The sequence below is a fragment of the Entelurus aequoreus genome, linkage group LG04 (assembly GCF_033978785.1).
Source record: "Entelurus aequoreus isolate RoL-2023_Sb linkage group LG04, RoL_Eaeq_v1.1, whole genome shotgun sequence".
Lineage (NCBI taxonomy): Eukaryota > Metazoa > Chordata > Actinopteri > Syngnathiformes > Syngnathidae > Entelurus > Entelurus aequoreus.
This window is the reverse complement of record NC_084734.1, coordinates 37,908,672-37,980,760: the sequence shown is the minus strand read 5'-3', so window position 1 is coordinate 37,980,760 and position 72,089 is coordinate 37,908,672. Positions and strand designations below refer to the sequence as shown.

At 41.5% G+C, this 72,089-nt stretch overlaps 2 protein-coding genes across 4 annotated transcripts in view; both read right to left on the bottom strand.

The window, feature by feature from the left end:
* Positions 1–28,835: 28,835 nt before the first annotated feature.
* LOC133648561 (protein SOGA3-like) lies at positions 28,836–57,590 on the bottom strand. 2 transcript variants are annotated; one of them, XM_062044778.1, is made up of 9 exons: positions 57,150–57,590; positions 56,329–56,553; positions 56,101–56,259; positions 55,958–56,020; positions 48,882–49,151; positions 48,429–48,812; positions 40,275–40,928; positions 39,862–39,944; positions 28,836–28,987 (listed from the first exon to the last, which is right to left on the bottom strand). In XM_062044778.1, exons 1-9 carry the CDS (start codon positions 57,288–57,290, stop codon positions 28,978–28,980), a joined length of 1,989 nt encoding a protein of 662 aa, XP_061900762.1. In that variant the 5' UTR covers positions 57,291–57,590; the 3' UTR covers positions 28,836–28,977. The 2 variants fall into 2 exon arrangements, with proteins under 2 accessions (XP_061900762.1, XP_061900760.1); XM_062044776.1 differs by having other exon boundaries at positions 28,913–28,987; positions 39,862–40,178.
* Positions 57,591–68,718: 11,128 nt separating this feature from the next.
* The window catches only part of LOC133648560 (elongation of very long chain fatty acids protein 4-like), a 9,759-nt gene continuing 6,388 nt past the window's right edge, over positions 68,719–72,089 (bottom strand). For both annotated transcript variants that reach the window (XM_062044774.1, XM_062044775.1), the window contains exon 7: positions 68,719–69,629. In XM_062044774.1, the coding sequence (XP_061900758.1) occupies positions 69,345–69,629 (285 nt within the window). In that variant the 3' untranslated portion in view covers positions 68,719–69,344. The remainder of the gene's footprint in view (positions 69,630–72,089) is intronic.

Sequence of the window (72,089 nt, the reverse complement as noted above, 5' to 3'; positions counted from 1 at the left end):
GAACAGCCCAAGACAGAAATGCCTGGAGATCACTTGTTGACGGCCTATGCCCCAGAAGGGATAGTAGGCGTAAGTAAGTAAGTAAAAGTAAGCAAGACACACAATTAGATGTATTACATTTGTTTTACATGATAATTTGTTAGTATTATCTGTATATTTATATTTGCTTTGTTGACAACAAAAAAAATATGTTTTTTTTTTTTTTTTAAACAAATATTTTAAATAACTTAGGTATTTTATAAATATTTTTCTAATTAATTGTGTTTTTGTAGGTGCTATTACTTCTATTTACTGGTCAAGAGAACAATGACATGATGGAGATGGAGACGTGATGATGAACGAGTGTTTGCTGCTATTCCAAGGTGTCAACCTAGTTTCCCTGCTGTGAGGCTTGACACATATAGTCTTGGTAAAAGAGATGGAACATGCATGCATGAGGAATATATCAAGGCATGGGACAGGGGATCATGTTGGGACAACAGATGTGAAGCCCTTTGGCATGTTTAGGAGGAGACAACGACACCGTGAGATAGGCCAGCCAGCTGAGGAAGGATAAGGTCACTGAGTGCTCCTTGCGGGGGTCTGAACTATACGTGCTGGGTTATATATACTACAATCATACACAGACATAGCTTCTTGGCCAAAGACACAGACAGACAGGAGACATTTATTATGATACCATGTGCTCCATACACAATGAATCCCTGCGAGTTCTACATAAACTGATTAATGATTTTTTTTTTGTATTAACATAAAACAATAAACATGCATGGCAAAGCAACAGACTAGTGTAAAAAAAAAAAGTTAAGCACAGTATGAGTAACAGATGCCTGCTAGTGTGGCTGTGTCGTGTAAACCTCACTTCCCAACCTATATTGTGGACAATGAGTTCAGTCAGTGGGGTCTGTGGAACATGCGTCTTCTTACTGTCATCTTTGCTGTAGTTTTTATGCTTTCATATCGAGTCTATACTGACAGATAAGTTAGATATAAGTTATATGCTCCTTTTTTTTTTTAGAAATGGCAACAGCGGAGGATGCATGTGCACGTACAAGCCAGTCTGCCCCACAACAAGAGGATAGAGAAAAAGAAGGAGCTTATTGACTACAGCGTCGGACTACAATGCGGATTCGCACAAAGCACATTGGGTAAATCTGTACTATATACTTTGTGGATAATCCGCTGATGTCCCAATTGGGAAAAATGTCATAAATTGTGCATATTCCAAACAAAGTAAGAAGGAAGGCAAGATTGTTTTATAAATATCTCCGCTATGCCTCCATAGTTTGATTTCAAATTTTTGGGACTTATGCAGATCACAAATATACAAAAACAGCGACCAATAGGTAAGAAAAGTTGATTTTGAACAACAGCTCCCCTTTAATAGTCGCGCTGGACAACGAGCTGACACCTCAAACTTTTAGCGAATTAGCTTACGCTCTTAACTTTCAATTTGCAGACCTTGAAGTTTATCAGGAAACACTTCTTTCGCTCACAATTTCTAGCTCATACTAATGAAATAGGAGGAGGGGCGATCGTTTCTCGTCACCATAATCTATCTGAACGGAACTAAGAAAAAAGAAAAAATCTGAAGTTTTGCATTATTTTGATATTATAGCACCAAATAAGGTACATTTTCATCTTTTCTTGTTTCCTATTTGGCTCATTGACCAGAGTTCTGCATTTCATATACTTTTCTTTTTGTTAAAAAACAAAAACAATTATATTGCGAACTACTGATTTCATTTGTAGGTCAAATGTAGTGACAGATGACTGTTGTCAAACACCAACATCATCAGTGCGGGGTCAATACAGCTAGCGAGTTTGCCATACACTCACAGAGGCAAAAAAAGCAACAAAAAAAAAGCTACACGCGCCAGTGCCATGATTGTGTTCTGCTTGGCTATGCGACGCTTGTTGGCTACGTTAGACACAAGACTCTAGCTAGCTAATAACAGTCGTAAAAAAGGCAAAGAAAAAGCATTGTCATTCAAATTTGAACTTTACAGTACAGATAAGAACACAATTACGTTGCATTAGCTCGTTGTAGTGCAGGATAAAAGAGCAATAAGGTGCAGATATAAATAAATAAATTACTGTACAGATTAATATATTGCACTTTTGCATATGCATCCACGTTTAGTATGTATGTTGTATTGTCTTTATATTCCAGCGAGTTAATACGTTTTTGGGGGGAATTGAGGGGATTATTATGATGCGTTCAAGAGTCTTATGGCCTGAGGGAAGAAGCTGTTACAGAACCTGAAGGTTCTGCTCCGGAGGCTGCCGAATCTCTTTCTAGAGTCCAGCAGTGAAAACAGTCCTTTTTGGGGGTGGGAGGAGTCTCTGCAGATTTCCTGAGCCCTGGTCAGGCAGCGGCTTTTTGCGATTTCCTGGATAGGAGGAAGAGGAGTCCTGATGATTTTTTCCGCCGTCCTCACCACTCTCTGCTTCCATTCTTTACGTTGACGCGCTGTTGTGCTGTGCTACGCTTGTTAGGCTTGTGAGCAACATTGCTTAAGCTAGCTAATGACACTTAATCACAAAAAAATAAAACGTGTTTTTGGAGTTATTACTTTAGATCAGGGGTCACCAACCTTTTTGAAACCAAGAGCTACTTCTTGGGTACTGATAAATGCGAAGGGCTACCAGTTTGATACACACTTAAACAAATTGCCAGAAATAGCCAATTTGCTCAATTTACCTTTAACTCTATGTTATTATTAATAATTAATTATATTTATCTTTGTGGAAACACTGATCATCTTAATGATTTCTCACAATAAATATATATAGAAACAGATAAATATCAATATGCAACACTTTATTTTTATATTTTCTCTAAGTGCACATTTTCCAAATTGAACATTTTCAAATGATCACTATTAAGACAGTCTTGTGAAATAACAATATCCCATTTTAACTAGCTAGCCACTAACATTTTTTAACAAATCATGAATTACTTTGCACCATGTTTTTACAAATAATAACTCATGTAAAATACAAAAGTCAACTCTCAAATTTTTAAATAAATCATGTCACTCTTTAAACTAGACACCAAATCTGTTATCTGTTTCTTTGTCAGTTAGTGAAGACCAAGTCTTTAAAATATTTTCTTGGATTTTCAAATTCTATTTGAATTTTGTCTCTCTTAGAATTAAAAATGTTGAGGAAAGCGAGACCAGCTTGCTAGTAAATAAATACAATTTTAAAAATAGAGGCAGCTCACTGGTAAGTGCTGCTATTTGAGCTATTTTTAGAACAGGCCAGCGGGCTACTCATCTGGTCCTTACGGGCTACCTGGTGCCCGCGGGCACCACTTTGGTGACCCCTGCTTTAGATGCTCATTGAGCTGGAGTATCACATCCTTTTTGAGCAATATTGAAGGCTTTATTTTCTCGTACTTATTAGTCGTTTCGTGGCATTGTGGTGCAACGCCTCCTTGCAGACCCTTTCCTCACATTGCAGCAAGCACACAGTATTAGATGTCCACACCCTCCACGAATAGTCCTGTCACACATATTTCGCCACTCGGAGGCCGGCATCTATAGCTCTATTGTGCAGGATTATTTATGACTAATCAATCTTCCATTATGCACTCTTATGGCCTGAACATTCATGCCGCACTGCTATAAATCTGTCATCACAACCGTATTTGAGTGCAGATTTGGAGGTTGTGCGTGTACGTTAAATGTATGTCAAGGGTGCTGGCAGCCATCACAGGAATGACTTCACCGCGGCTACCGTGACTACGGTTTCATCGAGATAGCGCCACCATGGCCTATCAAGTGACCCCGCCTCGCTAAGCCTGAGTCGCTACTGCTGAACCATTTATAACGGCGATGCATCACTGTGATGATGACATCTGAAACCTGTAAAGGTGGTATTCTGGGCATAACGCGTGTACAATGATGATGACATCGTCTATTCCCGGGTCTGTCACCTCAGACGGGATGTTGAAGTGAGACACGGGCCACTTTATTAGAAACAGCCAGCAGCATATGTACAGTCTATTTTAATGACATGTATGGGTAGCCTCTGATCTGCGAGCATGTAGAGCAGTGATTCTCAGCTAGTGGGTCACGAGAACCCGTTTTAGTTGGTCAAAAAAAAGCAAAAATAACCTTGCGCTTTTATACTGAAATGGATTTGTTTACGCAGCTAGGTGCAGAGGTGAATATAGTAGCCTCAAGTAATACTGTTACTTTAGAGGAGTACTTCTCAATTATGTTTTGTCATGCCCCCCCTTGGTGACATACTTTTTTTTACGCCTGCTGCGGTTTTGCATGCACCAATACACCATCAGTGTTGGCGCTAGGAATTTTCAAAATGGGGTCCCAAGGACCCCATCAAGTCATAAAAATGGAGTCCCACAGTACATTTTTGGGGTCCCACTTTTTTGTAGCTGTTTTGAAAACAAATGATAAATGTATGCATTATCCTGATATATCTCACATTCTATATTGTGTTTTGGAAAAAGGTTGTCATAAACGTTACTTTATTCATTAAAAAAATTATAAAATAGAAAAACACATTTTTATACATATGTACATTTATTCATTCACTTTCTTCTTTCCTTCATGGATCTAAACTTTATCGCTGCCGGTATTTTTTTCTATATTTTTATTGTAATATTTTCAGAACTGTTGTTCTGTTTTTGGCCAAGTAAGACAAAGAAAATGCTCATCATCTTCATGGCAATTAGAATTTATATGCAAATAAAAAAAAATTCAATGTAACACTTGATATACCTTTGATAACTCAAGTACAGGAAAAATGTCTACGTACTACATGTCCTCTGCGTAGATCAGTGCTTCCCAATTATTTTCTCTCACGCCCCCTCTGTTCACCCTCCATGTTTAAATCCAATGAGAACTTGACAATAATTATTTATTCATATCCTCATTGCTGTTAAACTAAAGGGTTACATATACTGTATATTAGGGGTGTAACGGTACGTGTATTTGTATTGAACCGTTTCGGTACGGGGGTTTCGGTTCGGTTCGAAGGTGTACCGAACGAGTACACATGCTAGCAGCGACCGGGCAAGGACAACATGTAAAAGCCAGAGCTGGAAGACCCTCCTGCCTCGTTAAGATCTCCCGTTTGGGAACACTTTGGCTGCGCGGTGCAACAATGGAGGACGGAGGTTTGCCGACATTGTACAGCAGCTGCTTCTGACAACACGTCAAACATGTGTTGCACCTTTCCTGCTTCCGGCTCCCAGACCGTAGTCGAGGAGCGCAGGGGAGACACTCCTCCAGGGCCGATGTATTCTCGGGGGCAACACCCTTCACTCTACCCGGCAGTGGGTCTCCGCAGCTCCGGACTCCAGGGTAAATGACGAGTCCGGCGATCAGTTGCAAATCGTGGCTTTATTGAGGTCTTGCACACAGCCAATCCAACAAAACACTAGCCACTCCCTGCAATCACGCAACCGCTGCCTCATCTGGCTCACCCACACACTCACCTCACATGCTGTCACATATTAAAGGGCCACACACACACATACGCTACTCTCATAACACATGCTAACCCATTTGAAGCGTCACCACCGCATTCAAGCAGCCTCTCCTCGGCGAGTCAGGCAGGGCTAAAGCTATAACAAATGTTTTTATAGCAGCAGATATAAGTCCATATTGCATTAAAAACTAGATTTTGACCCACTTCTATGGTGGAAGAACAATGAGCCCATATATCCTCTTACTGCCAAGTTAGCCAGGCTGGGGGGGAAAAAGAAAAGTTAATCTGAGGCTGAGTTGACTTGAAACTGTTTAATGTTGCACTTTTTATATGTAGAAGAAAAGTTTTGTCATTTTATTTAATCTGAGCAACAATTTGAGGCAGTTCAATGTTGATTAAGGTGGACCCCGACTTAAACAAGTTGAAAAACTTATTGGGGTGTTACCATTTAGTGGTCAATTGTACAGAATATGTACTGTACTGTACAATCTACTAATAAAAGTCTCAATCAATCAATCAAAAAAAGCACTTTATATGTAGAAAGGTTTTGTTAAGAAACCATTCTGAGCCTTATCTTATTTAGTTTTTATTTTATATATGTTGATCACATTAACCCTGGCAATGGACCTTGTGTGTATATGTACAGTATGTTATGCCATTGTTTACAAATTTGGTAAACAAATAACCAAAAAATTCATATTTTTTTGTTTTCTTACTGTACCGAAAATGAACAGAACCATGACCTCTAAACCGAGGTATGTGCCGAACCAACATTTTTGTGTACCGTTACACCACTACTGTATATACCGTATTTTCCGCACTATAAGGCGCACCGGATTATAAGGCGCACCTTCAATGAAAGGCATATTTCAAAACTTTGTTCATATATAAGGCGCACCGGATTATAAGGCGCACCTATGCATCCATTAGATGGAGCTGCGCTAAAGGGAATGTCAACAAAACAGTCAGATAGGTCAGTCAAACTTTATTAATAGATTACAAACCAACGTTCTGACAACTCTGTTCACTCCCAAAATGAATAAACAGCTGATTTACTTGTGTTACGGTAAATCAAACGTTAGTGCGATCACAATATAGCAGAGGTGTGGACTCGAGTCACATGACTTGGACTCGAGTCAGACTCGAGTCATGAATTTGATGACTTTGGACTCGACTTGACAAAATGTAAAGAGACTTGCAACTCGACTTAGACTTTAACATCAATGACTTGTGACTTCACTTGGACTTGAGCCTTTTGACTTGACATGACTTGCTACTTTCCCCAAAACCCAAAGATTAAAAAGTTATTTGGGAGCGCGCCGCTCTGTATTTTTCCTTTTCTTCGTCTGTGTCTATCAGCGTGTTGTTCCTGTCAGCTGGTATGCTCTCAGTACAACAGCCAATCAAATTAGATCTACGCTGTTTTCATCACACAGCATTCATCCAATCAAATTGCAGGACAACCAATGAAGAAGAATTGTAGAACAATGCGGCAGTGAGAAACAATTATGCCAAAGTTAATTTCGTTCGGGTATTAAAACTACGACTTGGTCAACAAAAAACGAATTGCCCTATGCAAATCATGCAGTTCGAATATTATAGACGGAGACGTAACAACTTCCAACTTCGTTCAACATTTGAAGATGCACAAAGAAGGGTAAGTTTTGAATGTAAGATAACGTTTATTGGCTAAGTAACGTGACTTTTATTTGCTGTGTAGTTAAATCAGTGAGGCTGTATACTCACTGCTAACGTTATAACCATAGACATCTTATAAGGGTACGCAGCATCGCGCGCTACTGCCTACAGGCGCAGACGAGACGCGGGGCCGCCATCTTGGAGTGGTGATCCGCTCCACTAGTGCAATTCATTTGGCAGGAGCAATGAACTGTCAGCGCATTTAATTCATTTTACCTCACTGAATACCACTGATTTTCACGCGCTTTTTTGTTATATGTGTAGCTATGATAAAGGACACATGTTTTGGAGTGTTTTATTATTCATAGTTTGCTTAACAGTAATATAATATTCTTATACGCTATAAGTGACCAGACGTCCGAGATCAAAACTGGGAATATAATCCCAGAGAAAGGGGAAAAAAGCAGTCAGCTATTTTTAAATTGAAGAAACAATATGATTAGGTTATATATACATGCGTATATCCTACATAAACAATGTATGAATACATTAGATTTCTATATATCTTATAGACTGACACTTTGTGTTGATATTTTGTATTACATTCTTCCCTTAAATGATCATGTTTACACTGATTGTTTTATATGTATTTTTTATGTATGTCGCTTTGGATACAAGTGTCTGCCAAATACTTCAACATAAACATATATAAACACCTGGAAGTCATTATATCAGTTAAAACCACCAATCTGTTTCACTGGATTCAGAATAAAACCAAATTCTGTCTTACTCAACAATGTTAGTTTTTGAATATTGTTACTTGAAGACTTATTCCTGGTTACAATTATACTGTTAAGAAAGTATTGTCTTATATTTTGCCTAAAATGAGAATGCATCATAATCAGTGGCGGCTGGTGAATTTTGTTTTAGGTGGGGCTGAAAGTTTGTAAACCAAACCCCTGTAGGGGGGTCATACTCCCCCAGAAGATTTCTTTGTGATTTTCACATACAAATATTAAAGATCTTTGCTTCTTCTCAACTCTGTGGTAATATTATTTTCATAAAATACAACCAATAGTACATTAATGTTAAATCTTACTTGTGATAAGTAATCACCCGATTCCTATTTTCAACAGTCCGCTCATATGAGTAGGAAAACGCTGAACACCATCTTTGTTTTCTACCTGTCAACTGTCAGTTTAGGCTGTTCGCCGGCTCCTCATCACCACTTCAAGATGGCGGCCAAATTGCTCGTGTTACAGCAGCCAATGCTGCGTCTACTTATAAGATGTCTATGGTTATAACGTCATTGCAAACACGGCAATCTGTTGCGTCCACTGCAGTTCGCTACCTTATTCATACTTTTTGTCAAGTGATTATTTTTAAGCAGGGTTGCATGAGGTACCTATACATAACGTTACGTTACTCAATGTATCACACACAGTAACGTAACGTTAGACGGCGGCCAGCAGCACCGCGTATTTTAGCCACCTACAAAAAGACAAACATAGTCAAATAAAGGTCAGTTAAAATGTATACTATATTAAGAATATGTGAACATATTGCATAGGGCCCTGACATCTAAAAAGTACAACTCTGTTCATGTTTTTGTTATGTTTTTCATATGTACGCACACATCAACACACATACAGTATGAGGTGAGATCAATGAGATAAGGTAAGAACAGAATAGAAACTGCTGTGGAACTAGTTACAATGCAATATGCCATGGAAATACATTGTTAACACTTTTGTGCAAATAAGTACAGTTGCACTTGTTTTTTCAAATGTGTTCATTCTGTAAAGGAATGAGTTTAAATGTTTAAAATGACTGGATAATAGTGCTATTATGAAGTGCAATGTCAGCACTATTTTTTTCCCTGCAATTTCAAATGCACTTGTTTTAATAAATAAATACAGCGTTTTAAAAGCATACACAATCTGTGTAAATATATTAGTCTGTGGTTAAAAGGACTTGAAAGGACTCGAAATTCAAAATGCAGGACTTGGGACTTGACTTGAGACTTTCCAGTCTTGACTTTGGACTTGACTCGAGACTTGAGGGCAAAGACTTGAGACTTACTTGTGACTTGCAAAGCAATGACTTGGTCCCACCTCTGCAATATAGTAACACTTGAAATAGTGTATGGAATAACAATATCAATAACTCAACGTTGCTCAAACGTTAATGTCACACAACACAACACACAAAATAAACATGTAAAGCTCACTTTATGAAGTTATTCCTCATCCATGAATCGCTCAAATTCTTCTTCTTCAGTGTCCGAATTAAACAGTTGGGCGAATACGGCATTCAAAATGCCCGGCTTCGTCTCGTCGAAGTCGTCATTAATGGAGTCAGTGTCGCTGCTGTTGTGTAGCAGTTCAGTGACAATTCCTGCCTTCCTGAAAGCTCGGACCACAGTTGAGACTGATATATCAGCCCAGACATTTACGATCCACTGGCAGATAGTGGCGTATGTTGTCCGGCGCTGTTTCCCTGTCTTGGTGAACGTGTGTTCGCCTTCTGTCATCCGTGTTCTACTGCGTGACTAATCGCTTTGAGTTTAAACTCTGCGTCGTAAGCGTGTCTCTTAATAGGAGCCATTTTGGGGTCTTTACATAAACACACAAATGGGAATGAAACGTCATATATCCCAGCATGCACCGCGCACTTCTTCTTCTACGGGTGCGGCTGCTTACCATAGAAAAATAACTTCTTCTACGGGGGAAAATGAAGTCAGCGGCTGCTTACCGTAGAAGAAGCGCTTCTTCTATGGGGAAAAAGAAGTTGGCAGCTGTTTACCGTAGTTGCGAGACCTAAACTTTATGAAAATTAAGTTTAGGTTTGTTGAGGCTCAATATTGGTCCATATATAAGGCGCACCGGATTATAAGGCGCACTGTCAGCTTTTGACAAAATTGGAGGGTTTTAGGTGCGCCTTATAGTGCGGAAAATACGGTACTTGGTCATATTTCCCGGGTGAGCCTGTTGATTCATTCGAGCAGTGCTGCCACCTAGCTGGAGGCTTGTGTATGGTTCAAGAATGAAAAAAAACAACAATGCTAATATTGGAAGTCCCTTGCCCCTCAGGCCCCCCTGCACTTCACTGCGCCCTCCCCACGGTTCCCTGCCCCTGTTGTGCTCGTAGCGTGAAAGATAGACAACTTGACGTATAGTTGACACACAAAAACGTGTGCGTCGTTTATTAATCAAAGCACAAGCAAGAATGAACGCTTTCATCACAAACACTCAAATATCGCGGGAACAACAAACCCCCACCTTTGTGAGAATCTACTGACGGCCACTTAAAGGGGCCGCACCGAATTACTCGCTCTTAATTGCACACAAAGAACAACATTGTGATGTACACAATAGAACAGTACGGTGAATGATGATGACAAAGTCAAATAACAGGTGTGGTGAATTATGTCCTTAAATCAACCGCTACACCCCACTATTTTAGAAGCGCTGCTTTAGGGTAATATGACTCAAGTAAAAGTAAAAAATAGTCATCGAAATATTACTCGAGTAAGAGTAAGTGTTCAGTGAAAAAATTACTCAAGTAATGTGTAACTTGTGAGTAACTTCTGATTTAGTGTGTGTGTGCGTGTGTGGGTGTGAAACACAAGAAACATCTACAACATGTTTTCTCTCGTTGGAAATGGAATTCTTGTAGGCTTGAATGCGTTTTTACTGACACAAATGACAGCGCGTGATATAAATGTTTTTATTAGTTTGTAAGTAAACATTGACGAGCTGTATGACTCCAAGTCAGTTTTTCCTGTCTATACTTTTCCATGTACTAAATTAGTCTAATTTCTCAAATAATTCAGTTTCCTCCATTTTGAATTGAATTATTTTCAGTTGCTGGTTTACATGTTAATGACGTCTGATGACTATCATGCCAGGTATGGAGCTAAAGCCAAGCAATGTCGCAAACCATGCGAATTTGTGGTGCAGGACCAGGGCCTGTGCTCATTAGCAGCTGTGAGCCTATCTGGCAGACGGCTGTTGGTCAATTCAGGGGGACAGCACAGCATTCTGACCGCACAGAGGGTGCACACCATGGCTAAGGCACATGGACTGCCAAAGGATGCCGCGAATGGCACACACATACGCACTAGATATGTGGAAGTGTGTTTTGGTGGTCAACGTTTTGGATAGGATTTTGTTATGGCCGCCGTGTCTACACCGTTCCGGTGAGCTGTGGGTAGGTGGAGTTTGGCAGCCACTGGCCTTTTTTTGCAGGAAGCTCCGGGATAATGAAACGCAGTACAGTACCTTTGATAGGGAATTGCTTAGACTTTTGCTCGCCTGTTGTCACTTCAGGATTTTGTTGGAGGGCCAGAAATTCACACCCTTTGTAAACCATAAGCCACTCACGTTTGCCATGGGCAGGACCTCTGAGCCGTGGTATGGTAAACAGCAGCGTCTGCTTTCTGCGACAGACACCCAGCACGTGGCCGACAAGGACAATTGTGTCACTGACTGTTTTCACGAGCAGTGGCTAGTTCTGTGCATTTGGGCTTGGACTATGCCGCTATGGCGAGCAACCAGGCTGGGGACTCCACCATTGAAGCCTATCAGACGGCTCCCACTGCACTGCAGCTGGAGGATGTGGTCTATGACGCTGCCAAGGCTACAGTGTTGTATGATGTCTCCAGGTGCCAGCCATGCCCTATGGTGCCTGTGGGCTGGAGGGGCAGAGTTTTTGACATCGTCCATGGCCTCTCACACCCAGGGGTTAAGGCCTCTACTATGCTGGTGGGGGCCAAATTTGTCTGTTCTGGCTTACAAAAGGACTTGTGCAGGCTCCTGTGTGGCATGCCAGCGGGCAAAGGTCACGCAGCATACCAGGGGTCCCTTGGCACCATTTGTGGTTCCCGGAAAGATGTTTTAATCATGTGAATGTGGATCTGGTGGGCCCTCTGACTTGCTCTCGAGGGTTCACTCACCTCCTCACAATAGTAGATAGGATCAACCAGGTGGCCAGAAGCCACCTTTGTCTTCTACAACGATAACAGAGGTGGCACAGGCATTCATTTTGTCCTGGGTGGCTCGTTTTGGTATATCCTCTGACCTGTCATCAGACAGAGGTCCGCAGTTAATGTCGAAGCGGTGGACTGCAGTTGCTTTGCTCCGGAGAGTGAAGATTTACCGCACCACAGCGTATAACCGCAAAGCTAATGGACTTTGTGAGCGGTTTCATGAAGGCTGGTTTGTGGGCTGGCCTCACGGGCAGTGATTGGGCTGTGCTTACCATGGGTTATGCTCAGCCTCCATTGTGCCCAAAGGAGGATCTCCAGGCCTCGTCGGTGGAGCTGGTGTATGGCCAGCCGCTACAGATTCCAGGTTTTTTTTTTCCAACTGCTACAATTCCCTGATCAGCTGCGTCCCAGTGAGCTGTGTTAAGGGACACAGTGGGAGACTTGTTCCCATTCACACTTCCCGCCACTGCCTTCCGCATTTTTCTATCCCCAGGGACCTGTCATCAGCCAAGTATGTTTTTATCCGGCATGAGCGCCATCGGACTCCGCTGCAGGCCCCCTATTATGGACCCTTTCGAGTGCTGGAGGCACCTGCTATGAACGTTGTTGTGGTGTTGGGGGGCTCAAGCCTGCCCATGTGGATATTGAGGTCCCTGGGGCCTGCCCTTGACAATCACCCAGGGCCCGAGTCAACCAAGGACATAGTGAAGCTCAGCCGTTTTGGCCGACAAACTCGGCCTGTGCGGCGTGGACTGTCACATGTGTACATTTCTGTTAATCTTGGTGAATTCTGGGCCTGTGTGGTGAAAAAAAGACAGAATGTACATCACAAAGTGAGTTTTAAATATTTATGTCAGGGAACAAGCAGTAATCCTCAGTGATGTAATTTTTATTTTTGGTTGGCTTCATTTTACACGTTAATGACAGTTAAAAATATACAGTACAGTCAACCACAATTCTGACTTAAGAAGTTCCACTGTATTCCAAAAGACGGTTTAAGGCCCTTTAAGATGCTGTCAATTACTTGCATGTTCCTCCAGACAAGAACAATCACTTATTAGTCGCATCCTCACGAAATATGTGAAACTATTTGTTGGCATGCAGCGCTAAATTTCTGGAGTCTCCAGAGGGAGACATGGCGGTAGGAGTTCACAGAAGGATAGCAGGAGGTGCGAGAGGTGACATGTTCTTCTGATTGGTAACCTCATGGCAAAGACTCTCAGTGACATGTCGTGACGATAGGTGGATTTTATTACCTTTTGGGTCGAGCACAGAGCTAGCTACCTCCCATTTCATGCGCACGCTAACTGGCTGTCTCTGGGGGCTTCATGTTTTGATGAGGCCCATCAATCTGTCAAATTGAGTATTTGCAGCGACTGGATATAGAACCACGAGACGCTGATATCATCTTGTTACGACCCCCGCAGGCTTTTGCCGCCTCATGTTTTAATTCTCTGACATGATTCTTATTTTCCAGTGTAGATAACATCAAAATAATAATAGATACAAGTGCAGTTTTCGACCTGAAAGGCACCATATTACACAGTATTGTTTCAGTTGAAGGTTTGATATCCTTATATTGGATCTGAGTTCCTATACGATTAAAGTGTCTGGCGACGATGCGTTGTTGTGCTACGCTATGCTTGTTAGTCACGCTAGCAATGAGGCTCAAGCTAGCTGCGGACACTCAATCTGTCCTCACGTAAGCTTTCATTTGAGCCTCTAGTACATCCAAAGTTGGAGATCTTAATAAGTTTCCAGTGTTACATGACATGTGTTGATTGGAAACAGGTGATAATTAAAGAGAGGGTTTTTCCAAAATGGAAAACTCCTTATATTATACACATTCCCGAGAACCAGTGTCCTCTGCAATGCTGTTTCTTTTGTGAGGGTTACACATTTTGTTAAAAAAATCCCCTCCAATGCCCACTACACAGATTTCAAAACTTTAATAATGCTTGGTGTGCTTGACAAAATGGGAAGGATGTCTTTGACCACCTGGTCATTTATTACCAAGTAAACTGCACAACACAACAGCAACAGAACCAACGTAATCCTGTTAAGCAGAAAACTGCTAAATCAGCATTAAATAACATAACATGCAGCTGCATATTATTGTTTAAATGCAGTAATTTCCATCATGTGGTGGTAAAGGTCTGCACAGATTAGTTGTTTTTTTAGACCATATGTAATGGATACCAGCTGGTGTGGTTGTCTCGGCGGACCTACTGTATATGGTCCAGATGACCAAAATCTTAATGTATTTTTTGCTCCTAAAAATAAATCTGGCAGTCATGTCCTATTATATGAATTAGTTTGAGAGTAAGTGGTTGATAACCAACTGTACTTGGAACACCCTATTTCCATCTCCAGTCTCAATATGCCGGTCCCTCTTGGTGTGACGTCATCAACAGAACTCGAGCCCATTTCCACGCATAGACTTTATTGCATGTTTTTGTCGCCCTGGTCCGTGTTTACTCCAAAACTGATACGGTTAACATTATGAGTAAAAAAGGAAAGATAAAAAAGTTAACATTTCCAGACTTCCCTGCTCTTCCATCTCGCTCGTCCATCGACCCCATAGTCTGTGTTTTCTCATCCTCCTTCCGCATTTCCTCAGGCATCCTGAGGAAAACATCAGTAGAAAGGGCACAAAATAGATTATTAGCGGGTTACCTTCTTTTTTGTTCTTAAGCTTTTCTTTCTCTATTTTTCTGCAGATCTTTCTCCTCTCGAGGGGGCTCCTATATTTCAGAATCAAATTTGGCTTGAGGTTTTATAATGTTTTTAATACAAATCTCGACCAAAACCCTTTTTTTCGAATTCAAAATCATTAAAATGATCCCTGCACATCACAATTCCATTTTGCACAAGTCAATTTGACTGTAGAGGTCCATACTTTCCTCATTCCCATCATTTGGAAATGTATGCAGGAACCCTTCTTTAGTTGTATTGCTATAACCTGCAATGGTAAATACTAAGGGCAGCCATATTTGATCATTCCTTCAAATTCTACATGAAAATAACATGATTCGGGATGAAGATGCTACCAAAACACATACTACCCAATATGAAATTGCCTCCAGTCTTCTATAGGTGATGTCAGCAGGTTGCTGTAGACCAGGGGTGTCAAACTCATTTTAGATCGAGGGCCACAGGGAGAAAAATCTACTCCCAAGTGGGCCGGACTGGTAAAATCACGGCACGATAACTTAAAAATAAAGACAACTTCAGATAGTTTTTTTTGTTTAAAAATAGAGCAAGCACATTCTGAAAATATACAAATTATAACTTTTTTAAAATTTTTTTACACTTTCATGTTGTGGTTAATAGTATTCTATCTTTATTTGTCTTTATTTATACTTTCTGAATAAATTATGTGATAATGTCCATCAGTCGATTCATTGGTGGTAATTTTCAATCCATCAAGATAAAAAAATATCAAAATCAAATTACAGGATGTATTTATGTATCATTTTCCTCAACTGGTGCACTAACATCATGTGGTTTATTTTTTTTTTTAACATATGTAGTATTATCTACAAAGATACAAATAATTGCTATTGAGACATCTAGTGGACACATTTAGAACAGCAATTTCTTTCATTCAAAAATTTCGGCACATTTTTATACTTAGCTAACTCATCCCGCGGGCCGGATAAAACCTGTTCGCGGGCCTGATCCGGCTGTACATTTGACACCCCTGATGTAGACCCACCCGAGTATTGGAGCGAAAAATGTGTCAAACTACTTTATCTATTTTGGAGGGAATTTAACTTCTAGACATAATTTTTGGGTCCAGAACTATGAAATAAATGCCAATGTTGTCAGCTTTAGAGGGGCCCTTTTTATAGATGTGCTGGACAATGACAACCCGTGGCTTTTAGTCCAATGGCTAGCGCTGCATAACATCACTCTCAATCATTGGGGATTTGTGGCCGCGGACTGCAGGGGATGACCCCTGTTACACACGCACCTGGCAACCATTGGAGACTGCGATTGAATCAAAGTGTTAATCAGAACATTTGCGGTAAAACCAATCAAATTTAGTAACTGGCTCAAAGGTAAGGCAGTTGTCAAAAACAAACCTTCACCCACTGCTCTAATTACTGTTGTTTCAGCCTAAAGCAGGTCCTAAGATCTCTTAACGTACATCCGGTTCTCAAGCCAAGTCCCTGGCCCATGAGCCTACAATCATCTGATCTCCAAGCCAGGTGTGATATAAGTGATATAAGAAGGTCCTTACAATCTATAAGTCCTTAGACTGTGGTGATGTCATAATATCCCAAGGTGGTCTGTTGTAAAACAATCCCCGCGGTCTGCACCGTCTCGACTCTCACAGACACCAAAGACAAAAACATTAAAGAGATTAATCTCTCATGACAGCGTGTTAATATCTTTAAGGACACAATGATATCATGCCGCCATTAAGAATGAGAAACAAAGCACCGCTGTGCCGCCTGTCACTCTCATGCACTTTATTCCCCTGTGCTAAATGTGTGAGAGGCGGCACATCATCACTATTCAACTTCGCACCGAATCCAAATTAAAATTGGTCATTCGTCACATGATAAACAGAACCGCTCTCTGCCGGGCAACACCGGCTAATCTTACGAGATCACAGCCCTCCCCTTGCTCTTGTTTTGAAAGACGAGCCCAGCAGGTTGTCTTTCCAAAGCCTGGGGGAGAGAAATGCAGGGTCCGGGGTTCTATTTTAACGGAGATGCCAGAGAGTCTCAAGACCCCTTCACGGACCTCCTGGTCGTCCTTGATGGCGCCTTCTCTCACACTCATCGGCAGGGCATTTGAGATGTTCTCTTCAATGGAGCAACTCAGACGCAATGACAGTTCGGACAGGTGGGCGAAGACGGAGTGGGCTTGACAGCGTTATGGATCTTTTCTGAGTGTAGACTCTTAACTCTACATATCACCAAATAATGGTTTAAGACCGTCTTTGTCGTTTGAAAGCCTCAGGAGTTAGGTTGGATCTCTGTCGCTCTTACACTCTTAGATCTTCATCTTAGCAGGAGATTTTGGATGGTCGTATGCTGCCAACTTTTTGGAAACAGTTTTGGGAAGGCCCTTTGTATGTCTGGAAACGTTTTGAGAGTGTTCAAGATCTTTGAAATGAATGACAGCGTAGAAATTGTGTCAGACCATGCCTCGGGTTCATCATCAGTAGCTTCCGAAACAGTGGCGTGTCCAGACTTTTTTTTAGGGGTGGCACAGGCGGGGCACCTGGTTCTGCAGTTCTGCAGAGGTAGCACGCATAACTGTCAGCTTACCCCAGAGGCAGGAGTAGCTACTATAGTAGCCTGCCACCACCAAGAATGGAGTAAATCTTCTTGTAAGACAATTGCTGACATTAAATAATATTGACACTGCCACGTCATGTGGCATAAAAGGCAAGATGCGTTGACCATTACACTACCAGAACATTTCTATGGTGGTATTTTAAATTAAGAGCTATATATTTGTTAGTTTTTTCAATTTTATGTTATTCACACTGCTCCCAGAGCGATAAACGGCTTGGATTAGGTTTGCCTAATTAAAAAAAAAACAATTGTTAAATTATTCTCTATCCAAATTACAAACAGGCCTCAACTCTTAAAAGTCCACATTTTCAATGGAGTTTCAGCGGTTTATATGTTGTCGAATCTCCTCGCAAAATCTGAACCCCCGTCCCGAAGCGGTCACGTGGTACGGCCGGACAGCGAGGTTTCTCACGTCGCATTTCCGGCTCCTCCTCTACATGAATCAAGCCTTGATACGGGCTTCGTGGAAAAGCCCCCCTCCATTACTCGACACGCGTCTCAAAGGCTCGGCAAATCACGTCACATCACTAGATTTAGCACACTACCACCACTACGTTCATATTATTAAAATTGTTCCACCTCTGAGTGGGGTGGCCTATCAGATATTCGGGGTGGCACCTAGCACTCCAGGCCACTCCCAAGATATGCCACGGTTCTGAAAGCACCCACAGACCCACTCCCAAATCTTGTCAAAAGTACTTCCAGAAGACTTTCATTTTCACCAATAATAAAATCTACATTTCACACAGGGATGCCACAAAATAGGCTTCTTTGCATTTTACGCAGATCCCAACATGGTATTGCCATTAGCAAAATGTATTCCTGCTATTGATGTCCAATAAAACACTTGGACAGTGATTCTTGCTTTCAATGCAACAGACGTTGTATTAAACCTCACACAATCTTCTTGTAGTCAAGGGTTTTTCACATGTATACATTAAAGAAAGAACATTCCAGTCCTGGTCTCTAGTTGTTGTTGATACACTGGTGCCCAGTGCGGGTGGATTCCAGTGTGCTTGTAAACAATGTAAACATCAGAGAACCTGACAGTACACCGGTGCTTCAAAACGCGGCAATACAAATTCAACGTCACCCGACGCAGGGTGGTCCGGTCCAGACTCCATTCATGTTGAAGTGGGCCCTTAAAAGTGTATTTCTAGCCCTTCGCAGTAGCAACTGACACATGCTGAGGATTTTCAAGCGCCGGCCTCCGAGCGACAATGAGAGGTGGCGGGGAAAAGCATGACAGGTGGGTGTGGTGGGAGCGTAAGAGCCACACGTGCCTCGAAACCAGCGAGGAGTCGTTATGTCAGCCATCACGGGTTGACAGATTGTACCACTCGTAATCACGCCAGTAGAGATAGATATTGTGTTCGGCTGCATGGCGACGTAAATAGAGGCCGTGAAGTCTGCCTGGCATTAGCATGGTATTCAGTCTCGCACTGGCCATGGCTTAATCAATGTTCTGTTGCTGCTCTTGAATTCCGTGTCAAAAGTAAAGGTTCTCTTTAGCGCTACTTCATAATTTGGGAAATGAATACCCCTCTTAGATCATCTGATAGACGAAGTGACTATTATAATGTATTTTTCAAATGTTAGCATGCTGTGTTTTGGCTAATAGGGAACAAAAAACAACTGTTGTGACGCACTGGAGGCTGTCAAGTTATGTAATGTACGTAGTTCCCAAGAAATGTCTGTAAATGCCGCAGCTTGGCAAAAGCTACGTGTACAGCTAGCCAGAGTTAGCCATCTAGCTTCTGGTGTTTGAGCGTCAATTGGTACTTTATAAGGTGACATTTGGTCCTCAAAGAAGCAATAACAAATAATGTGTAAGCATAAAAATTATTTCACTTTATAAAAAAAGGATTCTCACAATAAATTACTAAAAAATAAAGTAAATATTTATTTAATGTCTATAGATTCCATTCATTATTCTATTTATTCCCTTTGGCCATTGCCTCTCACTCTGCCTCAGCTTGGCGGCACTTACCTAGCTAGCTAGCATTATCCACCTAGCTTCTGCATAGTCTTCCGACTCTAAATATGATTTTTAAACCACAGTTAGATTTTGTCTTAAAAAAGAAGCAATGGATTTAATTCAATGCTCTTTTTTGGCCACCAGGGACGCTACAGGGGGCTGTTTTTGTCAACGAGGTACATGCTAACTTAGCAATACTCGTAGTAATGCTAGACAACTTTTTTGTGTGTCATTGAACAACTTTGCTTTCCTATATATTTATATTGTGTCCTCAAAACAGTGTGTCTCAGTTGTTTAACATTAACACATTGGTGTGTCTAGTTTTGTAGTGACTATTAATTTACATTGAAATAAATTAAGCAGGCCAAGACAATTTTTTTTACATTTTGTTGACTCAGCACGAAAGATACATGAAAAAAATTGGTGTTCTTGGAATTTTGTTATCTTGCACAAAAATAAAATGACACTTAGTTTGGCCCGCCTTGCCAACGAAGGGCCTGATTTACTAAAGGTTTGCGTGTGCAAACCAGATAGCACACGCAAAGCTGGTCTACTAAACGTTTGCAAAGTGGACTGCGTCTGTTCAGTGAGCAAATTAAGGCGTGCAATCCATTTTGCGTCTCTGTTTTCATTGATATGTAAAATATATGTTGACCATCGAAACGCCCACAAAACTCTTATCAACACTCATCACCATTATGCGAGCACCATTTTGCGTTTTATTTAGAGGGACGTGCAAACTGACCGTTCCAAAAAAAGAGGTGCTTGTGCTGCACAGACGGAAAGACGAGAATTCACTGTCCTACGTGTGTGTGTGTCAACAGTCAGAAATATAAAATATTAAAGTATCGTCTATTCAGCAATTTCCTTTTATAATTTTATTGCTGTTGAACGACTTAAGGTGCTGATTAAAATGATTCGAACTGATGCGTTTTGGGGTCTGCCGGCATTTTTTAAATGTAATTATTATTTTTTTTTTCTATATTATATCTCCTACGTGAAAACACGTCTTTCATTATGCATTTTCTTGCATTTGAGTCATTCCAGATGCACAAATGCGCTGGTGATGCGATCCACAGTCTCGCGCAGAGAACTAAGTGTCAATTGTGCATATGTTTCTGTTGTCTCGATTGCGATTCAGATTACAGATTATAGACGTGTGATGCTGGTTTAACACATCGCACACAGGTAGGAGCATGAATGTGCAGAAATGATAGTCTACGTGGTAAAAGCCTGCTATGCACTGAAGTGTGTTTCTGGTCTTGTCATCCTTGTCCGGACAGAAGGGTGACACGGCAGTGTGGCTGGATCAAAAGAGACATCGGGGACGCTTCGCTAAACAAAAAGTTGCTTTATTACAAGCGAGCATCATTAAACAGGTCTGCAGTACCCAGAGGAACCTAGGTCAAAAAAATGAAGGACTCCTAACTTGGAAAAGCCAAACCATCAGTTTTATATTCCTTCTTCCTGTCTGTGTGTGTGTGTGTTAAGTCAAGAGAGCACATCCTGACCATAAAAGGAGATGTTCGTGTGTAAGTGTCTGGAAAACAACTGCTTTAAGTCATAACTTTAATGTTGCCATTGAGCTAGACAGGTAGTCTCCCCTCAAGGATATGGTTATCACTTTTGCATTCCGAAGTCCCAATTAGGGCCGCTTTCCTACGAGAAGTGATCCAATCCACCTGCGAATATCCAACTAAGGGGCCTTATCTTATTATGTGCTTAAACTGAAATACCACTGTTTACTTAAACTTGGTGGTTTGCCGTCAGGTTCAAACACTGATGACATCTACTAAACAGACAAGAAGCAAGGAATTAAACAGAGACAGGATTCAATTTGGCTCAATGAGGAGAAACGCGTAGACCTGTACCCTTGTACAGTGTCGTCCCACGCTCAGACGAAAGGTTGCACGCCTCCTCTTTTATTTGGACTTTCCCTGATTACATGGCAACAGCCGTTTCTGAAGGAAGGGGGGTCGTAAACAGCCGTTGCCCTCGGTCACAAAACAGTTCAAAGAAAAGATGCCTGGAGCTTGCGTCAGGTCCTGCTTCCTCTCCGCCTTGTAGATCTCGGGTCAAGACAAAATCTTCCTGTGGATTACAATAGATCAAAGAAACCGACGCCTTCATGTCACTTCCCATCGTACACAGTGGAGTTTTACAAGCCTTTTGATTGGTAAGATCAAAGACAGCTTTTGTCCTCTCGCCGGGAACTCATGGCAACACAAAGTTTTGTGATAACTTAAATACAATTATACTGACTAGGGATGTCCGATAATGTTTTTTTGTCGATATCCGATATTCCGATATTGTCCAACTCTTAATTACCCATACCGATATATACAGTCGTGGAATTAACACATTAGTATGCCTAATTTGGACAACCAGGTATGGTGAAGATAAGGTCCTTTTTTAAAAAATGTATAAAATAAGATGAATAAATTAAAAACATTTTCTTGAATAAAAAAGAAAGTAAAACAATATAAAAACAGTTACCTTGAAACTAGTAATTAATGAAAATGAGTAAAATTAACTGTTAAAGGTTAGTACTATTAGTGGACCAGCAGCACGCACAATCATGTGTGCTTACGGACTGTATCCCTTGCAGACTGTATTGATATATATTGATATATAATGTAGGAACCAGAATATTAATAACAGAAAGAAACAACCCTTTTGTGTGAATGAGTGTGAATGGGTTTAAATGGGGGAGGGAGGTTTTTTGGGTTGGTGCACTAATTGTAAGTGTATCTTGTGTTTTTTATGTTGATTTAATTAAAAAAATAAAAAAACCCAAAAAAAACGATACCGATAATTAAAAAAAACGATACCGATAATTTTCGGTATTACATTTTAAACGCAGGCCGATATTATCGAACATCTCTAATTCTGACATTTGCTTTCTCCAAAATGAACAAACATTCACCATATGTAGAACATAATGAGTTAATTAATTCACTTCAGCACGCAAAGTCCTTATTTGAATAAGGCGGTCTGCACGACTTTTCAATTACACAAGCAGTGTTAGTAGATCACACGCAACACGCCCACTCATAGTGTAAATAATGTAAATAATTCAATGTATATATTCTGATGATTATCTTGTGTGATGACTGTATTATGATATTAGTATATATTTCATAGTATATATCTGTATCATGAATCAATTTAAGTGGACCCCGACTTAAACAAGTTGAAAAACTTATTCGGGTGTTACCATTTAGTGGTCAATTGTACGGAATATGTACTGTACTGTGCAATCTACTAATACAAGTTTCAATCAATCAATCAATCAATCAATAGTACACGCTATTACATTTTTGGTCTTTGTTTTGTTGCTTACATTTAACTTACTAATGTTGATCTTTGATGGAAACCCAACTGTTATTAGGGACTTAACCCTTAAATGTCCACTTCTCTCTCGTCCGAGTTGAGGGAAACATGCGTCACGTGTTTGAGTGACAGGAGGAAATGAAACTACACCGCACACTTTATCTTTTTTCCCCCTCACTTTTTATGCGTTGCCTATCCTGTTTCACAGTTAAGTCATGGCAGCATGATGAGCATTTCAAGAGCTAGCTAGCTAGCAGAGGGTCATATGAGGGGAGCGAGGAGAGATGGGCCAAGGGGACGCCTAGTTAAAATACCCTCTTGCTGCTTGAGGAGGTGGCAACCTGCAAGCTGGACCCTCGGCACACACACACACACACACACACACACACACACACACACACACACACACACACACACACACACACACACACACACACACACACACACACACACACACGTTTCTATAAACACACACTGGGGCTCGAGGGAGGCGAGAAGCTCGGATGGAATTTAAATACTCATAACTGGGTTTTAAAATCACATTTCGTAAGAAAGTGTCTACATTTCACATTTTTTTAATTGTTCACATTTGTATTTTATTAATGAGGAACCAGCCCGCCCCCTCCCACTCTTTATTTAGGCAGCAGGCTAGGATTTCTGGCACCAAAACTCACGTCACGCTCGATATTTTGGTCCGCGTTGCCACACAGCGCCAGGAGCTTGGGTTTCTGACCCTGTGTGAGGGGGTGGGGTTGGGGGTGTTTGGGGGCCAAACACTGCACTGCAACACACCACATTCACACAACATTTTACACTTCACACCCTTTGTGTGTGTATGTGCGTGCGCTAATGGTTACGTCGTGAGAAAACTTGTTCATGTATTGAATTACAGTAACGCCATTTTTTAGCAGGTTCAAAAACCATAGACCTTACTGTCTAGATCATTTGTGTTTAATTAGCAACGAATAAATATTTCATGTGTTATATGTTGTTAGAACATTCATATTATATAATAATCTTTATTTTCTTAACATTTTCTCATTTCATGATTTTACTTGCAGTACAGGCCAAAATTTTGGACACCCCTTCTCATTCAATGTGTTTTCTTTATTTTCATGACTATTTACATTGTAGATAGTCACTGAAGGCATCAAAACTATGAGTGAACACATGTGGAGTTATGTACTTAACAAAAAAGGTGAAATAACTGAAAACAAGTTTTATATTCTAGTTTCTTCAAAAAATAGCCACCCTTTGCTCTGATTACTTTTTTGCACACTCTTGGCATTCTCTCGATGAACTTCAAGAGGTAGTCACTTCGCAGGTGTCATAGTTTTGATGCTTTCAGTGACAATCTACAATGTAAATAGTCATGAAAATAAAGAAAACACATTGAATGAGAAGGTGTGTCCAAACTTTTGGCCTGTACTGTATAGTCATATATATAATAATATAATAAAGGATAAATAGTACACAGTGAGGTAAAAAATGATAAACTTTACAATATTATAGTTATGTTACGGTAATAATTTAAATTTTCCGATAAGTAAGGTGCAATTTTACAATATTCATTCTAACATTACGGAAAAGCAGTCATACTTTTACGCAAATGGTCTTATAATCGAAGATTGAAGATGTATTAAAAGGAAAAAGGGACATAATTTTTGTGGTAATAAAATTCAATCAGTCAATGAGTGTAAAGTTGCAACCCATTAAAGGAGTTGTAAAAATGTACAAAAACATTTGTAATGTACTTTTAAGCAAATGCTTGTAATAATACAAAAGTAAAGATATAATATTAGGAAAAATGTGTCATGTCCTGTCATGGTCAGGTCTGACTTTGAGTATTATTTTTCCTACGCTGGTGTTTAGTTTGTGAACAGCGTGCATATTTTTAGTTCTCACTTCCTGATCTACCGCTGATTGCACTCAATTGCCTCTGATTGGTGATCAGGAGACTCACTTGCCTCGGATCACTCATCAGAGGAGTTTTGCCAGCCTCATTTCTAAGTCTGGGCTGGATAATTTCTTGTGCTTGTGTTTATCCTTCACGTGCACTCTCCCTGCTGCACTATTACTTTGTGTGTTTGACATGCAGACCGGTTGCAGAACGAGAGAACTTAACAAAACAGACATCATTTTTGTAGTAATAAAGTTGTCATATAACAAGTAGAAATATTACGCAAACTAATTGGTAATATTGTTAAAATAGTCAATACGACCTCACAACAAACCTGAAAATTCAAACCGATTATTCTTCATTCACAGTCGATCATATAAAGTGGCTTTAAAACAATCAAAGCTGCTCACACGGTCACTAAGGTGGACACAATGTTTGACCCAAATGTCAACGTACTGTGTATTATATTCATGCATGAGCAATTTGATGTCAGTTGTGTTTGTTAAATTCATGCTTGTTTTTTTTTTTTTTACAAATAATGAACGAGAGCATGTATGTATTGTCTATTTGTGATGATGTAAATAAGAGGTGTGGTTGTAAAGTATAAGTATGTGTCAATGAAAGGGCATTTTATGACTGTTCTGAATGTGATTACATGTTATATTATAATTGTATTGCATGTTTGGTATATTTTAAATTCGGGTAACCAGGGACTGAAGATGGAAATTAGCTCTTTAGCTATAATCTGGTGCAGAACATATCTGTCTTTGAGCTCAAAGACGAAACTAAAAAAAAAGTAAAACTAAAGTTGCAACCCATAAGGAGTTGTGATAATATATAAAAGCACTCATTTTTGTTACAACCATAAATGAATACCCACATCAATACGAGGACTTTCGAGGTTGTCAAAATAAAATCACTTTACTCTCTTACTATGTTGTATTTTATTTGATTTATTTATTCGACAGGGACAGTGTACATTAATAGACATTACTATAAGTGTACCAGAATTAGCCATAACGCTATTTTAAATCTGTTGTCCCTGGACCGATGTTATAAATGGTCAACCTAAAAGCAATAATGATTAGACAACAAAAGATCACAAGTCCCATGAGCTACAGTAGCGAGTAATATACTTTTTCACAATATCCTATCATTAAATTATTGTAACATTAAGACTTATAGAGTATTTAAATGAATATTGTGACTTATGTCTCGTTATATAATGTAACATTACAGCTTTGATCTGGTAACATTGCAACTTTGTCTCGTAATGTTACGAAGTAATGATTGACTTTATACAGAGAATTTTTTTTTTCAAAGCACTTTTATATTTATTACCAAGAAAGTAAGTACATGAAGGCATACCATAGTGAACATGTTAAATATATGACTTTGACAACATAAAACTGTAAGTCACGCTGTTTCCTTAACAGTAGTAGCACTTTGCCGCCCCTAAAACTGGGGCTGCATGCAACATCTGGTTGAATATAGATACACCGATATTGAGTTTAAAAAAGAGGCAACGTGGATTAAAGGGGAGCAGCGGCTAAACAAAATGCTAACGTGTTGACCAACACAATAAGCACAGCAACATTGAATGAGAATGTAGAGTCCTCGCTATTTACAGAGAATGTGGCATTGAGGGAAAATGATTAGTTTTGAAATGAAACCCATCACATGATCACCGTCTCAGTCGGCAGCGAGTAGGAAACGTTTGGCCGTTGTTTGCGGGAGGGGCTCTGGTTTCTTGTCTTTAGGTTCGGGGAGCGGATTACTGGGCTTTGCGGACGATACGTTGGGCCTAACGGGGCAGCAATTGTGGAAGTAGGCGTGAGGCTGGCCCACCTGGAAGGAGGACGTTGATTGGCCGGCCGAGCGGGACGAGAGAAACTCTTCTTGGGCTCCTCCTCGGACCACTGAGATGGATTTACCTAAACCAAGGGGACAGGAGAGCAGTTAGCTTTGATGCCACATCCTTGGTAGTATGACATACTGCACCTGCTGCGATTCTGTCTTGTAAGCCGTGTGGCCGACTCTGGAACTGAAGTTGTGTTGGATGCCCAGCATGTCCAGCAGCTCAATGAGTCCTTCGTCTATCCCACAACCGGACTGAACCGCTAACCTTCCCCTGTGGATCTTCTGAGCGCCAAAGGAAGCGTTCGTGACCCTGTAGTCCGTGTTGGGCTCCCCATGATGGCAAGCAGGCTTCCTCACTGTTGCACTGTTGGCCCTAGGTCTGGTCCTGGGGCTCCCCGGCACCTGTGATCTGGACTGTGGGCTTTGGTAGGATCCCTTGGAACCGCTGTAGGATCCTCGTCGCAGGTTGAATCCCCACTCTTGGCTCTGTTCCACCACTGCCGTCAGCGCTTCAGAATCTGCGTGGCATTTTTGGATGTGCGCCTTGACACTGCCTGCGGCGCCCCCCCTTCTCTGGCCCCCCGGAGTGGCGCACTTCACCTCCGACGTCACCATGCCTGCGTCTGCAAGCGTTTTCCCCTCGTTCTCCTGCAGCATGGCTTCAAACTTCCTGAGAACCGAGGGGCTTCCGCACTTCCTGTCGCCGAGGATGCCTGGACCGTAGCACTTTCTGTCAAGCGCTGGCGAGTCCATAGCCGGGGGCTGAGCGGTGGACCTCGACTGTGCAATAGGAGCCTCTTTTTGTCTGAAGGGTGGCTTGGAACCGGGGTTTTCTTTGCCAGGGCAACTCTTGGTGTGGGACATTCGGTTCTTTCGATTTTCCGACTCCTCGAAACCCAAAAACTGCTCGTGGGCCACACTGTTGAGAGATCATAATATATATATATAATATAGACAAAAGTGTTGGGAAACATGGAGAAACATATGCACTCTTGGCAGGTTTATTTCACACCAAACTCATTCAAGAAAGCCTTTTTGTATGTTGCACGAAATGTTTTGATAATAACTCATTATTGATGTACTAGTTGGAGACAATTTGTTCATGTTCAGGTTTAAAATGGCCCATACCTTTGATTTCCTGGTCGTCGTTTGCTGTCCTCCTGGTAGGAAGGGACATCCTGCCTCACTTTGATGGTGTCACTGAAGTGCTGAAAGAGATGCATTTTAAAACAGTTGTGAACCTTCCATTCTGTTGGTGGCTAAAGTGTCTTCTTACCACATGACGGGCACTGTTGTTCCTCCGACTCACATGTTTCCCATGGCCCAAGTAGTCCTGCAGAAAGTCTCCAATCTCAGAAACGCCATTCTGATGGCCAACTGGGTAGCTTTGGCCGTTACTGTGGTGATGCGCTGGATGGAAAGTTCTCTGATGATGGACAGGTGTAAAAATGGCGTTGCCATGGTGTCCCGGGCCTTGGTTGACATTTTGGAGGTTGTCCGTAGCTATGACGCTTCCCCCCCTACGTGCCTGAACCTCATTGTACAGCTGAAAAAAAAAAAAAATCCATTACTTTTTCCTTGATACAAATGTTTAAAAAACTCATTTTAGGGTCCTGATATTCTGCATGGCAACATATCTACTTCCTGTTGGTATCTGCTTTCAAAGCATGTGCGTGTGAGCATTTAGTATGTCTTGTCAGCAACACGTCCTTTCCTTTGCCTGCAGACATTTGTCTATATCATTGCAGCAACACCTACGACACACGCATAAACATTGCATGCTGCGCTAATGAACACACACTCCAGGGACAAGCAAGCACAACATAGCCCAGACAGAAAACTATTCACAGATTTATACAGGCCCCCGAAAGGGACAAGCGGTAGAAAATGGATGGATGCCTGGAAGTGCTAAAAAAGTGCACGTCTGTGTGTGTATATTAGACATGTTTGTTAGCGAACCGAAAAGTGGACATGAATTCAAAAAACACAATTATTTTCTAATATTTCTAATATAACTATAAAAAAAGGATTTAATATATTTGTTAAAACATAATAAAATACAAATAAAATCAATTTAAATTTAATTTAAAAACATGTTAATTTTTAAGACATTTTTAATCATTTATTTTCATGTGCTATTGCATTTTGTGTGTGAAAGTAACATCTGTCTAATCAGTGCAGATCTTTTTCAAATGGAGTTTGAACATTCATAAAAGGTAATTCCATGTTTCGGGCTCACCACTTCTATTTTCCTCTGGATGTCCTGCAGCTGGTCCTCCCACTCTTGCATCTCCGAGTCAAAGTTGTCCACATTGGGCCTCTCTCGTCCCCAGCCCTGGCCCCTGTGCTCCAGCCCTCGTTCCAGATCAATGGCCGCCATGACGCGCGCCACCTGACACTCTTCAGACCTTTTTTTTTCTTTGTTGGCAACGTCCGTCTGTCCTCTTTGTTTCACTTTCTCGTTGGCAAGTGACGGCGATGGATGGATGAATAGATGGCGTTAGGAAACACTGGAAAGACAAACACATTGGCTTTTAAAGGACTAACACTGAGGAGTTTTCTAAGAGACAACATCATATCAATGACAATCTAATCAATCACAATTTTATCTCCAATTCATCTGTAAAATAAGATAAAACTGAAAATGCATGGTTGTACACGACTGTACCGTATCCCACCGGACATTTTTTTATGTTTTTTAATGCATAGTGGATAAAAAACACAATTACAGTGTAATTGTTCAACTTAGTTGACGAAAACAAGCGGTAAATCGTAAAAATAATCAAGAGAATTTGTCAAAACTGATGGAGGGAACACCGTCTCTGTAAGGCAGTTTCTTGAAAACATTGACATAACACAGAAATTACAAAAAACATATGCACCTTTATCCAAATCTGCAACAAAATTCCCCAAATGTACTAACTAACAAACAAGCAACAAATAAGACATAACGTCTTAATTAGTGCTGTCTAATGATTAGGTTTTAAAATCTGAATAATCACACTTTTGGATTAATCATGATTAATCACAGGTATTACCTGCTGGTATAGTTCAAATGAACTTAAAATTTGGGCACACAAGCAATGTTATTGTCAGAATGTCATCCAGGAAATTGTTTTACTTGAATGTACTGCAAGTAAGCACACCAGTCGGAATCCCCTCACTCATCTGGCCTAATCACTGAGCGTGTACCAACATGCTTCGCCCTTCGGGTAACCATCCACGGAACATCTACAGTCAAAATAAATTGTGTGAATAATCAATGTATATACTTGATTAATGCAATAATCATTTGTGATTAATCACAAGTTAGTTTGTTTTCTGGGCCACTTTACAGCTCTGCTGTTGACGTTCCTGTCTTAAATTCACAGTCATGTAAGACTACCTCAACGTAGCACGTGTGGACACGCCGGACGTGTTGCATGACACACGTTAGCGCGTTTAGACTCTCTCTGGGTCGAGGTCAGGGGAGAAGCTGACCCCGGCCCCTGCCTGCGCAACCCTCGCCACGTAACGTAGAAAGACATTCCAGGCATGGAGCACGGCGGCCATATGTCAGGAATGTGGCACACACATGTCTCGAGCATGATGCATGACATGCGAATGTAGCATAAGAAAATATAAAAATGGACTCTTGAAGGTTTTTGAAGGTCTTGGTATAAAAGTGCTTTTGGAATCCAGGAGGAGAAGGCTTACACTGTTTCTGTGAATTCCAATTTGGACCGGCAGCAACATGTTAAGATGTGTGCATGGTTTATAACAGGAAAGTATAGAACACTCATCTGCATCAAAAATCCTGCTAACTAACAAACATTAATGCAAACATTGGTGCAGGTCATACAATGTGATCTAACCTTCTATAGACAAACTGAGGAATAAAAAGTAACTAAAATTCACTCATGCAACCATGAGCCATTACCCCTTTCTACTCCTGTTATTTAAAATGATGCCCCTACCTTGTTCCAGGTGCGCAAAACTCTCCCTGCCCTCCCGTAAAATCCCCAGCTTTCAGTCTAGTCCCTGCTTCTGAATCACGCCGTCTATAGTGGCCCTCTGCAGTTCGCCCTCTTCTTTTTCCTCCCCAGCGTTACGTAAAGCCGGGCGGGCTCATTTTTAAAGAGCCCACACCCCCATATAGAGGTCAAGTCGTTGGAACAAAAGAGTAAACAACTTGTTCCAGAACCCCTCCTCCTTCTCCCACCTCCCCTTTTCATCTGCGAAGGTGGGCGCCCCCCGGACCCCGTCTCCAATATCATAATGTCAAATTTATTCCAGCATGCGAAGCTTCCAGCGGGACAACTGTCGTCACCAGCATCCTAGCTAAAATTACTTAAGGGCGGGTTGGGAAGAGAGGGAAAGTGTTTACATAGCTGTTTAAGCCCGCCGCCACCTCTCCGCCAATAAGCTTCTCTGTTGCTATTCTACTTTCAGGCGCCCGGGCAGTTTTTGTCTTGTGACATGCCACCATTTTTTCCAATGGACGCCAAATGGGTGAGTAATTATATTGTAATCATCAAGCATGAATCAAGTTTTATAAGCAGTCATGTAAAAAAAAAAAAAAAAAAAAGGACACCGTGTTATGATGGGACTGTTACTAAACCCCCGGCTTGAACGTTTTTCCACACACAAATCTCAGTTTACTTTAATTCAATTTAAAATTATTCTCAAGAAATCAATTCTAAAAAAAATATGTAAAATTTATATGATGGAGCTTTTTAATATTTTTTTGTGATGAACAGAAAAACAAAAACATTTACAAATGCATGCATAGTAGTTTTTTCTGTTTCTGTTTTGTAAATACACTGGCATATGTGTAATAAGCTTTAGCTTCTGCCTATTCCATTTCAGACTATATGCATAAAAAAGTATTCTCTTTATCTGTCAAATGTTTAAATGTCTGAATAAATGAAACTTGAACTTGACGGTCACTCTACAAAGCACCCAATTATAAGTAGGTTAAGTAACATGGTCACTATCAAGCATAACTCCAGAGGCACGAGTGAGACTTACCAACTCATTGAATACAAGTCATTGAGCTTTCTCTGAAGATTATACATCTTTGAGGATATACTGTGTATATATATATATAATCATATATGTACATATATGTATGTATGTGTGTATATATATGCATATAATCATATGTATATATATGTGTATATATGTACAGTATGTATATATATGTATATGTATGTATGTATATGTGTATATATGTATATAATCATATATGTATATATGTGTATATATGTATGTGTATATACACGTGTATATATATGTATGTATATATGTGTATAGGTATGTATACATGTATATGTACGTATATATGTATATGTATGTATGTGTCTATGTATATGTACTGTATATACCTGTATGTAAATGTATGTATATAAATCAGGACTGTCATACAATTTAAATATTTAATCGCGATTAGTCGCATTTTGTTCATAGTTAACTCAAAATTATTTGCGATTAGTAGAAATAAAGAATGCCAAGAGCAGTGTTGGGTTAGTTACTGAAAACCAGTAATGAGTTATAGTTACTAGTTACTTCATTTCAAAAGTAACTCAGTTACTAACTCAGTTACTTACACCAAAAAGTAATGCGTTACTTTGAAAAGTAACTATTTAGTTACTTCTTTTTTTCTTTTCTTTTTTAAAAGCTCCCATTAATGCCCTTTAGCTTTAATTTCAGTACTGTTATTGCACTGGAGAATAATACAATGTGTTGATCAACTTGACATGCATTTGCATTACTGAACTCTGCTAAGCAATGTGCTCTACATACAACACACAAACAATGTGGTCTACATACAACACACAAACAATGTGGTCTACATACAACACACAAACAATGTGGTCTACATACAACACACAAACAATGTGGTCTACATACAACACACAAACAATGTGGTCTACATACAACACACAAACAATGTGGTCTACATACAACACACAAACAATGTGGTCTACATACAACACACAAACAATGTGGTCTACATACAACACACAAACAATGTGGTCTACATACAACACACAAAGACAAAGATATGTTTCAAAGGCCAATTTGTTTCTGGCCAGAACAAATTGACAAAACTATTTTAAATACCTGCAACATAATGAACTTGAAGTAGATAGGATATTTGATCCAAGACACAACTTACATTTAACAAAAATGTTATTTTCTTTGTGCTCGACAAAAGAAAAGTATTGAGAATTTCTCCTTGTTAAAAAAATCGACTCTTGGCTTCGCCTTGATGTCTTGTTAGTTGTTATGATAGTAGCGTTTATGTGTGTGCGTGTGTGTGTGTGTGTGGCCCTTTAAGATATGACAGCGTGTGAGGTGAATGACGTCAGTGAGTGAGTGGGCGAGAGAAGTGAGCGACCGGCGACAGTGAGTGCTTGCAGGTGCTCTCTCTAGCTTGGTGGAGGGCTGCGTCCAATAAAGTCACAAAGTTGCAACAAACCGCCGGCCTCGTCATTCACACTCAGCTGTAAAGACCACTTCCGGGTAAAGTGAAGGTTGTTAGCCCCGAAGGAACGTCTCCCCTGCGCTCCTCAACTACGGTATGGGAGTCCCCCCCCCGCCCCCACCCACACAAAGCACGTACGCCTCTTATTTTCCACCGCAGCGCTGCCACAAAACACACTCAGATCTTCAGTTTCTAGCCGATACTACATAAAAAATAACGTAAAATAACGCAGTAACGCATCATGCAGTAACGGTAACTGAGTTACTGAATATAAAAAATAACGCGTTAGATTACTAGTTACCGCCGAAACTAACGGCGTTACAGTAACGCGTTACTTTGTAACGCGTTAGTCCCAACACTGGCCAAGAGTGTGCAAAGCAGTAATCAGAGCAAAGGGTGGCTATTTTGAAGAAACTACAATACAAAACATGTTTTCAGTTATTTCACTTTTTTTTGTTAAGTACATTAGACTTAGACTTAGACTTCCTTTTTATTGTCATTCAAAATTGAACTTTACAGTACAGATAAGAATGACATTTTGTTGCATTAGCTCATGGTAGTGCAGGATAAAAAAGCAATAAGGTGCAGATATAAATAAATAAATAGGTTACTGTACAGATAAATATATTGCACTTTTTCATATGCATCCACGTTTATGGATGTATGTTATATTGTCTTTTTTATTCCAGCGAGTTAATCCATTTTGGGGGGAGTTGAGGGGATAATTATGATGCGTTCAAAAGTCTTACGGCCTGAGGGAAGAAGCTGTTACAGAACCTGGAGGTTCTGCTTCGGAGGCTGCGGAACCTCTTTCTAGACATGTGTTCATTCATAGTTTTGATGTCTTCAGTGACAATCTACAATGTAAATAGTCATGAAAATAAAGAAAACGCATTGAATGAGGAGAAGGTGTGCATGTACATGTATGCTAGCTTGTCCTAAAAATACTTGTGAACACAACCCATAGGGGGCGCCAAAAATGTCAGTAATAAGGATCAAATACAGCGGTATCTGGGTTTTTATACACTTACTCTGTGTTAGTACGATTAAGTACATGCTGGTGTCAGTCCCTGTGCTTTTTTAATGGCAACATAACACACCATAGAGCCAAACAAAGTTGTAGCACACTGTAATACAGGCCTGGGCAATTATTTAGACTTGGGGGCCAAATTTTGAGAAAAAAAATGTGTCTGTGGGCCGGTATATCTATTTTTAGGGACACTAATACAAAACCTCACAAATAATGCTAAAAACGTTATGACAGACCGCCTTAAAAAACGGAATGGAATTTTACATTTTTTTTACTGAATGAGACGCCCAGAATGTACATGAAAATAAAGAATGCGGGATTTACAATATTAACTATGAACGATAAAACACTTAATCCACATATTTTACAATCAAGCGAAACACAACAAACACAGCAAAACTTGAACGCGAAGGGTAAAATAAAAACCCACCTTCGATCTGATATATCACTAAGCTTTAGAACTTTGTTCCTTCTGCGTCTGTCCCTGACACCCGCATTTTCAGGTTCTCTGTGGAAATGCTCCCCACTCACACTGCTTCGTGCCTCGTCTGAGTTGCTGTGACTTAGATTACCATAGTAACTAATTAGATTACCATAGTAACTAATTAGATTACCATAGTAACTAGTATATCATGCAAAAGCGCAGATTCCAACCATTGAAATACTTTGTATTAGAGATGTCGATAAATGCTCTAAAATGTAATATCGGAAATGATCGGTATCGGTTTCAAAATGTAAAATGTATGACTTTTTAAAACGCCGCTGTACGGAGTGGTACACGGACGTAGGGAGAAGTACAGAGCGCCAATAAACCTTGAAGGCACTGCCTTTGCGTGCCGGCCCAATCACATAATATCTACGGCTTTTCACACACATAAGTGAATGCAAGCCATACTTGGTCACACTGAGGGTGGCCGTGTGAACAACTTTAACACTGTTACAAATATGCGCCACACTGTGAACCCACACCAAACAAGAATGACAAACACATTTCGGGAGAACATCCGCACCGTAACACAACATAAACACAACAGAACAAATACCCAGAACCCCTTGCAGCACTAACTCTTCCGGGACGCTACAATATACACCCCCTGCTACCCCCTACACCCCCCCCCCACCTCAACCCCCGCCCACCTCAACCTCCTCATGCTCTCTCAGGGAGAGCATGTCCCTCATGCTCTCTCAGGGAGAGCATGTCCCAAATTCCAAGCTGCTGTTTTGAGGCATGTTAAAAAAAATAATGCACTTTGTGACTTCAATAATAAATATGGCAGTGCCATGTTGCCATTTTTTTCCATAACTTGAGTTGATTTATTTTGGAAAACCTTGTTACATTGTTTAATGCATCCAGTGGAGCATCACAACAAAATTAGGCATAATAATGTGTTAATTCCACGACGGTATATATCGGTATCGGTTGATATCGGAATCGGTAATTAAGAGTTGGACAATATCGGAATATCGGATATCGGCAAAAAAGCCATTATCGGACATCTCTACTTTGTATAGTTCAAGACTTACGGTAATTTGAACACATCACTGCACATCATAATGGCAGCTACAGTTTCCATCTTAAATATCTAAAAAAAATATTTGGGAATGTCCAGCGGGCCACGTTGAAAAGCTTAACGAGCCGCATGCGGCCTGTGAACCTTAATTTGCTCAGTTCTGCTGTAATAGTCTAATCAAAGGCAACGGACAATAAGTCCAGTCACGAAAGTGTGACGTGTTGTGCTGTAAAGCTGTTTCAAACATGCGTGTGATTGCATCAGTTGAAGTAAACAAAGCGGTGAGCGTTTTTGGAGCGAACACGATCGCCAGCACTTTGATAAATAAGGTGAGAAACACTAGAATTTGGATGCGGTGTTAATTGCCCTACCTCCCCCGTTCCACTCCCTCATTGGCAACAAAACTCTTCAATAAAGGTAAAAGTGATGTTCAGTTTAAATTTCATTCATATGCATTTGACATCTTTACTTGCTTGTAAACCAAGTATTATTCCCTATTAAAAAGTGTTTTGTATTAACATTTGGTGTCTGGAACAGATTAATTTACATTTTTTTCTTGTGGGAAAAATGATTTGGAACACATCCATTCATTTTATTTCCCTCTTGTCCTCATTAGTGTCAGGAGTTAGATGGATTCTATCACAGGTGACTTAGGGCGAGTGGCGGGCTACACCATACGATATACTAACCATACTAACCAACCAAGTACGACTCATGACGCAGATTTCCAGGATCTTTAACACTACAGACGTGCGCGGAATGTCATCTCACATCCTCTTGTAACACGACTCCGCGGTGGACAGTTGCTACTGTTCGTCTGCCTGAGCCCCCCTCATTTGCTAATTCCTCAACTCTGAGGCATCGGAATTCCTCCCCATGATGGAAGCCTCCGGATCACCGCCACCATTCCTCCACCTGTCACGCTCGCCTAACACAAATGACAACGCTGCGCCCTCAAAGAGTTAAAGGGAGGGATTTAAAAACGTTACCGCTTTACCTTAAGGCGTTGACAGCGGGGACGGTATGTAATGTGTTTTTGAACAGCAAGTAAGATCTGAGGGCGGCCGTGAGCTCCTCTGAAGCCCGAGAGTATTAACAAGCAGTGTTAAATCGGGACACTGAGGTCATGTAGGGTCCTCGCCTCCACTTCTTATAGCCATCAAGTTCAAATCATGTTATTAGGTATTAATTTGACAATAGATTCAGGGCCTGAGCAGTATAGCAATGCAAAGCCCTATTAGAAAGGATTTATCCGTGTTTTTTCTTGCATTTCTGTATGTGATGATCCGTTGCCCAGATCATGTTTTGTTTTAGTTTAAGACTCCCTTAGATCTGTTTCAGCACCCCTGGGTCTGTTTTTCCTGGTTGCCATGGGTGCTGATTATTTTCACCTTGTTCGGGATGCTCACCTGCTCCGGGGCACTAATCAGAGAGCTATTTATTCCTGCCCCTCGCCACACTCGGTCTTGCTCTTTTGTTTGCTTCATGCAACAAGTTTTGTTTGGTTATTCCTGTGATTCTTGATTCATGTTCCTGTGCTAAGCTTCACCATAGCTTCCCATGCTATCAACATGCCTTCTGTTTATTCTTATATTCTTGACTGATTTATGGAAAATAAATCATCTTCCTACATGCACGCTGCCTCTGGAGTTTCGTCTGCATCTTGGGGAAACGATCCATGCATTACCATGCCACCCAAGCGTAACACAGTAGGCCTTAACATGCTCGGAAACCCACCAAAGTTTGCAAGACCATCAGGAAGAGTAAATTAATTTATATTTTAGGAGTCCTGATCAGGAAGGCACCAAACTCACTCAGTAGCGCCACTTATGGATTTGTTTTTCAAATTTGGCCCATACCATCAGTTTCAATCATCAATTTGGTCGAGGTCATGACAGGACAGACAAAAAAGTCTCAAGAACGCATGTTCGCAAATAAACAATAAGTCGACCATTTTGGACCAAAACCAGGGGTCATATTTCAAAGAACTCATCCTCGGGACTTTTACCAAATGAGGTAAATTAAATAACCAGGATACTAAAAAGATGGGTGATGACAAATTGAGAAGCATTTTAGCTTACCCCCAAATCTGTCTCACAAGCCTTTTATGTGGCTGTCACGTTTGGGTTGCATGTTTATGCGTAGGTCGTTCTCCCACGAAGCAGACGGAAACTTCGGAGACAAGGTGCAGGTAAGACAGTGATTTATTCTCATAAATCAGGCAGGAACAAACAAACAAAGCAAGCGCGCCGAGAGCACGGGGAGCTAAGGCAAAACTTAGCACAGGAATCAAGAATCAAAAGCATGGATCACAAATGGAGATGTTGCATGAAGCAAATAAGAAAGCCAGACTGAGTGTGGCGATAAGCAGGGAATAAGTAGCTCTCTGATTAGTGCCCAGGAGCAGGTGAGCATCCCGAACACTAATCAGAGGCAGGTGAAAACAATCTGCAGTCATGGCAACTAAAACACAAACCCAGGGGTGCTGAAAACAGGAAATGAGGGAGTCAAAAACAAAAGAAACATGATCCGGGCAGTGGATCATAACAGTGGCCTGCCGAACATGACCCAAATATTGAACCCAGACATGTTTACATCTCATTGAGTTTGAGTTTGAGTTTGAGTTTTTTTCGAACATGCAAGCATACAACATGATACATCACAATTTCCAGTTTCTCTTTTCAACATGTTCGAAAAGGAGTAGGAAGAAGCAGAGCTTATTTAATCCTACCCCTTTTCTATACATAACAGTTGCTAAAACTTTTTGTTCACTTCCTGTTAATGGAGGAGATACACACTGGGTGGCTGAATAGCTCAATAGACAATGATGCTTAACTGTACCTGTATTACTTTCAATGATATATTATGATTATATTTATTTCTTTAAACTAGACTGGCCTTTACAGTGTCTGCCTAGAAAAATGATGGCCCTTAGAGAAAAGTAATTGAGGACCCCTAGCCTACGACATACAGTAGGATGTGGGCAAGCACGGCGACAAACATTGACGGTATAGCTGATAATTGCCCACAAAAATATAAACTGGACTCCACAGGGTCAGATCTTCATCATAAGACGGGATGGCGTGGCGAAGTTGGTAGAGTGGCTGTGCCAGCAATCGGAGTGTTGCTGGTTACTGGGGTTCAATCCCCACCTTCTACCTTCCTAGTCACGTCCGTTGTGTCCTTGGGCAAGACACTTCACCCTTGCTCCTGATGGCTGCTGGTTAGCGCCTTGCATGGCAGCTCCCGCCATCAGTGTGTGAATGTGTGTGTGAATGGATGAATGTGGAAATACTGTCAAAGCACTTTGAGTACCTTGAAGGTAGAAAAGCGCTATACAAGTACAACCCATTTATCATTTATTTATCATTTATAATTGGTACAATGGTAAAATGAAGCAACAGGAAAATTACACACTTATTTGCTGAACCCCGAGTTAATTGTTATTGTGGTTTGCAGTGGTGTGTACAGCTGTATCCAATATGTTGGTTTCATCTAACTAAGGCTGGCATGATTAATCTATTATTTTGTTAGAAAAAAAAACATATTTTATATTCTGTTGCTTCGATTAATCAATTAATGAGCATACCTAATAGAAATTGGTCCATGCAGTACCCAAAACTTTAATTGGGTCATAATATGATTTTTTCTGCATTTAAACAATTCATTGCGGTCTATATAAAATTTAATGGTGGTTCTTTGGTCAACATTTTGTATAGATTATGTTTTACAGACCATCTACAAGCCACTTTCTGACGGTCTCTTCAGGATGTGCCGTTTTGTGGGTGGTCTTATAATTTATTTCCCCTTTCCACTGCGTAGTACTTACTTGGCATGCTTTTCCACTGGTAAAAGCAGTACTATCTCTAGTACCTGCTCAGCCAGGGTTCCAAGCAGTGCTGGTCATTGATTTCAGGATAGTCGGCTGGAAATGACCAAAATAAACACACAAGCTAACGCTGAGCTTTGCCCTGTTGCTGTGCCTTCTCTCCGAACACTACACTCCAGTTTCCCTGCTGCCCACAGTCTCCTCTTGGATAAAATGTATTCCCTTGAATGGGAAAATACAGGAAACTCTTATTAGCATCTCTCGTTCCAATACGGCTTGGTTTTTGGAGTTTTACTGAAGTGGTAAACTTGTTCATCCTCAACTGAAGCAGTACTCGGCAGTGGAAAATGGCAATAAATGTATAGAATTACAATATATTTGTCCCATTCTGAGATCTCAGACGCTGTTATAACCACCCGCTTTAGTGCTAACAACTGCTAAGCTAAATTAATTATATTCAGTACAGTTACATTACTGTAACTGTAAACAGCAATCATTATTATAATTATTAAGACAGACATTTTGGAACACAACTACAAACTCACCTTGTGTTGGGACTGATTCCAGGCTGGAATGTGTAAAGGATACCGAGGACGCCAGCTTGGGCTGCCCCTGTGCTTTTGGTAGCCTTGGCAACAAAAAATGCAGTGAGGGGGTGAGGTAAAAAAACAAAAAACAGTAAAATCAACAGAAAAGAACAAAGAAGGGATTATTTTACATGAAGAAGAGGAAAAAGAGATGGGGCATCCAATCACAGAACAAAGAAGAGGGTAAAAAGAAAGACTAGTTTAAAAATGGTGGCGTACGATAGGGAGGAGAACAACACAAGTATGAGGATGAGCAGAATGATAGGTTGGAACATCTGGGAATGTGAGGAACATGGTGTTGCAAGTGAGGGGAGAAAGAGTTAGCACAAAACCAATTTTAGGATTATTAATAGATGTTTTTGATTTCTCACCGACAGCGACTCCTCGCTCTCCCTTCCCTCCAGCCTGGGAACCTCCAGTCTGTCTATGAAGGCCTGCAGTTCTTTCCGGAAGGCTTTCATCTGGGCGTTGATGCGATACAGCAGCTCATGCTCCCTAATACGGCTGCCATCATTCTCTGCGCTGCCTTCCCCTGCTAGCACGAGGTCGCTGTTGGAGACGTAGACCCTTGCCTCTGAGATGATGGCCGCCGTGTCAGCGATGAGGCGGTCGATGGTCCGAACAAGCCTCTCCGCTTCCACTCGGATGTCAATCATTTGCTGCCTGTCGTGCAGGCTGCCCCGCCCACCAGGAAGGAAGCAGGATAAAGGGGAGGAGGCGGCGCCCTCTGGTCCAGAGGGCGTGAGGAGGCCCCTGGTCGGGGTCAAGCAACGGCTGCTGCCATTAATGTTCCTGACCTCGTCTGAGTCGCTCTCTCCGCCGACGGGGCCCTCGCGTTTGCGGGGAGGAGGAAGCAGGCGGGACGACGTGGAGTCTTCGTCACTCTCGCGCCGAACGCTTGTCCCGCCGGCATCGCTCTCGGCATCGCTGTCCCTTGGGCTGGGCCGCAGGGAAAGGTGGGAAGCCAAGTCGTAGCGTTGCATGTTGGAGAGGAGCACGCGGTTCTCGTACTGCAGCTGCATTACCTGAAGGGACGGAAAAGGTTATCAGATTTTTTAGAATTGCGTAATGCTAATAAAAAAATGGCATCAGTAGAGGGTGCTTAAACACACTCTACTTGTGTTTACTGGTTTTTCCCTATCTAACATACTACAATATATGGAACACTTATGAGGTTGATGCAATGGTAATGCTAGCATTTATCTTAAAAGTAATACCTTTTAAAGATAATATATTATAAACATTAATAGCGTTTTAACACTGCAAGATTTTACTTTTACATTCCTTTTGCACTGCACGGGGGCAAAAGATATTTAGCCAAACATTATTTTTTATTTTTTTGTCTTGTCCAGCTATTCAGGCAAATCATATTGTTGATGTAGATGCCCGTATGTGCTGTACAGATTTACTTTACAAAAGAGAAGTGTGGGATACTTCTCTTGTTGCCTTATTTGTGTTTTGACTTTATTAAATGGATTTATATTAATGTTTGGTGCAGCCGGATAGGAGCAGTAGGGGATAGAAAGAAAAAAAAAGGAAGACGGGGGGCTAAGACAAAGGGACAACAACAACAACAACCACCACCACAACAACAACAACAGAACAGCATCAGCAAATAGAATATGTACAAATCTGATACGAAAAGTGATAGCAAAGAAGCAGTTACTGAAGTAAATATTAATAACACAAAAATGACAATGCACATTATTACACTACAAATGGAGCAATAAAATTCCAACAAGAAATAGCCTCTGATATCAGCAATAGTTGTTTCAAATGCAACAATACATATATTTAATGATAACTTGACTTACAAAAGAAAGCAGATAAATGAAAGAAAAGAAAGAGAAGCAAACTGTATTAACCTTGTAGATTGTTATAGTAACAATAGGTTAAGCTTTGTCTGTGTGCCGTGTGTTACCCAGTTTCCCCTTGGGGAACAACGTTAATATTAAGGCTGAAACGACGCGTCGACGTAGTCGACGTCATCGGTTATGTAAATACGTCGACGCCGTTTTTGTGCGTCGACGCGTCGCATATTTACGTCACACTACCGTCATGGCGGAGCACAAAGCAGACTGTGCGAGCGAGGGGAAAAACGCACGCCAAAAGTCGTCAAAAGTGTGGGAGTATTTCAATACACAGCCTAATAATGTTGTTGTATGCACACTGTGTCGAGCGGAAATGGCCTATCATAGCAGCACAACGGCTATGAACGAACATTTGAAAAGAAAACCATCAACCATCAACTAGTCAATCGTCCGCGTTAGCATACGTTGTCATCATTACACAAAAACATGAATGTGTCATTTGTATCTGCTAGGGGTGTAACGGTATGTGTTTTGTATTGAACCGTTTTGGTACGGGGGTGTACCGAACGAGTTTCTAAGCTAAAGCTAACTTTAGCTGCTAAAGTCTTAACAAGTTGCTTTGCTCCTCTGCCTCTGTCTCAGCACGCAGCATTGTCCCACCCACACAACCATCTGATTGGTACACACGCAGCATTGTCCCACCCACACAACCATCTGATTGGTACACACGAAGCATTATCAGCCAATCAGCAGTGCGTATTCATAGCGCATGTAGTCAGCGCTTCAGCGTCGAGCAGATAGGTGTTTAGCGGGTGAGCATCAGGCAGCGGACTCTCCCCAAATGATAATAAACACCTCCCAGTCAACTACTAGTAACATCACTATGAGCCCGTTGACCTACTAGAAACTTAAACTGCAGCTCAGCTCGCTCGCAGTCCTGGTTTGAGGTGAAGGTTAATTACCTCTCAGTTCCAGCCACATCGACCCCTTCTGAGCGCCTATTTTCAGCTGCTGGGAATATTGTAAACAAGAAAAGAAGCAAAGCAAGTAGACATGCTAACCTTTCTTCATTACAACTGTTAGTCACTCACTGGAATGAGTAGAATTGGTTATTGTGTACTGTGTTGGACTGGATGTTTATTTTGCACATTTTAAAAGCAATACTTAATGTTTACAGTGCTCCAGAATATTTAGATTGGCACTTTTTTGTATTGGATGTTTATCTTTATTTTTGCACATTTTAGCAAATAAGCAATACTTTCACTTTTGTTGAAATGTTTACACTGTTGTTACAGAATATTTCGTTTTGCACTTTTTTGTATTGGATGTTTATCTTTATTTTTGCACATTTTAAAGGAAAATAAGCAATACTTTTACTTTTGAAATGCTTATACTATTGCAGAATATTAAGATTTGCACTGGATGTTTACTTTTATATTTGCACATTAAAAAGCAAATAAGCTACTTTTAATTTTGTTAAATGTTAAAAGTTTTAAATGTTTACATTGTTACAGAATATTTTGTCATGTTGTTGTCAATGTTGACTGAGTGGCCATACTTTTTTTTTTGTAAATAAAAGCCATGCCTTTTGAAAAAACTGGCCTACTTTTATTTTTTCATCTTCATTTTAAATAAAATAAAATAAAAAATAATCGGTAAAAGGAAAAATAATCTATAGATGAATCGAAAAAATAATCTATAGATTAACCGATTAATCGAAAAAAATAAATAAAAATCTATAGATTAATCGATAGAAAAATAATCGTTAGCTGCAGCCTTAGTTAATATATGTTTGATGAAACATGATTATATGCATGAGTGTATGTATGTATATGTGATTGTCTATGTACAGTATGTGTATATGTATGTTTGTACAGTGAAGGTGCGTGTGGATGTATGTACCGTGAGTGTATGTACCTATGTACAGTAAGTGGGTAAGTACCAATGTGTACGCGTATGTATGTATTAATGAATGAATATATGTATGTGTGTTTATATGTATGAATAATTGTGTGTATGTGAGAAAATAATGTGCATCTGTATGTACAATATATTTGTCTCCTAGTGTGTGCGAGAGCCAAACTATGGCCCCAGCCACCCAGAAAGCCCAACCCAAAACAGCAGGTGCGGTGCCCAGGGAACAAGGGACCATTGGCCCCACTCAGCCAGGCCGGCCAGCGACAGGAACCTACCATGACGCCCGGTAGGGCCAGCGGCAGGCTATAGACAGATGCGCCCAGCAGAGGACAAGGCACAGGAAAAGAAGAGGACAGCCATCCCCCAAGCCAGCGATAGACCACACCCCACAAAGGCAGAAAGACGGGACGCCCCGCCCCGAGACTCCCCGCAGCCGGACGGGAAGACCGCTCCCACCCCACCAGCAACCGGGCCCCCACGAGCCTAGGGCCCACCCTATGCCTCCCCACCCAAGTCGACTGCCGCAGGACCGCCCAGCACCCACTCCACCTGCAGGGACCCGACGATGGATATGGAACATTCAGCAACTGCCAAGGCGGATCCTCCCCCTGAAAAAGGAAAAAAGAAAAAGAAAAAAAAAAGGAGATCACAGATACACTGACACACAAGGTCACTACCCCAGCAACTAGCCGACTTGCAGCACTGCAAAATACTCTGCAGCGCACCATGCTGCCACGATAAATGCAGGGACTAGACCCAGCAGGCTCCAACCAAGATGGACATCCGGAAGGGGTGGGCGGTGGGGCTAGCCTGAGGCGCCGACCCCCGCCGGACAAGCAGGCCCCGAGAGTGCCCCCGCCCTTTTACACACACACACAGACATAGACATATATATATATATATATATATATATATATATACAAACCCCGTTTCCATATGAGTTGGGAAATTGTGTTAGATGTAAATATAATCGGAATAGAATGATTTGCAAATCCTTTTGAACCCATATTCAATTGAATGCACTACAAAGACAAGATATTTGATATTCAAACTCATAAACTTTATATTTTTTTTGCAAATAATAATTAACTTAGAATTTCATGGCTGCAACAAGTGCCAAAGTAGTTGGGAAAGGGCATGTTCACCACTGTGTTACATGGCCTTTCCTTTTAACAACACTCAGTAAACGTTTGGGAACTGAGGACACACATTTTTTAAGCTTCTCAGGTGGAATTCTTTCCCATTCTTGCTTGATGTACAGCTTAAGTTGTTCAACAGTCCGGGGGTCTACGTTGTGGTATTTAGGCTTCATAATGCGCCACACATTTTCAATGGGAGACAGGTCTGGACTACAGGCAGGCCAGTCTAGTACTCGCACTCTTTTACTATGAAGCCACGTTGATGTAACACGTGGCTTGGCATTGTCTTGCTGAAATAAGCAGCGGCGTCCATGGTAACGTTGCTTGGATGGCAACATATGTTGCTCCAAAACCTGTATGTACCTTTCAGCATTAATGGTGCCTTCACAGATGTGTAAGTTACCCATGTCTTGGGCACTAATACACCCCCATACCATCACAGATGCTGGCTTTTCAACTTTGCGCCTATAACAATGCGGATGGTTCTTTTCCTCTTTGGTCCGAAGGACACGACGTCCACAGTTTCCAAAAACAATTTGAAATGTGGACTCGTCAGACCACAGAACACTTTTCCACTTTGTATCAGTCCATCTTAGATGAGCTCAGGCCCAGCGGAGCTGCCGGAGTTTCTGGGTGTTGTTGATAAACGGTTTTTGCCTTGCATAGGAGTTTTAACTTGCACTTAAAGATGTAGCGACCAACTGTAGTTACTGAGAGTGGGTTTCTGAAGTGTTCCTGAGCCCATGTGGTGATATCCTTTACACACTGATGTCGCTTGTTGATGCAGTACAGCCTGAGGGATCGAAGGTCACGGGCTTAGCTGCTTACGTGCAGTGATTTCTCCAGATTCTCTGAACCCTTTGATGATATTACGGACCGTAGATGGTGAAATCCCTAAATTCCTTAAAATAGCTGGTTGAGAAAGGTTTTTTCTTAAACTGTTCAACAATTTGCTCACCCATTTGTTGACAAAGTGGTGACCCTCGCCCCATCCTTGTTTGTGAATGACTGAGCATTTCATGGAATCTACTTTTATACCCAATCATGGCACCCACCTGTTCCCAATTTGCCTGTTCACCTGTGGGATGTTCCAAATAAGTGTTTGATGAGCATTCCTCAACTTTATCAGTATTTATTGCCACCTTTCCCAACTTCTTTGTCACGTGTTGCTGGCATCAAATTCTAAAGTTAATGATTATTTGCAAAAAAAAAAAAAAGTTTATCAGTTTGAACATCAAATATGTTGCATTTGTAGCATATTCAACTGAATATGGGTTGAAAATGATTTGCAAATCATTGTATTCCGTTTATATTTACACCTAACACAATTTCCCAACTCATATGGAAACAATATATATATATATATATATATATATATATATATATATATATATATATATATATATATATATATATATATATATATATATATATATATATATATATATATATATATGAATAAACTAATCCATACACAGGCCGGCGGGGCAGGGATCCAGCCCCAAAACCAACTGTCCACCCAGAACCAGCCGATCACTTCACCCCCACAAGGCTGGCCGTTCACCCCCATCCCCTCTAGAGACAACCCTCGACAAGCCCGCACCCAGACGACGGCACGACACTGGGCATAAAGGACGGCGCGGCAGAGCGAGAGGGCAGGCCCGGGCCAACACCCGACAAGCCAAACAACATGACAACAAACGAGAATGAAGCTGGCAAATTCGCCAGCCCTGACAACCTCCACGTGCCCGCGCTGCCACAAGCCACAACAACGACCACCCCCCCGCACCGGACCCAGCAGCCACGGGCGCCTACAACACAAACAAACGGCAGCAGAAACAACGGCTGCAATACTCCTGACAACCAGCAACGCTGGATCAAATCAAAGCGACCGAAAAACCGCGACAGACAACCACACGCCAACAGGACCATGGAGACCAGCCAGCGCCAGCTTGCCAGTCAGCCCAAACGCCAACACGCAAACAAGAGACATCATCACCTCCCCGAGTAAAAGACTCCACTCCCCCAATCCAAACCCGCACAAACACACCACCGCCCAAACAACAGAGACACAGCACCCACACCAAACAAGAGGGCTGCGCTGCCCCCGCATCAAACCACCGACACAGACCCCACAGCACAAGGCCGGAACAGACCCTGCCCAACAGGAAGTGAAACCTGCGCGACGCCACACAAACCGCAGGTGAAAACAAATGACCACCCAATCCACCTCTAAAAAAATATCAAAAATAAATTAAATTTAAAAAAAACTCACGCCCTCAGCGAGGGAATGGCAGGCCACCAGACCGCAGTGCCGCACCGAACCGTAACCCATGCATGTGTTGTGGGAGTGTATAAGGCCCTCAGAGTGTCTACTCTGTAGTTAAAATTAGGAGGTCAGCCATTACAGCCGACCTCCAGTCCCTATTGATGTGCGTACTGTAGCTTGAGGAAGATATGTATGCAGGTGGGGACTAATAATTTGATTAAAATTGGGGTATATCAAGGCCAGAGTTGGTCCCTAAACCCTAAGTGTCTAACATGCAGTTAAAATTGAGGGCTGGATGAGGAGGGGACAAGTCAGAAGGACTGGAGCCCCATAGAGGCATCCTCATCGCCCGCAATGCCTCCCCACAGGACAATTCCTCCAAGTCCTATATGTGTGTGTGTGCTATAAGTAGGAGGAGCAGAGCGCAAGTCACTAATCCTCGCCTCTATTGCGGCAAATAAACCTTGTTTCTTACACGTTTCATATTCACCTGGAGGACGAGGAATAACTTTCTAACATTCTACAGAACACACCGCAGGAGGATAAAATAAACTATGTTAAGCTTAAGCTCTTGAAGGTAAACAAAGGTGGGTGGATCGATACACATTATCGACAATAACAATACCAAGTATAGTATCAGTATTTGGTCAATACTACAGTGATTAAGTCATTATCTTTTATTATCACAAAATAGACTTTGTCATTTTTGTTATTGTTTACAAACTTGGGAAATAAGTCCCTGGACACAAAACTAAATATTTAAATCAGAGCCAATAGTTTTTGGTTATGTTCAGTTATTTATTAGTTATTTTTTTATAACGTTATTTTGCACAAAACTGTTAAATATAATAAAAGGGAATAAGAAAATAATTGTAATATTTAATTGATATTGTCACACTACCATCCTGTGTTTATGTCTGAGACTGGGATCAAAAATGTTCTCATTCAATGATCTTAAAAAATTCAAGGATCAGCATTGGTATGATGACTGCTATAATTCTGCTCCTGTAACTACTTGGTATTGGATACTCTAATGTGTAATATTACTAAAAACAGTAATGTAAAGTATTGAAATAACAGCGGAATAAGTTATCATTACTTTTGAACAGAAGTGTACATAGAACCAAGATAAATTAGCAAGTAGATTAATAATAGTTTTGAGGAAATAATAGAACTGGAAATTACGCAATATGTTGCTGCATGCATTAACAGCCAAATTAAGGGCCTTTGTAACCTATTTTAAAACAGTTCTATTGTCATTTATATGCCAAATAATACATATATATATATATATATAGTTACGGCAGGAGGCTGCAATATATATCGCGATATAGATTTTAGGCCGTATCGGCCATCCCTGATGTTCAATTGACACCAAACTTTTTCTACCTTGCCACTTAGGTCGTTTATCTGAAGCCTGGCCGCCTTTAGCTCCTCCTGCAAGGCCTCTGCCTTCACTCCTTCGATCCCAGTTCCTCCCGAGAGTCCTCCTCCTCCGTGCCTGGCCCCGCCCTCATGGGTGCCGGCTTTGAACCGCAGCTTGTTCAGGTCGGCTGTCACCCTTTGGTTCTGCTCCTCTGCGTCTGCAAGGTTCCTCCTCAAGAGCTCCGCCTCGTCCTCTACCAGCTGTAGCTGTTGCCTGAGCTCCGTCAGGTCGTCCCCGAGCCCTCGCCCCGTGCCGTAGCCTCCCAATGCGCCGCCTCCGGAGCTTCCTTCCCCTTCACCCTCCCCGCGGAGGTCATCGAGCTCAGATCTCAGGCCTCGGTTCTCCACCTGAGGAAGAAAGTCTTGACAATCTCACAACTTCCACTCACTGACATACTTACAACGTTGCTCTCTCACCTCAAGTTCTACAATTTTCCTCCCCAAGATGTTGGCCTCCTCCTCCACCAGGCGGAGTCGCAACTTCAGCTCTGATTCGCGTGTTGAGGGAGGACCCCCGGCCTCGCCTTTGGGATGGGTGCTGTCCAGTTCGCCATAAAAAGAGCGGTACTTTTGCAGCTCCTGCTCCAGGCGGTCCTTCTCTTTGTCGATGGTGGCCGTCTTTCTCCTCATAAGTATGGCCTCTTCTTTGATCAAGGCCATCTGGCACTTAAGGTCCTCATTGTCCTCCTGCAGCACCAAGACAAATTTTGAGGGCGTGAGGACTTATAAGCTTAAGCGCGAAAAAAAGATTTAGTAGCTTTTTAGAGCCAAAAACCTCTGGACGAAGATGAGCAGTGAAGTTCTCTCTAAAGACAGACACATTTATTTGATCCTTGAATGACGCAACAACAAAACAATGAGGGTCAAATTGTTGAATAGGCTATATATGTGTGTATAAATGTATGTAAAGAAGCCAAGTCCTAACCAAAAGTCAGCAGTTCCAGGAACCAAGAGCCACAGACATTTTGAGATTCAATTAGTTTCTGATTAATCATTAACTTTTTTCGGCCTTAATAAAAATACAAAAAATGTATTCTAATGTTTATCCTTCGTCTCATATTTTTTCCAAGTATAGCTACAGTTTTACCTTTTGTTAGTGATATGTTCCAAAGCAGAAGAATATTAAAGCAATGTTTTCCATAAGAAATAATGTAAGTCCAATTAATTTGTTCCAGTCCCCCAAAAGTATGACCGCAAAACCCATTCTATAGATAATTATTATAGTTTTACAATGTGAAACACACATAAATGACGAATGAAATGGATATATGAATACTGAGCATTACTGTTACCTTTATTGAAGACAATTTTTGGCAAAAACAGTGATGAGAGGAGAGGAAGAAGGAAAGGGGAGAGTTGGAATAAGTACCAAAGTTGGTACTTTTATAGGTACCGACTGAAGTCTGTCTGTACTACCAGGCACCATTTGACGTCAAATCAAACGGTGGCTTATTTTTATACCTTTGTTGCACATGACTTCGCATCCGGTTGCAAGCTCGGCACGGCTTAAACACTTGGCAGGGAAACAAGCAGTCAAGCACTCAGCCTCTAGGTAATGTTACCATTTTTCATCCCAACAAAGCTAGAAAAAGGCGCTCAAATGTACAGTAAGGTTCCACTTTTCAAAATAAGCTAGGTCAATCCTAATTCACTTTAGGTTTTCCATAAACATGCAAAAAATTCGCAATAGCGATTTTACATAGCAATTTCAACACCAACAAATGTGATAATCCAAACAACAACTAAGATGCACATTACTATCAAACAGCTGTTGTGTAATAACTACAATGCTTATATTTAAACACATTGTAGGGAGCAACAAAAGAAAAGACTGGGCCATTCAACTTAATGGCAAGGGCTATTCCCTGGCTTAGACAACCAACTGTAGTCTATACACATCAGACAACGCCTTGCAAGAGCGAACGAGGACTGCCTTCTATAGAGATCCGTACAAGTTCAGCAAAAATCTATTTGTCAAGGAAAAAAATGGAACTCTTAAAGTACCTGTAAGGGAACTTGAGGAGCACCTGAGAATGACCTACTCAGATAACAGACGCAGGTACCAGTTATCATCCCGAAAGACATGCCACCAATTCAATCTGCTGAGCACCAGATGGACACAACGCCCCGACATGGAGCGAAGTTGAGAGAACAGTAAAAGGGGCTAGAACAGCATTAGCCCCAGGGTCCAACGGCATTCCATATAGGCTATATAAGAATGCCCCTAGTGTCCTAAAATACCTCTGGAAGTTAATGAAGGTGGCATGGGCAGGAGGGATCTTGATTCCCAAAGAGAAGAACTCCTCAGAAAAACGCAATTCCGCCAAATCAGTTTTCTGTGGAAGAAAAAACTTTTTTCAGGATTGTGGCACAGACTATCAACATTCCTGCTGAAGAACAACTTTGTTGACACCTTGGTGCAGAAGGCAGGGATAAGCGGCTTGTCAGGATGTCTGGAACATGCAAATGTCATTTGGCAGCAGGTACAAATGGCCAAGAAAGAAAAGAGACCTGCACGTGGTCTTCCTAGACCTTGCAAACGCTTACGGGTCAGTGCCTCACGAGCTACATTTGGACAGCTTTCAAGTTATTTCAAGCCCCAGAGAGTGTCACACGGCTGGTAAAAACCTACTTCCAGGATCTCCAGTTCTGCGTAACAACACATGCTAGTACAACTGCCTGGCAGCATCTGGAAGTAGGCATAATGTCAGATTGCACCATTTCTCCACTTGCGTTCACCATGGCAATAGAGCTTATCATTCGAGCATCCAGGTGAGTGGTTGGAGGGGAACGTTTGAAGAGCGGGCTGTGGCTACCCCCAATCAGGGTGTACATGGATGACATGATGACAATAACAACAACAAATGCATGCACTAAACGCCTCTTAGAAAAACTCCAAGGAAACATTGAATGGGCACGAATGGAAATTAAACCCACCATATCCCGCAGTATCTCCACTGTTAAAGGACAACTCGCCAATGACGAGCCTATACCAACAATCCTGGAAACACCCATTAAAAGCCTCGGACAGAGATACAGTGCAGACCTGAAAGACTCCAAACAGGTAGAGCAACTGAGGCAGGATACCATCAGCAACCTCAAGCAAATTAAAAGAATTGCGCTCCCAGGGAAGCTAAAGCTCTGTGTTTCCAGTTTGGTTTTCTGCCTTGTTTGTCTCTTGTGGCCAATTTCTATCTACAAGGTCACTCTATCCCATTCTAATCAGCTGGAGAGGCAGGTGAGCATGCAAGTTTGGAAGTGGCATGGACTGCCAAGTTGCCTCAACAGCATAGGATTGTATGGGAATGGGGCCCTCTCTCTGCCGATCTCAAGCTTGGTGGAAGAGTACAAATGTACCAAAGCCAGGCTGGAAATTACCCTCACAGATTACCCAGGACCCATTTGTTTGAGGTGCAGCCCCCATCCTAACACAAAGGAAATGGAAGTCAACTGTAGCAATAGCGGAAGCAAAGCCGCCCTCAGACACCGGGACATTGTGGGGCGGTGTGGCGAAGTTGGTAGAGTGGCCGTGCCAGCAATCGGAGGGTTGCTGGTTACTGGGGTTCAATCCCCACCTTCTACCATCCCAGTCACGTCCGTTGTGTCCTTGGGCAAGACACTTCACCCTTGCTCCTGATGGCTGCCTTGCATGGCAGCTCCCGCCATCAGTGTGTGAATGTGTGTGTGAATGGATGAACGTGGAAATACTGTCAAAGCGCTTTGAGTACCTTGAAGGTAGAAAAGCGCTATACAAGTATAACCCATTTATCATTTATTTATCATTTATACAGCGTGGCAGAGGGGGCTTTGGGCTGGGTACAACAACACTTACATGGAAAAAGGCTGCCCCATCAGAACGTCGACATCTCGTGGTAGAGGAGCTGTGCCATCAAGAGGAGGCAGACAGATGTGCTTAAGCAGTTTTCCAAGCCCAGCAAGGTCGATGGATGAGATGGGATGGTGTGGAAAAGAGGAAAATTGGATGGGCGAATTATGGAACATGGAGTCTAACAGGCTGAGCTTCATAATCAGAGTCACGTACAATGTCCTTCCCTCTCCAACTAACCTAAATCTCTGGTTTGGAGAGGATCCGGCCTGTCTTCAGTGTGCATCCCCTGCTAACCTAAAGCATATCCTGGGGGGCTGCAAGGTCAGCCTAACTCAGGGAAGATACACATGGCGCCACAACCAAGTTTTGAGGTGCTTGGCCGCAGAACTGGAGCAGAATACCACCAATGCCTTGCTCATAGGTACTCAGGACACAGTCCCACAGTTGACATCCTCCTTCATTCGGGAAGGAGATAAACAACGCAACAAGGGAACAACTGCAGACTAATGCACACTTAATGCAGCGAAAGATTGGGAAATGCAAGTGGACCTAAGCCAGGGACTCATATTCCCACACGAAATCGCAGTGACCAACCTACGGCCAGACTTGGTCTTCTGGTCCAATGCCTGCCAACGTGTCCTCATCGCTGAGCTGACGGTCCCATGGGAAGATGCCATTGATGAGGCATACCAAAGGCTATGCTAACTTTCACATAATGAAGGGCGCACAACAGATGATGTGTTATTTGGCGACCCTCTTAGTGGTCAGTGCCAATCCCACCAAGAAATATCTCCAACACCACTTAAGAAGACGTCTCTCCAGTATACACTGATCTCATCAGGGATTGTAAGAACCAGTCCTATTAAGCAAAATAAATATCCAACAGTACAGTACAGTACTTGCAAATGAGACACTGACATGTAAGAAAACAAGATAACACCTGGATAGCACAGCTCAATGTTAAATGTTAAAGTAAAAAAAATAGACATTAAAAAAAACTAAACATTTACTAATACATTTAAACACATACAAAAGTACAGAAAATTGGTACCGTTGAGTATCGGTATTGATACCCCAGGGAATTTGTACCGTATCGATTTAAATATGAAAGGTCCCCATTCCTCGGGGAGAGCCACACGGACGCCATATTCATACATTGCTACGTGTTCTTTCTTGAATTCAATAGTGTTTTTCACCTTCTTTATCAAAATGCTGGCACACACAACTCTCTTTGGCCCCATGGTGGATCCTTTTGCAGTCTTGTTCAATAAAAAAAAAAAGTCTGAATCACCAACATGTGGGAAGTATTTGTTTGGGAACTCGATTTTGCATGATAATATTGACTTTGAGTTTATTTATTCAAACGGACAATGCATATTAATGAACACAACACAAAATGTAAATAATGTAAAAAAATACAAATAAGTAAAAACACAAGCATTAAGCAACAATTTAAAAAAAGGTTAAAAATGTTTTGTCATACCATAAACGGGAAAAGGGATTATTTTGTTACGCGCAATGTTCGGCAGTATGATAACCAAGACAGTCTAAGAAAACTGGGGCAGAAGCTTGGCAAACATTTTCAAAGAAACCTGAAGCATATGAAAACCGAGGTATTCAATGAGCTGCTTAGGATAACATGAGGCTCTGACCTAAACTTGCTTCTTTAGTGTAGCACGATATAAGACAATCCATCCATTTTCTAGAGACGAGATCAATTATGTAAATTTGGCCAATCCTAGAGCTTTTAATACTATCGTTATTAGAGATCTAACAGTATCAAAAACTTCACGGTACGATATTATCTCGGTATTGAGGCCACGGTACTATATTATTGTGGTCTATGTCCAAAAAAAAAAAACACTTGAGAGAAATGTTACAGTCGTACAGTGGCAGTGATGTTTAGGATAAACACACTTAAAGTAATTGAACACAAACATACTAATGTTTTATCATATTTATTACTGCAAACATTTATTTTTAAGTGCAAAGAAGAGTGCAGGAACATCCACTGTTTTAATATATTTTCTGAGTGACGGTTTATGAGGTGGCGACTTGTCCAGGGTGCTGCTCTCTGCCCGAGTGCAGCAGGATAGGCTACAGCCCCCTCGCGACATCGAGAGAGACAAGCAGTAGAAAATGGATGGATGGATTGAGGATCAAGTAGCTTTTCAGTTTACTCTTATTTCCTGCGGTGTACAGTTTTTGTTTGCGATTTCCCTCCGTGCTCTGCGACGTGACTGGCTGGCTGTATCGCCTTGGAAACACCATCCATCCATTCATCTTCTTCCCTTTTCCGAAGTCGGGTTGTGGGGGCAGCAGCCTAAACAGAGAAGCCCAGACTTCCCTCTCCCCAGCTACTTTGTCCAGCTCTTCCCGGGGGATGCCAAGGCGTTACCAGGCCAGCTCTTACCGTGGTCTCCTACCGGTCGGACGCGCCCTAAACACATCCTCTCAATGTGGAGGAGCAGACTCGAGACGAAAATGGCGCGCTTTGCTTTGCAGAATGCCAACTTTCTTACCTCCGCCAAACATGTTATGTTTTCGCCAAGGTGTGTTTTTTAGCAACATAACTCAAACAGTTATGGACAGATGAGCGGAGACGTAGTATTATTTTCAGACCCGGCCAACGCTAAAGTGTCACAAAAAAATTATATTGCCTTTGTTTTGCTCAAAATAATGTAGGTAATAAAAGGGAATAAGGATATCATTAGAATACTTAATTGATATTGTAGCATTGCCATCCTGTGTTTTTATCTGATTATAATTATAATAAAACATTTTATCGTTCAATGATGTTGAAAATGTGAAATTTCTGTATCAGCATTGGTATGACCATATAGATGGGTTGCAATCACGTGACCAAGACGCACTTCTGGGTTTAGGCTACTGTTTAGGCTACTGTTTATTTACCGTACCTGAATCTGTGCAGGTTTAGGCTTATTTTGAAAGGTTTAGAGGCAAATATAAAAGCTATTATGAAAAAAATATTTAAAATGGGATGGAGTGGCGTTTTGACTCTTAAGAAAAAAATATTTTTTTAAAGATTTAAACAATTTATCATTAACAAGAGGTTACAGCTACCTCACTTCACTTGACACTTACAGTATTTGGAGAAGAAAGTGATCATTGCAGACACAAGCAGTCTGATTGTATTCCACAAGATGATGAAAGTGTAGTATGGCCCAAAAGTATTTGCTGAATAATATACTAGAGAATAAGTGCTTATTACATTTGAACAGAAGTGTGGATAGAAACATGTTACAACAGAAAGTAACCAGATATTAACAGTAAATTAACAAGTACATTAATGATAGTTTTAAGAAAATAACACAACTTGAAATGACAAAAGATGTTTCTGCATATGTCAGCAGACAAATTAGTAACCTTGGTAACCTGCTTTGATACGGTTATTTTATCATATACAGTATATATGTCAAATAATATACTGTGATGTATATCGTTATCACAGGAGGCTGCAATATATCTTGCAATATAGATTATAGGCAGTATCGTCCCTCCCTACTTGCTCTCTTGCAAATACAAGCAAACTTAAAACAAGACTCAGGTTATCAAATATGAAACATACGAAAGCAGCTACTACCGGAATGACATATTTTTAACATTCACCATGTCGAACCTGACACAGGAGGAGGGGGCTCACCTCAGTGGGAGTCTGTGCTGCTTTCTTATCTGTCTTCTGGACATCCTTGCCACTTCGTCTCTTCTGAAGAAAGTCAATGATGGTAGATTCTTGTTAAAAAGGGAACATCATGCTAACCTACTTGATGGTTGTACGGCGTATACCTCTTTGGATTTGTCCAGCTCATTCTGCAGAGCTTGTTTGGTCACCTCCACCTCGATGAGGTTCTGCCTCAGTTTCTCATTCTCGTCCTCAGTTTTGGTGCGGTTCTCCTCCACCTTTTCCAGCTCGTGATGGAGCCTCACCGACACGTCTTTGGCAACCTGCAGTTCACATTGACAACTTCATGATGTGACTAATTCCATGATATCCGTTCTCCCACCGCACTGCACCTTCAGGTCCTGTTCCAGACTCCTGAGCAGCTCCTCATCGATCTCTCCCGTCTGGGCGTAGCGCAGCCTCTTCCTCTCTGCCTTGCGCAGGCGATACTGCAGGATCCGGCAGTTTTTGTTGGCTCTCTCCAGCTCGCGCCTCATTTCCTGCAGCTGGCAGGTGTCCTCCTCGTAGAATGTGTCCCGCATCTCGTCCATCTCGGCCCTCATCTCCTCTATCTCACACTGGAAACGGCAAAGGAAGAAACATCTCGAACAAAATTTATTTGGATTGTTAAAGCAACTAAATAAACCACATGTGGGTGATGGGTAATGTCAGCCCCATTTGTTGTCCTTTTGGAACAAAATAGGCTATTGATTGCAAGGGATCAATGCTAGTCTGATCAATAACCAATTAGTCATCTGTCAGTGTGATTTTGGTGCAGATCCAAACTTGATGCAAGTGTTCAGCGCAATGATTAATGACTCAGCTGCACACATTTAGACATATTACAAAATGACATGCACAAACTCTACACATCAAAATGCTAAAACTGAGCTTTTGCAAATGTGGTAATGCCTGTTTCTGTTTTAAAACAGTAGTGGTTTTATTATTGTTGTATATTTGCAGTGCTGTGAAAGGGCGCTGCATCATGCTGAAGCTTTTGACTGGCGACCCTTTTAAACTGCATGAAATGGTCAAATGGTTTTAAAATGCTAATGTGATAAACATTATGGACGCAGCAATTGCATCTTATTAGAGTAAAGGCTTATCTTGCCATCAAGTTTTTTTACGAGCAAAACAAAAAAGCTGCAGAAGAAGTTGACGCAGCATTTACAACCTTAAGGATGTGGTTTTCCTCCAAAAGTCTCTCCATATCTTCTCGAAACAGGGCCTCCTCCTGCTGTGTCATGAAGCCCGCCTCGGTGACGTCTTCAGCCGGCTCTGGGTCACCAAGAGCAGCCTCCTCTGTGTCGGTCATGCTTTGCACCCCGTTTTTTTGTCCTCCAAAGCCCCCTCACTTTGTTTTTCCTTCTACCGGCTCCAGTGAACCCACCACGAACGAGGCCCTGCCTGCTCGGCTGCTGATGTGAGCTTCTGCCGCTGCACCGTCTAGCCGAGCAGCTTCACTCACCCCGCGAACCCCCTGGCGTCTCGTTCACCGAGGGTACACCGGAGCACAATCGTCCATGTAGAGTAGCATTTAACATGCATAAAGATAAGTAAATACTCGAGGGAACGGCAGCATCCGCCCTGTTTGCTGGGACCAGCCTCAGCACCATCCGTCATCCGGGTGAGCAGACTCACCACCGAGGCTCTCGGGCTCCCTCTACCTGCCGTCAGAGACTCCCCACCGGCATGCTTACTTCTTTTTTTGTACCGCAGGTGCTTCAAGCTGCTTCGGCCAAAAATGTACAGCAAAGTAGTCCGCAACTGCACACTTCCATGAATGCTTGGAATCACCTAAAAACAGCCTCATTCCTATGCAGCTGTTGACTGTTGTGAATGAAGGACTTGCAGCAGCGCCCCCTGTAGTATATATATATATATATATATATATATATATATATATATATATATATATATATATATATATATATATATATATATATATATATATATATATATATATATATATATATATATACACACAAACCCCGTTTCCATATGAGTTGGGAAATTGTGTTAGATGTAAATATAAACGGAATACAATGATTTGCAAATCATTTTCAACCCATATTCAGTTGAATATGCTACAAAGACAACATATTTGATGTTCAAACTGATAAACATTTTTTTTTGTGCAATTAATCGTTAACTTTAGAATTTGATGCCAGCAACATGTGACAAAGAAGTTGGGAAAGGTGGCAATAAATACTGATAAAGTTGAGGAATGCTCATCAAACACTTATTTGGAACATCCCACAGGTGAACAGGCAAATTGGGAACAGGTGGGTGCCATGATTGGATATAAAAGTAGATTCCATGAAATGCTCAGTCATTCACAAACAAAGATGGGGCGAGGGTCACCACTTTGTCAACAAATGCGTGTCAACCAGCTATTGCAAGGAATTTAGGGATTTCACCATCTACGGTCCGTAATATCATCAAAGGGTGCAGAGAATCTGGAGAAATCACTGCACGTAAGCAGCTAAGCCCGTGACCTTCGATCCCTCAGGCTGTACTGCATCAACAAGCGACATCAGTGTGTAAAGGATATCACCACATGGGCTCAGGAACACTTCAGAAACCCACTGTCAGTAACTACAGTTGGTCGCTACATCTGTAAGTGCAAGTTAAAACTCTCCTATGCAAGGCGAAAACCGTTTATCAACAACACCCAGAAACGCCGTCGGCTTCGCTGGGCCTGAGCTCATCTAAGATGGACTGATACAAAGTGGAAAAGTGTTCTGTGGTCTGACGAGTCCACATTTCAAATTGTTTTTGGAAACTGTGGACGTCGTGTCCTCCGGACCAAAGAGGAAAAGAACCAACCGGATTGTTATAGGCGCAAAGTTGAAAAGCCAGTATCTGTGATGGTATGGGGGTGTATTAGTGCCCAAGACAATGGTAACTTACACATCTGTGAAGGCGCCATTAATGCTGAAAGGTACATAAAGGTTTTGGAGCAACATATGTTGCCATCCAAGCAACGTTACCATGGACGCCCCCGCTTATTTCAGCAAGACAATGCCAAGCCACGTGATACATCAACGTGGCTTCATAGTAAAAGAGTGTGGGTACTAGACTGGCCTGCCTGTAGTCCAGACCGGTCTCCCATTGAAAATGTGTGGCGCATTATAAAGCCTAAAATACCACAACGGAGACCCCCGGACTGTTGAACAACTTAAGCTGTACATCAAGCAAGAATGGGAAAGAATTCCACCTGAGAAGCTTAAAAAATGTGTCTCCTCAGTTCCCAAACGTTTACTGAGTGTTGTTAAAAGGAAAGGCCATGTAACACAGTGGTGAACATGCCCTTTCCCAACTACTTTGGCGCGTATTGCAGCCATGAAATTCTAAGTTAATTATTATTTGCAAAAAAAAAAAATAAGTTTATGAGTTTGAACATCAAATATCTTGTCTTTGTAGTGCATTCAATTAAAATGATTTGCAAATCATTGAATTGCGTTTATATTTACATCCAACACAATTTCCCAACTCATATGGAAACTTCTTCTTCTTCTTCTTTCGTGTATCATCTTCATATGTCCATCTTCATGTCGTGTAGCCACTCCCTCGTCTCAGGTCCCACTTGGAAGAGGCCCTCCTCTGAAGGTGGTCTATGCCGGGGACAGGTGGTGATGATGTGGTCGGCAGTCTGCTCAGGCTCCCCGCACTCACACGCTGCACTGTCTGTTAGGCCCCACTTCTTCATGGACGCTTTGAAGCAACAAACCCCTGTGCGAAGGCGGTTCAGGAGGGTCCATCGCCGACGAGGTAGATCTTCTCCCTCCACGCCACCTCCAGGATCCTGGATGTAATGGTGTGTCTGTCCTGCTGACTCCCACTCCTGCTTCCATTCCGCTGCCAGCCAGGCTTTGGTTGTCAGATCCTCCGGGATGGAAATAAGCATCTCTTGTGCGGCCTGATTGTATGGGTGGCGGGACTTGAGTCTGCTTGGAGGTGTTGCCATGGTGGTGGTTTCATGGAGGAGGTGCCAGCTGTGTTCCTGGGCTTTCCTTGCCAGGGCGAGGGTAGCGGCCTCTCGCCGTAGGCCGGCTGGCGCTATCCCTGCTAGGACTGGCAGGTAGAACACGGGGGTGGGTTTCAGGCAGCCACTTATGATCCAGAGGGCATTGTTGATGGCCGTATCGACCTTCTTGGCATGTGGGCTTCTACACCAGGTTGGGGCACAGTACTCAGCTGCAGAGAATACGAGGGCTTGTGTGGAGATACGTAGTACCTTGGCCGAGGCCCCCCAGGTTGTACCAGCTAGGCGCCGGATGAGTGAGACCCTTGCTGTTACTTTAGCCCTCACTTCATCCAAATGTTGTTTGTAGGACAGTGTCCTGTCCAAGCGTACGCCCAGGTACTTTGGGGCCTGCTGGAACTCCAGGGGTTTGTTGTCCACTAAGATCTCCAGCTCCCTTCTTGCTTCCCTGTTGCAGAGGTGGAATGCTGCTGATACAGTCTTTCCCTTACTGAGCTGCAGTCGCCAGCTTTGAAGGTAGGCAGCCAGGACGTCCATGTCCTGATTGAGATCCTCTTCAACTGCCTTCCATGTGGGCCGGTGTAGCATGATGGCTAGGTCATCCGCGTATCCATACCTTCTAGATGTCGTCACCGGTAGGTCAAAGATGTAGATGTTGAAGAGCATCGGTGAGAGGACAGACCCTTGTGGGACCCCGTTTCTCAGCCTCCTAAGCCTGCTGCGCTGGCCATCACTGGTCTGGAGAATGAAGCTGCGGTTTGACAGCATCTCCATGATGAAGGTGACCATATGACGGTCCGGGATTGTTCTCAGCAGCTTCAGGTGGAGTCCGCGGTGCCAGACGGTATCGTAAGCAGCAGTCAGGTCTAGTAGTACCACCCCAGCTTTGGTTTTGGCCTGGAAGCTGTCCTCGAGATCTTGTGTGAGAAGGGTTACCTGGTCCACTGTAGACCTGCCCTGACGGAAGCCAGCCTGTTCCCTCGGAAGTTGTGAGTCAACTACTGGCTCAATTCGGCTGTGTATCATCCTCTCCAGGATTTTAAAAGGGACGCACAGCAGCGAGATTGGTCTGTAGGACTTGGGGTCATCCGCAGGTTTGTTGGGTTTCAAGAGGGCTATGACAGCGGCCCGTTGCCATGCCCTTGGGAGCTCGGACCTCCGGAGGCACGTAGAGAAGAATGCACGCAGCCAGGCAGATGTTATTTCGCTCTGGTGGATCACAAACTTTGGGTGGATGTTGTCGGAGCCTGTTGCCTTGCCTTGTTTGAGTTTGGCCATAGCGTCCTTGAGCTCAGCTGGTGTGAAATCTCCTGACAGGTTGGCATTAACACTGGCTGCCCTAGAGAGACTGGATACCTCGTGGGATGTTGAGCGGGCAAACTCTTTGTCTGCGTCTGGGAAGTGACCATTTTTCAGGAGTTGGGCTGCGATGGAGTTTGCTGTCACAGGGCACTTGGGAGGCGGTGTAGTTCTTCCTGAGAGCTGGTTTATGGTCTGCCACGCTTTACGGCTGGAGTGGGTAAAGTCAATCGACTCGACGACCTCTGTCCATCTAGCCCTGCGAGTGGCGTCCAGCTTCTCAAGCAGTGCCGTTGCTGTTGCATCCACTTCAGCTCTTGAGCTAGCCTGCTGGTGGGCTCGCAGGAGGTGGTTGCACTCCTCGTTCCAACCCGGGATGTAGTTTGCATTGTAGCCTCGTGGTATGGTTTTCTTCGCTGCCCCTGTCAGCACTTCACAGTAGGCTGCATATGCAGCATCCACATTAGGAGTGTCTGGGTCCGGGAGGGTGACAGATCTTCTCTCTGTGTCAACAGAAAAAGCATGCCAGTTGGCCTTCCGGAAGTTCCATCTTTTGACAGGCTTCCCTGCGACCGGCTGCACCAGTGATGGTATTCTGATGACAGATGGTCGGTGGTGTGATCGGGGGAACCTGTCAATGACCCTTCTCTCTGGCATCGGGTCATTACTGTGGAATACAGCAAAGGCGAGGTCTGGGTTGGTGAAGGTGTTCCATCTGGAGGAGTAGAAGCTTGGTGGCTCTTTGGGGTCAAACAGGAGATGGGCGTTGGCATTGGAGGCCCACTCGCTCAGCGTCTCCCCATCCGGTGTTGTGTGGGAGTATCCCCAGTCGGTGTGCTGGCAGTTAAAATCCCCGGCATAGATGGCGGGTGCCGGGGTAGTTGGGAGGGCCGATGTGGACAGTACAGATGGTGGGGGCTTGTACACGTTCACAACCGTTGTTGTCTGTATCCTCGTGGACATCCACTCGAGACTAGCGCCTGGAGGGGATTGGCCTGTGGCTGTCCAGCTGAGGTCAGACCTGACAAAGGTGGCCATCCCGTGCTGCCTGCTGAGGATGGAGCCGGCAAGGTGGAACCCGGGCAACCTGAGAAAGTCTGCTTTTCCACAGTGCGTCTCCTGAAGGAGGACGGCCGCGACTTCATGGGAGTCGGCGCGGTGGCGTATGATGTCCAGTTTGGCGGTGGTGAGGCCCTCGACATTTAGCTGGAGCACTGTCAGGCCCTGGCGCTCGATGGTCGGGATGGCTGCCCGCCCTGACGTGAGCTTGCGTCCCCCCGGCCTCTTGCGCCCTGATCTGACAGCGTGACGATTGGGTGGCGACATTCGTTTCATGAGCTGGTCTTGCACCATATCTCATTACTTGCAGGGGAGGCCGCGTGGAGGCTGTCGTCTTCTCCCCCAAGACGGAAACGGGGTTTGTATATATATATATATATATATGTTATATATATATATATATATATATATATATATATATATATATATATATATATATATATATATATATATATATATATATATATATATATATGTATATATATATATATATATATATATATATATATATATATATATATATATATATATATATATATATATATATATATATATATATATATATATATATATATATATATATATATATATATATATATATATATATATATATATATATATATATATATATATATATATATATATATATGTTATTCTTCCACAAACTCATAAATGTGCGCAAGTCAGTCTTAATTTACATTTGAAATAATATTGTCCAATATACACTGAGAAAAAATATACTTACTGGCCATTAGTCTCTCAGCACAGGCTTTTATTTTGAAGGCAGTAGATTTTTTGCGCCCTCAAACGATATGCTAACATGTTGTCAACATAAACGGTATAAGTAAAGCAGTGACGTGCTGTTAGGGGAGGCAAGTGAGGCAGTGCCTCACCTTGCCACCAGGGGGGCGGGGGTAAAAGGCCTGAGATGTTAAAAACTAAGTCATAAAATAAAATACATTTGGATATTTCTCTTTTGGTGTATGCTTTCTATGTGATTTTGGTGTGGTTCTTGTATATTTTGATAATTTTCATGGTCAAAATCGCGGAAATTCCGTGTTTCCTGATCAAAATAGTGTGCGAGGGGGCGCGTGCTTGTAGCCGCGGGTAAAAGGCAGGCCATGAGGCAGCAAGTACCTCTGCCTCAAGGTAGGGGGCGATATATTGTCAACTTGCAGTTCAATGCCTCAGCAGTACCCTGACTCGCCACACTAGCAGACACATGTCTCTCCAGCGGAAGCCAGCCTTTTTTAAATTTTTTTTTTACTGTATTTATAACAAACATGGCATTTTTATTAGAGTAAGCCAGCTTTTTTGGGTGTTTTTTTGTCAGATGCAAAAATATTGCTTGGAATTAAATTTAATTAAATGAATGTGTCTGCCAATATGGAGGATTATATACTGTATCCAAGATTAAATACTTCTCTAAACTGGACTTTAAGACAAAATGAATGTGATCATACAAAGTATGTTTTCATGGAGGATAACTATTGCTGCTTCAGATACAAATACAGAAAGGTAATATACATTCACAATACTGGGTTTTCTTTTGTTAAAAGCAAATGGGACCAAAAAGTATTTAATAACAACTTAATCAAATACTTTTTGGACCCATTTGTCATATCATAATATCATTATGATAACGTTTTTATGAAAGCGAATTACTCCCTTATTTTTCCTGTTACTCTAATGTGCAACCTAAATCAACAATGATTAGAGCTGCACATATGAATTTAAGTAAAAAAAAAAAAAGGAGAAAAAAACCCCTTCTAATGTACCTATGTCTCACCTGGTGTTTAGTTCACCGAATGTCACTGGAGTAAACAGTTTAGTTGAGTTAACTTATACGCACATAAATTAGAGTAACAGCAATAATTTCCATCGAGTGCAATTTTGGTCAGCATATTTCAACGTTTTGTGAGTTAAAAATACATATTTCGCTTAACGACACATATTTTGACACTAACGACATGCCGTAAAAAGGTTTCAAGATGGCGGCCTAATGTGTCCGGTTTGAAAGTTTGCCAAAAAGGTGTTCATTTGTCTAATTATATTAAATATATTCCACTATAAAGTGGTAGCTATTTACACGTTATATTGTTGAAACTATACTTAATCCGTGTGTTATGTTCTATAAACCTTTTGTGATGTAGCTTTGTTTTCGTTCGGGTGTACTAGCTTTAGCTTTAGTACGACACTTTGTAACTATACCGTTGTACATTTTTCCAGTCACACACATTTATTTTGATTTAATTTCCTCCTAAAACTTTACTTTGTTTCCAGAATTCCGCGACTAATTCTGTATCCAGCAGAGGGCGCAGTGCACACACAACACAGATTAAAATTCCACTCAGGAGGAGGGTGAGTAAAAAAGATGACTGTTTCCAATGTGCCAGGAGAGAATGAACTCCTTTGCTAATGAGATGAGCGAGAGGCGGGCTGGGTTTGCAAGGCTAAACCCATTTCAGGCGACCCTTTACCCTCCAACAGACTGCGAATACTATAGTAGACATTTGTGTTGTTTTAAACTTGCAACAAGTGGGCTTTGAGTTTGACTCAAACAGCACCATTTTCTGTGACAGTTTTAAGTGTGTGCACCTTTCTGTAGGAGGTGGCATGCAGGTTATTGTGACCCTGCGCTAAAAGCATTTGATTGACAAGGCTTGGCCCTTTTAGAATCCCTTTAATCCTAGGCTTACATCCTCTTTGTCCCCAAGGAGGACACATACACCTCTCTCCTCTCATACGATCCACAATCCAGTGGCTGCATCCCTCATGGTGAAGGGAGTACACCCTTTACTCTGAAGCTAAGAGTCAGGGAGAGTGCATCGGGATGAGAAGTACAGTATGATCTAAAGTTTAAACACAATCTCAATTTTAGAAGTTACCAAAATTGAAATAGTCAGTTCCAGAGTCAAACTGAAGCGACAGTTCCATTAAGTAACGTTCTTGGTAACTTTAATACAAGCATAAATCCAAATTAGGCACGTTTATCATACAAATCAAAATAAACTACTAACCCCTTTGATGTACACTTTTTTTTTACATGCTTGCTATTCAAATAAGTGTAAAAACAGGCTAAAACTTGTAAACAATGCATTATGTGCACAGCTTTCAATCCAAAATATTATGTACTGTATATGTTGTATGTAAATATTACATATGTTATATTTTATATTGCTACTATGGTACATTTTTAGTCTACTTTATACCTGCATTATCCTTTCCATCCTTACTCTTTCCATCCTTTGTAACTGAGCTACTGTGTGCAACAATTTCCCTTGTGGATCAATAAAGTTTGTCTAAGTCTAACATGTGACAAGCATAGAGGCATGTACCGGGAAGGTGAGTCTACTTTCTTCTCATCAATTACACTAAACACAGCTGATTTTGCAATATATATTCCATTCTTGTACTTTGATTATTGGAGTAGCTAAAGCCTTGTTGTACTGAGCAGGACAGAGATTGTATCGCGGTATTTCCTAGTCTATGGCCATCGTCACATTTTTTCCTCATTCACACATGAATCTTAAGTAACAGCAAAATGTGCTTTCACAGCTAATCCTTAAGATGCTCACCGAGTTGATGCGTCAATATCTTAGGTTTGCATGAGACATCAGAGATGTATTTTTTGAGAAAATGGTATTTGAACTTGAAATTGTATATCCTTTCAAATGAGCCTGATTGCAGGGATGGGCAACCCAGTAGGTAGTTCTAATAACAAATAAACCTTCAGAGGGCATGTTAACCCACAAAAGGTCATGGTGTACAATAATAAACATTAGTTAAACTATATTTTTTGTAGTGCTGTCAAGTGATTACAAAAAATGAGCGATTAGTTAATCATGATCTGTAAATAATACAATTCATCTCTTTTTTAATCTAAACTAAAATGCGGAGAACAGCCCTCAACTTGAGATATTTTCATTTAAATTCATTACATTATTGTAAAGATACATATATAAACAAAAAAGGGGCTTTATAAAGTAATTGGTTGTTTTTAACAGCACGGTGGCAGAGGGGTTAGTGCGTCTGCCTCACAATACGAAGGTCCTGAGTAGTCGTGAGTTCAATCCCGGCCTCGGGATCTTTCTGTGTGGAGTTTGCATGTTCTCCCCGTGACTGCGTGGGTTCCCTCCGGGTACTCCGGCTTCCTCCCACCTCCAAAGACATGCACCTGGGGATAGGTTGATTGGCAACACTAAATTGGCCCTAGTGTGTGAATGTGAGTGTGAATGTTGTCTGTCTATCTGTGTTGGCCCTGCGATGAGGTGGCGACTTGTCCAGGGTGTACCCCGCCTTCCGCCCGATTGTAGCTGAGATAGGCTCCAGCGCCCCCCGCGACCCCGAAGGGAATAAGCGGTAGAAAATGGATGGATGGATGGATAAAAAGATGCAGTCTGTTTTATGTACTAAATTAAAACATCAAGTCCCTATCAAGTGCTGAAGTTAACACAAAAAAACAGTACAAATATTTTTCTGAGCAATAGATATTGAATGTTGAACTTGTTGCTTTTCCTCTGCTTCAGATAATATACAATGAATAAAACCAACCCATTAATAAAAGTGCTAGCATATGTTACTAGTAGTAGTTTAAGACTTAAATATAGATGAATACATTTTTATATTTGATACATTTTTTGTAAAACGGATTACAGGAAATGTTGGCTGTGGTTGGCCTGTGATTTCCTGACTGTGAATCACTTATGTCTAGTACACATACATTCATGTGCAACATTATCTCATGTTTTTAACCTTATTTAACACATTATTTACTAATAGGTTTTGATTTCAAGCATTAAAACAGCATTCTCCCAAATGTAAGTGTGCTCTGATTTTAAATATAATGCACACATTATTGTACATGTAATATATCACTGCAGATTTTAAATTAAATTTACACATTACCATGTAAGATATCACTATACTGATGCACATACGTGTTATAATAGTATGAAGTCAGCTTAATGTGGTTCAAAACACACCCAGAAGTAAGGCCATTTCTCCACAGCTTGTGTAATGGACAGATGCATGTTAAACAAAAAATAAAGCATTGTCAACTCTACGCTAAAAACAAGACAGCATTCAAACCATAGACACACTTCTGATGCATCTTTAAGGTAATCATGAATATTTTGCACTATTGGTTGGATACAAGTCAATCTAGCCACACTATTTAAATATGCTAACATCAGTCTTGTGAAAGAGTGAGACCTCCTTTCCGCGGCATGAAGCTACTGTTGTTTTCAGTCAAGCATAGGAGTAGGAAACTTGAAGGCATACAGAGACAGTAACGTTAGAGATTAAAAGTTAGATCAACGCGATTAAAAAACATAACGAGTCAAATATGACTGTAATTAATCGTGTTTTGTAATTAATGGCAATTAACGCGATAATTTCACACCCCTAATTTTTTCATATTTTTTGTATGGCTTTAGAGTATACATTTAACTGTTTGCATGTTTTTCTATACATGAAGGCACAAAATAAACTGCTCACAGTGTTGAGTTCCAGAGAATACCTGTTGGCAGATTAACTGAAGCTTTCTTCTCCAATGACCTGCTTTCTCAGGCAGCCCGTGAACTGACGCGGAAGTAAGCTCTTTTGGAGCTAAAGCCAATTTGCTCCCAAAGATTAGGGCAGATCTGTCTGGACAGGTCAATGACAGACTAGCGCTGCTGCCTCTCTTGCACTGCAAATTGTCTTCATGAGCATAAAGGGCGATAAAAGATGTTGTCGTTGTTAGTAACTGACACACAGATGGATACACAAACTATACGAATGCTGTCATTCTTCTATATAACCTGTATGTGCGGCAACAGTTTTACGGTTTGTTTTCATTAAAAAAGGGAGACCTTACATGGTGGCAGTAAGAAGACAATCGATCTCTTTATTTCCGGCTACATCGCACAGCAAAAAAAAAAGGAGACCCTCAAAAATAAGTTGCCTAATACGCAAAAAAAACAAACACTAAAAAAAACAACAACAACTACTGTCCCCTTCCCTGACCGTTTTTAAAATTGAAAAACTAACTAAGATTCAGTGCAGCACAGTGACAGCCAAAGCTAATGCTGTCAATTGAAGGTTTTCCAAGTGTGGCACAGTGAGCCTTCCCTCAAAAAATATATTACGGTTGGGGCCTCCCCTTTCCCCCCAAAAACTGATTTTTTTGAGAATACTTTGTGGAGTTTCCAGCTCAACCAACTCCATTAACTCACTTACTCCAAGAACTAAAAATCAATTAATTTCCCTCCAAAAAAAATTGATTTGAGAGATTTTACAAATTTGTTTTTCTTGATTTTTTTTCAAGCCTATGTGTCTCCTGTAAAGTCTTCTGGAGACCGCCTCACACGTTGAAATCCCCTTCTAGAGATTAAACCCAATTTTGGACTCTGGGAAACAAAATAAAGTAAACGGAGTGCCTTTTCTTATTACTAAATATAATGGCTGTCCAATGAAAAACGTGTATCTCCAAGTTTTTAATCGCCCATTTTTTAAAATAAAAACCTGGACTCACAAGCTTTTTATTGGATAGCAACAACTGTGTAAACAAAAGCTCTTCCATAGGAAAAACCTCAGCACGTGTCTGTGTAATTCATTAAATTAAACTCAGTCAAGGGGCTATAAATTCATAATAAATAAATAAAAGCAGAATTATTTAAGACTATGGAAGCTTGCAAAGAAAAACATGACTGGGCTCCAGTGTAAGAAAACTTGGAGGTAAAATTTGTTTGGTGCGTGCTTCAACAACATTCCGGGTGTGACTTGGTCCAAAAAAACATGTTGGACACATGAAGCCTACGTGTTTAGCATGTTTGCTTTGCTTGCTTTTAAATGAAAACAGTGACGAAAGACAACCAATAGCAACTGTCTTCCCGTCAATACCCCATTCGGCCACAATGCGTTTATTTGCACTGCGCTCACCTGGTTTTCCTCCTCATCTACCCACCCTTCTTCTCTTCCATCTCTGGGTCATGAAAACTGTCTTCTGGTTTATCTCCCGAGCAAGCCGTCCTTAGTCCGTTACTCCCTTTTCACCCGGCCCTTGCCCTTTTGCCTCTTGCCGTTGTCCTGCACCTCCTCCGCCTGGCTGTGGCCGTTGGTGGCCTTGGAGATGCCATTGGTGACGGGGTTAACCCCCCTGTTCGCATGGGAGGGTTTGCGTCGGTACGCGTGATAGTAGAAGTTGGCAAAGAGGATGATGAAGGTGACGGCGTAGCCAATCAGAGCCCACTGCATCCAGTTGGGGAAGGGGCAGCCTGTGTAGAGGGAGTGGCCGGCGTGTCCGATGGTCACGTGGAACTGGATCTAATGGAATATTAAGCAATTTTAGCAACATATTTGAACCTATTTTTAAAATGAGCTGGTATACAATCACTTTGCTGCTGTGGGTTGGTTTAAGTAGTTTATGAGTTATGGTGGAACCTGTAAAGTCAAATGCTCCTGAGATGGTACAATTTGGAATTGTGACAAAATTTGGTGGAACAATTTGAGTGCCAATCTGCATAATGTGAGATCTCAGCATGCCTCCTCAATTCAGTAACGATAAAACCAGTTGTTGTTTTATATGTTAACTTCGTAAAATATCAAATTCCCATCCGAATAGTGATTTCTAAAAAAAATTACTGTCCTGAATTGATTCATAATTTTCAAGAGGCAAGAGGAGCTTTTGTAATCTCTAACTTGTTTTTTTAAAGGTTTTATCATAATTTATTATGGCTGTGAATCTTATAACAACTCAGGATTCGATTCGGTTTTTTTGGGTTGATCTTCTTCGTTTGGATAAAGATGTTGATTAGAGGTGTAACAACTATACAGCTGGGCAAGTGTTTAACAGCCAACTGACCAAGCTCTCGTCCACAGCTGCCAGACCATGATTCCCATTAGGATGGCGGTATATGGGACAAGATGTTATGATGTGGTCTGCAGTCTGCTCCTCTGCATCACACTCACATGCCGCAGATGAAGCCATACCCCATTTGCACATAGTTGAGCGGAAGAGGTCGACGACAGTACTAAGGCGATTAAACCTGACCCAAGCAGGCCTGGGAAAGCATATTCCCGGTGGTGATGTACTGGCCTCAGGGATGTAATCATGGAGTCTGGGAAGAGTTGATGATTTGATTCAGAATACATTTTTTGGAGAGACGATTCGATTCAGAATCAATTCTAGATTCAAACCGATTCTCACAGTATAGTAAAACAGATTACAGGTAACCAGGCATGTGATTTTCCGTCTATAGTCAGAAATCCGTCTTTTTTATCTCTGTAAAAATATAAAAATATATTTTCCGCTTTTCTTTGTTTTTTCCGACCTACAATGTGTGTTAAAATATTGATCCGTCTCTTTGCCATACCTGCCAACAACTTTGGTTTTCCCTTAATGAATAAGTTTTTTGATAATCCAGTGGTAAAAACTATGGTTTTCCATTAAAAATGATTAACTTAAAAATCGAAGCTACGTAGCAAATGCAACTACACGGGCAGGGGACAAAATATACGGGAAACATCAATGATGATTGGTTGGTTTACGTATAAGAAAATGCATTATTGGTTGGTTGGTTTACTATGATGAGTCACGATTGGTTAAGATTAGGGCAAAACATTATGGACAGGCCAATCAGAGGCAAGATAGGGCGGGTCATCGAACCAGGAAGGGAAATCACAACAGACACGCACATCCCAAATAACGACGAGAGAATCGGAGAAGAGAAGAGAGAATATTCAAGTGGGTGATTTGTATATTAAGTGGAAGATGGCAAAGGGATTATCTTCCTTAGATTTTTCTTTTAGCGTCCAGGAAACCCACAATGCGTCTACTTGGCCACATTTGGACAAATGTATGCGTCTGGATAAAACAATGCCCAACACATTCATTTTAGTTGTTTACCATATAGACATGTGATGACTTTTGCTACAGTATAGCCTGTCTAAACGCTAAATTTAATTTTCATTGTATTTTTAGAACAAGACAGTAGCTGACATTTTGTTCATTATTTCTACTGTTTATATTTTGACATTGAATAGTTGAATCATTTTGAAACATAAACAGCATGACTGCAAGATATTTGTTAGTTCATGCTATAAATCACAAATGGCTATTCAGATAAAGAAAGTTAGCTAATAGAATAAACATTGTTTGTACTCTTTTGCATTTGTAGCAGTTAGAAGTGGAGAGGGAGTCAAAGACACATAAATTGGTTATAAAATCCAAGGCAGAATCCACTAAAGCAGAAACAAAAAGGAAAATGCAAGATGCTCAGGAATTTACCAGGAAGGCTCATGTTAGAGCCATCAAAGCAAAAATGCCAAAGTAATGTGTGATTGAACCAAATGAATGTGTAAATAACTGGAAGAACCACTTGTGGCTGTGAAGTAAACACTAGTAAGGTTGTAAATACTGTCTAGAGTAGGCTAACCCATGTGGTTCCTGTGGATGTGAACACAAGTTGTAATTACTGTAGTGACTAAATAACATAGTGACTGAAACAGACATAGTGATTAATTTGAATGAATGGGCTATGTAAACTCTGTTGATAATTTTTCAATTCTTCAAACACAAAAACATTTTTAAATGGTGCTTTTTTTTGTGCTAATTTTTGCATGTTCAATTGCTGAAAAACCAGGAGCCCCCACCAGGGCACCGCCCTGGACCTGGCTGGGGACCTATGGCCTCCAGACCCACGGCTTATTTTCAGTCTTTTTCATTAAGTTCAGATCACATGCCTGAGGTAACAAAAGGCCCTCTTGGCAGCTGACGTATGACCT

Excerpts from the sequence above, each read along its gene's own strand:
- LOC133648561 (XM_062044776.1), bottom strand. The coding sequence starts at position 57,290 with ATGACCGACACAGAGGAGGCTGCTCTTGGTGACCCAGAGCCGGCTGAA. Across the intron at positions 56,260-56,328 it reads GTCTGGAACAGGACCTGAAG|GTTGCCAAAGACGTGTCGGT; the intron begins GTGCAGTGCGGT and ends TGTGAACTGCAG. Across the intron at positions 49,152-55,957 it reads CAGCACAGACTCCCACTGAG|GAGGACAATGAGGACCTTAA; the intron begins GTGAGCCCCCTC and ends TTGGTGCTGCAG.